Source organism: Mercenaria mercenaria, chromosome 19 (genome assembly GCF_021730395.1).
Source record: "Mercenaria mercenaria strain notata chromosome 19, MADL_Memer_1, whole genome shotgun sequence".
In the NCBI taxonomy this organism is placed as follows: domain Eukaryota; kingdom Metazoa; phylum Mollusca; class Bivalvia; order Venerida; family Veneridae; genus Mercenaria; species Mercenaria mercenaria.
In genome coordinates, this window is record NC_069379.1 from 30061125 (window position 1) to 30133213 (window position 72089).

Consider the following 72089-nt stretch of genomic DNA (forward strand, 5'->3'; position numbering starts at 1 on the left):
GATAGAAGATAAAATGGGTTCTTGATATGTTTCGCAGTTTCTATGAATACTTTTATACAGTTAAAGATATAAGTCAGAAATTAAGTTTCACTTTAAAAAGATTCTGTTCGTCGTCAACAAGTAGTGATATTATGTTTCTTTGTGTGAGACGTAAATGAGTTTATTGTAATGTTCTACCTCATCTTAAGGATGGGGCACATGTTCAAAAATCAAAAGAGAATTTTATCCTTATTATATTCTTCACAGGGTACTTTACTTTAACACCTAATGTACAAAATAGGCAACTTAACGAATGATTTAACAAAGATAACGATACTGTTTATTGCTGGCAGATGGGCTACAATTGATAAGATTAACATCAGTCATTGGTTGAAATTCAATCCGTCTCTTCACTTTTAAGTAGAACATAAAATGTTAGGGTAGATTTCATTCAACTTAAATTTCAATTATCACGGTAAACAAATTCATGAAAATATGGCGACACTATTTTATGCCAGTGCTAGTTTTATTCTTGTGGGACTAACACTCAAGATAACTACAGCAGGTAAGATTATATTGTTTTCTTATCAAAATATAGTCCCTGGCTCGCGGATTTTTCAAAGTCCGCACTTGCCCGCCATTGGACCCTAGCGCAGACACTTTTATGAGCCGCGGGGATGCGCGTTTTTTTTCTTGTCTCCCCGTAATGTATTTTACAGCTTCCACCGCGGCTAAAAGCAATAAATCGAAGATATATCGCAGCGCATCGCGGCAAAGTGCCGGTGGTTCGCGGTGAATTACGGTTGATCGCCGCGATTTATAGGTAAAAGAATAACAATATAAATGCTATATACAGTGTAGTATGCGCATAAACTGACATGAATTTTAACATTTATAATTTAGAGGAAAAGTGAAAAGTAAATGGCTTTTCATCATCTTCAATAATAATAATTATAAACATATTCTGCATAGATTATTTCAGTTATACGTATTTTCATAATATAAAATTCATCTACTGACAAGATTTGATAACAACTATCTTTAAGTAAAATAATTCATTCTTTGTCTTACCATTTATAATATGTTAAGTTTGTTTTTCAATGTGACCGTATTGTGTAAAAAGTAAATATCTGCATATGGTGAAAACTTTTTTTTAGTATCATAAAAATAAAAAAATGAAAAAATGTCATATCAGTGTAATTGATAATTGATTTATTTATTGATATAAAAAGACTTTCAAAAGAATGGTTAAATGTTTTTATTATAAACGTACAATCATGCATAGCTATTCAAATATAACACAACATGATAAAATCAGATTATTGAATTTCATCCATACAAGAAATGTCAAAACTGATGACAGTAAATATGAATGAATATGGAAGATAAATTGCATATATATATAAAAAAACCTCTCTTAGATTTTTGATGTGTATGCAGTTGCTTGAAACTGCAATACGAATAGTCTACGAGCTTTTAAAATTTAATCGGTGGATGTAATGTGACATTCCGCTAGATACATGTAAAAATACAATAACTAAATTTACAATAATTGGGCAAAAACAAACCAAAATTATTACAAAATTTACATTTCTCAATTTAAAAAATAATTATTGACTGAATTTTAAAGTAGTACATAATATTACGAGATGAAATAATCTTTAAAAGTTTACAAGATAAAGAAGAAATAATGGGATGTAAAATACAAAAATGCCTAATATTTTTTCTTTTCTTGTTATTGCAATGAAATGGAAAAAAATAAGAAAATAACCCTTAGATTTGGCGCATAAACTCTTTTAATTTTGTATGAAGAAGTACTTGTTGAAATAGTAAACAAAATTATAAGAAAACGAATTATAATAATTGCACGAATATACGCAAGAAAACCTGAAGTGTCTTTATATGCCAGGTACTCCATTCAAAACATGTAAGCTACACGCAGGCGTTAAATTGTCCTTTTAGCCAAATACGTGCTGATAGATTAATTCAGCAATAATATTATAATACTTAAGTAAGAGTACATTCTGCATAGTTGTCAGTGTACTATTACACTGTACACGTATTAGACCGGCTATGCGTTTGTTTTACCCTTAGCAGTGACAAGATATTTCTACATCTGCATTGTACGTCAAACTGTCAACTTTGACCATGACTTGACGGTGCGCAAGAAAAGACAACTGTTAAGAAACAAGAAACATGAAGTAAAGTATAATACAGTAAGAAAATAGAAACGATCAAGGATATGGTGCACAAAGAAAAATAGGAAGTTAAAAGCATGAGAAGTGCCTTCTATTACATCCCATCTGAGTGACCAATCCGCTTGCATGGCGCTACCAGGTCCAAAGGTCCCGCCGGCCGGTGTAATGAAGTATTTCGACCCCCATAGAATAATGACCCCCCCCCCCCCCCCCCCCCCCGGTCATTATTCTATAGAAAATGTGACTCCTTTCCTGTAAAATATTGACTCCCCTTATAAAAAACTGACTCCCTTTGAAAACTCTATAGAATAACGACCCCCGGTCATTATTCTATAGAAAAACTGACCTCTCCAAGTAAAATACTGACTCCTTAAAGATGACTCTCTTCGAATCTCAAAGAATAGCGACCCCGGTTATTATTCTATAGAAAAAGTGACTCCTTCCATGTAAAATACTCACTGCCGAAATTACTACATTCGAACTCTCATACAATATCGATTCCCGAACATTATTCTATTTAAAAAAGTTACTCTTTCCGTGTAAAACACCGACTCCTAAAAAGACTTTCGACGATAATATCTATTAAAAAGTGATCCCCACCAAACCTAACGGACAATTTTACTAGATCTACAATTCTAATACCCTCCATTGCCAATAGTTAACATTTTGATTGTACTACTACTACTGGTGCCGCTACGTCTATTGCTATTACTACATGTACTTCTTCTTCTACTACTACTACTACTTCTACTACTACTACTACAACTGCTACTACTGATACTACTATACATGCTTCCACTAATACGTCTTGTATCTCCTGCTGCTGTTGTTGCTGTCACTTATTCCTCTGCTGCTGCTGCTGCTGCTGCTGCTGCTGCTGCTGCTGCTGCTGCTACTGCAACGCAACTGCCAATACCACTGTCACTACTACTACTACTACTACTTTCTATTGTTGCCGCTACCGTACTGTACTGCCACTGCTAAGTATTGCAACTTTTATTAATACTAAGTTCTATGCTAGCAGTTTCTTGTGCAGTTTTCTTCTGAAGAATTACTTCATACCGAAGTTTGCAGGGATTATTGACACTGGTGTGTTTTGTGAACGTATTGTGAATTGTTATTTTCCTGAAAAAAATGTATACACCAAGATACAGCGTCTACAAATAGAATCCCTTTTCCCGTTGCGGAATGCTCTGATTTCTGTGTCAAGTGATGGTATCTGGGGCTAATGGTCAAACGGAAGGACGGACGGACGGACAAGGGCAAATCTATATGTCCCCTCCCCCGAGTGGGGGCATAAAATGCAACAATTAGGCCTAAGATACACGAGTTATCACTAAATTTGACCAAATGACCGGGGGTCGTTATTTTATGGGAGTCAATATTCTTCGTGAGGTTCAGTTTACTTCACGTGGGGGAGTCATAGTACTATGATCTGGAGGTCATAATACTATGACCGGGGGTCACTTTTTCTATAGAATAATGACCGGGGGGTCATTATTCTATGGGGGTCGAAATACTTCATTACAGGCAGTGCTCCCTCGTGATTTGAGGTGTATCAGAAATGCATACTGATCCCTTAGAATGGCTGGGATGACAGCTCTCTCTTGAATGATGCCAAAGAGGAAGCCTCAGCGGAACTGGTTGGAAGTCTGTTCCACATCGGGATGGTCCTAGGGAAGAAGCTGTATTTGCAGTAGTCGGTTGATGTAGAGTACTGATGGAACTGGTTGTTATGTGCTTCTCTTGTTCTAGAGGTGACTGGTGTAAGATATGTGGAGGCTGGAATATCCAGCTGGAATATCCATTAGGACATGCACGATCTTGTAGAGCATGATGAGCTGTGCCTTTTCTCTCATTGTCTGGAGGGACTCCCACTGCAAGTGGTGGAGCATATCCTATGTCAATGTTGTTTTAACGCGTGTCAATAGATAAGGGGTTAATTGACAACTTTTGTCGATATATGACCACGTTTAAGAAAAAATGTTACATGTGGTATGAAATGCACATTTTTCTTATATTATATTTGTTAAACATTTGAGGTATGTTTTTTAAAGTTATCATCAACACTAATGACTCACACGCTATATATATTTTATAAACTGGATATTATGTATTACCAGTGTAAAGAGTTAATTGGTGTTCAAATTTAGCTTGATATAATATATTGGTTAAATTAGTATACATAAGAATCTATTAAATGTTAAGTCTAGATACACTAATAAATAACTTCTATCAATTTGTAATGTGTGATTTGTTTAACTGTAGCTAAATAACATAGAAGACCGTTCTTTATATTTATATAAAAATAAACAAAATACTACATTTATATATTTGGTATCACTGTAGCAATCAAATTTAAAGGAAATAGACTAGATTTAAAATAACGGCGCCGCTTTATCTTAATTTCTATAATTATAGTCTCCGTTTTCGTGATTTAAGTAAAATAATCATTTTAAATAATATTGCATTTAAGTTATTTAAAGTGTATTTGATAAAAGTAAAATTTCATAAAGATACATTAATTAGTTTTTAAGATATCTGCTATAAACGCGGCTGCAAATAGTTCGTAATATCATTCGTTAAGTGTATAAATATGGCCTTAGAAAACCTTACATGAATTTCGCGGTGACTGCCAGTGATTCGCAGCGATCCATCGCAATTCAGCGCGACCCGCTGAGATTTTTCATCGCGAGTCGCCGTGGACACTTTATCTATAATAGATCGCGGGGTCTTACAAAATCATCGCGATTGATCACAGTCTTCAGAAGTGATTCAATGTGAAAAACCATCGCGATTTTCCATCCAGGGTAAAAATTTGTGCCGGTGGCAACGATGAAAAAACAAAATCTGCGAGCAAGGGACTGTATGTAGTACATAATCTGTCATTCAGTTTAAAAGACTTATGAACTAACTTTTCCGATATGTACTCACTTATATATGACATTAATCAATTGTTCATCAAATAGACTGAAGGCAATAGATATATTATTTAGTGGAGTAAACGTATTTGTCTTACGCAATAGCGCATTACTCATATTTCAGTCGATATTAAAATGCATATATCTGTCCTTTAAAAAATGTTTATATGCATCTCGCTAAGCACCCACTTAGAGTTTAAGGCACTTAGTTTGTTTTTCAAGAGTATTAACGACGGTTTGGTGAGTATTGTTTATTATCTCCCGATGAGGTCGGAGGGATATAGGTTTGGCGTTGTCGGTCCATCCGTCCGTCCGTCCGTCCGTCCGTCCCTCCGAGACCATGTTTGCATACTTAAGTGGCTATAGGAGCAAAAGGTAAATGTACTTTTTCTTTGATTTCATTCATTCCGTAAGGCTTTTATGTGCCAGTGGCTATTCTTTACGTCGCTAAAAGAACAATAGAGAGAACAAAAGAGTAGCCACATAAATATCCATATGTAGGAACGGACTTCTTTCCGTCCGTCCGTCCGTCCGTCCGGAGTCATATCTAACAATTGGTTGGGAATATTTTGGATAAAACTTCATATTCATAGTCGCCACTATTAGGTTATGCGTTCCGTCAAGTTTCAGTTAGATTGCCTAAGTAACACAAGAGTTATGGCCCTTAGAAGTTTCTTATGTTAACTATATAGAGTACTATAAATATGGCAATTTTTACTTCATAACTTATGACATATTTGACCTAGAACTATTAATTTTAAAAGTAAAACTGAATTTAGATCACTATAATGTTAATACAGTTTCGTCTAGGAATGGCCGCCAATTTTAATTTGCCACGCCAATATGTGGCAAAAACAGCAAGTACTTCTGTACACGCTATCTTAAAAATTCTTTCGCAAAAGTAAAGTACTTCAAATTCTGATGCACGCCATACTTTTCAATTTGATTTTATGCCACCAACAAAGCAGCAGTCAACATTAAAATCTTAACTTTCCCATGGGAAATGCTATTTTCCCATAGGAATGCGGTCTTTTCCCATGGGAAATCCACTTTCCCATGGGAAGAACATGTGATAAATTTTCCCATGGGAAAGTGCATTTCCCATGGGAATTTCCTATGGGAAATATATTTGTTTCTTAAAATGATAAATCATTATCTTTTAAACTTATTCTACCCCAGGCACATCATAACATTACTTTGGAAAAAGTTATTTGTCATTTTATTATTTTACAGACTTTCCCATGGGAAACCGTTCCCATATTTCGGCCATGGGAGGACGTTCCTATGGGAATCATTTCCTATGGGAAATATTTCCGATGGGAAGACTTTTAGATTATTCCCATGGGAAATATTTCCTATGGGATATATTTCCCATGGGAAATATTTCCGACGGGAATGAATTCCGGTGGGAATATTTAATATAAAATAAGTCATGTGTATAATTTTCCACAGAAAAGAACTTTATAAGAAACTGAATATTCTAAACTGAATAATACCTTTTTAGATATGAAAGTCTTCGATACTATCGTTTAAATTGGCATCAAATGGAAAATAGAGTATGTCAAATGGGAAATAGAGTATGGTCATGTATCTTCTACAGGCGATATTTCTTTTCACATTTACTTACTGCAAAATTACATCTAAACCACACTACTGTGATCTGGAGTTACTACTCGTACTAGCCCTAATAATGCTGGACACGTTTGAGTCTATCTTTGCGGCCAGTGTAAATCATGATCAACTTGCACATCCGTGCAGTCTGATCATGATCTGCACTGTTCGCCATTCAGTCGGTATCCTTTTGTAAGCAGCCCCTTTAACAGTTAATTGTACTGTCCAAAGTGAAAGATGGACAAGTTCGTTGTAGAAATTCATCGGGGTAAGGGCTAAAATAGAGTTTAATATTCTCTCTCTTCCTTATACGTCCTAATGCCAAAAAATCTCCAAAGCGAATAAAACAAACACTAGCTTTAATTTAAATCCCAAAGTCATACTCATATTCATTATGCATATTTCCTATAACCCCTTTTTGTGTTTAGCATACAATAAAAATACTGTAAAACTACAAAACAAAACAAAAAAAACTGACATAGGCTCTATTGAGTATCATCCTTCATCAAACTCCTGTTCAAATTATTTTGATCGTAGTAGTGGCCGAGTCTGCACTGTGACACGGTCGTGCAACAGTCACGATTAAAACAAATCCACATTAATGCTGGTTTGCTATCATTATCACATATCAAAATATAAGTATCTATATTTATACGCAGATGGTGTACTGAATTAAATCTAAAAAGAAATTGCTAATTTAAAATCTTCGGAGCACTTGCACTTTAGTGGTCCCTATAATAATAGTAGTTTAATAATGTCTTAAATATCAAAAGTTAAAAGGTGTAACTTTATTGTGAGATGAATATATTTGGGGGCTGCAGCCCCCACACCCCCGCTTTACCCTACACCCCCAACTTGCTGCGCATGCGCATTGTAAACTTCCGGGGACCGCTAAAGTGCATTCTACCCAAATCTTCTATTAAATATGTGTTGCTATTATAATCCGAAACATACTTATTTCGTTCGCAAAAGTACTACGTTTGTAGTGTGCGGCCAGTTTTTTTATCTCTAAATAACACGGAGTACTTTTTGTCGGAGATTGCATATTATAACTTGTATCGAAAAAAAATCTAATTTTAAATATTTACGCCCAATAAAGAATCAATGTATTCACAATCAGTCTTGAGTTCTTACATATTTATAAGAAATGAAGTTCAGCAAATTCGGCCGAGTTTTGGTAGCGACAAAATACGTTGCAAGGGTACATATGATTAATTAAGGACCATGGGTTGAAACGTATTTTGGTAGGGTTTTTTTTACATCAGGGGCTGTGCTGATTTTAACATAATGCACAAAAGAGAGAGATAAAAGGAGGGAATGTCTTCTATAAAAATGGTGGGGGAGGGGGTTTGGAGTTCCCCTGCCGAGATATAGTTTTCGTATAAAAACAACCAAAATGTAGATTCCTGGGCGTTTGAAAAGGGCCTCATACGACGCTTCCTATGCAATAACATTGTATTATTTTGTTGTTTTAATGTGCTATTGTTGTCGGAGGGATAACCCACCGAGAGTTTTAAAGCACGAAAATGTTGAATTCTGTAAAACGAAGTATAACTGTGAGAATGACACGTGGGTCCTCCACCTAGGTTTTAAAACATCCTACATAAACATAAATGGTGAATTCTGTGCGTGTTTTAGGGGGCTTAGATAAATATTTCTTACACACCGGACTGGCGTTTCCGGTGATTTCACCCGTGCCGGCAACGATGTAACTCATTGCAGAGTTGGAGCGGTCTTCTGCGCATGCCCGAAAGTGAATATCAGTTGTAGCGCACGGCAAAAATATGCATATTTTTGCATGTCCGCACGCATTTAGTGTACAATATGCATAAAATACTGACTAAAGGTTAGGGTTAGTATCAGCATGGTTACAAAATATATACATTTAAGATATTTTTCGTTCAAAATTAGTTAATCCGGTATGAACCGGAGTCTGTAATTTATACCGGCGCTCCAAGTCTGCATTGAGTCACAGTCTGCCGGCAAAACCTATCTGGCACCCCCATGCCAGATGAGTCTCGTGCTGTTAATGACAACCTAAAATACGAAAAAAGCAGGTACCTTGACAGTTTCTCTCCATTCCTTATAGTATATTTCTTGATTCAAAATACGTTGGTTTAACATAACGTTACGCAACAAACGAAAAAACAAAACTGGAACTTTGTTACTATAGTATTCTGCGTAACGCAAAACATCATGACGTCACTTCTGCTTACGGACGTTGATTTCCCGCGCTTTGTGTTCATTCTCTACTATAAGAAATAGTGCTGCGTAGGCCTAAGTATTTCTACATGTTATTTGTAAAATACGGTATGCAAGGAGAATAATGTGCCAGAATAAAATGCTAGAATGTATACGATATGCAAGCCTCATTACCGCCCAATGCGCAGGTGCCCTCGGGACGGATATTTCTATCCGATTCGTAAACACATGACTGATATTATTATTCCGACACAAAAAGATTTTTTTCTCTTTAAAGGCGATGGGTTTCGACAGTCCACCACAAATATCTTTGAAACACAATGTATAAGAATGGTAGAATGTGGCCGGGGGCTTACTCGAATAATTTTCCAAAAACTGAATTCTCCGACGTTAGATTTAGATTTTTATTTTGGTGTATACATGCGAGTGGTGTTCTGGGGTGCTCCCCGGAAAACGCATGGAAATGGTGGGTTCTGTGTGTTAAGATGGGTTAGAAATATATCATTTACTCTGAACTGAAGCTTCCTCTGCAAAAAGGTATACAATGTCATGTATCATATTTTTTATCTACATATATAAATGCGAATGATTTTCTATAAATATTTATCGCGGAATTTGGTTTTTTCTTCATTTGTATACGACGTATTATGAGAACACCTGCGGCGGGCGGCGGGCGGGTTGCTCGAAAGGTTGTTCGCTATCTAACTTGAACAGTTCTTATCCAGTGTTCACCCACTAAACTTGGTCAGAATGTTCACATCTCGGGCAAGTTCGATAATCAGCCGGATTGTCTAGTAGTTCTGGAGGTACACCCCTTTAATTGCTTAAAATTGCAAGTATTGACAACGTCCGCTCTTTAACTTGAGCAGTTCTTATCCAGTATCCACCAAACTTGGTCAGGATGCTGATTTGCAATATATCTCGGCCAAGATCGATAACTAGTCAGATCATCTCAGTAGCTCTGGAGCTATACCACTCGAATAACTCAAAATTGCGAATGTTGACAGTTTCCGCTCTCTTACTTGGGCAGTTCTTTTGTCCAATGTTCACCTAACTTGGTAATAATATTTATGGGCATAATATCCCGCGCAAGTTTAATGACCGGCAGCAAAAAGCACTTCCCTTTAGCTTTTTGATAGTTTTAATGTGTGTTTGTGATTCTTCCTGCATTACGGGCGTATTTTGTGACAGTTTCGCACTCTTGTTTGAGTCTGTGAAAATTGACAAGCCTGTTTCACTAAGTAAATTGTGGTGAACAGTTGTGCCAAGTTCCTTCAGTATTCCTCGTTGTATGTCAAAGTTAGACTTGCTTTGACCTCTCTCACGTGTGTTCCAATGGCCCTTTCGGACTGAATTAGGGTCGTTATATTTTCAAGGTCAAAAGGCCAAGGTCGGATGAGCGACTAAGTTCCATCATGACTCTTTTTGAAATAATATTGTCCATTCGTCACAAAATGTTCTTTTTGTAAATCATGAGATTATTAATATGAACTTAGGTGCTACCTAGAACGCAGAGCTGCCTTGAAAAATCACCAGTGCCCCTTGAAAATTAAAGGAGTGCTGCTGGAATTATCTGGAATCCGTTTTAGGAAGTTTATGTTAATTAAGATCTATTAAAATTTTAAGAATTGATGATAATTCATGATTTCTGAATGAATGTCTTAGAATGCATTAAGATTAAATCTTGACATGCGGAAATACGAACTAAAGAAAGTTACGGTTCTTTTTAGAAGGAAGAATGTGTCCAACTTTAAGGCAAAAATACTGCTATGGGAGAATGAAAATCATTTACATGTACAAAGCTTGTTTAAAATCCAAAAGACAGCCATCTTTAAAAGTTAGTGATGAGAATTTTACCCAGAGAAAATCACTGTTTGCCGAAATTCTCGAAAACTTCTGTTTTATTTACTGAACTGCTAAGTTAACAGTCTATGACATTTTTATTGTTAATCTTTTAGCACTACTGGTATAGAATAGGAATGGTAGTAGAAGCCTTTTTGATGTTTATTGATAATTCATTGGCAATAGTTTTTTTTCCTAGTAATAAACTCTGGTCAGTGATTTTTAAGCTTGTGGATGAAATATATGTGAATGGGGAGAAGCGCATTATGTGCTTTTCACAGTTCAATGCCTGTATATTTTGATCCTAAAGCTGTTTTTTTTTTAAAGTTATGTCTACTGACTACTGCACAGGCACTACATTGGAACCTGACATCAAAACTAAACACTTGTTAAATTTCACATGAATGACTTTAGTTATACAATATTTTCAAAACTTATAATAATACAAAAAAAAAACTGAAATAAAAAAAGGAATTGAAAAAAAATCTGGTCCAAGTGAGGTTCGACCTCTGGTTTTCAACGCGAACTCGCTAACCACTACACCACTGTGGAGTTATGACGTCATCATGACAAACATAAGTATATATAATAAAGTTCGGTATTGGCAGCGTGACGAAAGTCGTTTCAGAATGAAAATATTGTATTTTATTTCTTTTTTCTTCGTAGAAAATATATTTAGCACTAATTTTTTATTATCAAACGCGCATTTACATATTTTATTCAATATTCAAAGCAGTAAGCGAGACGCTTTTGTCAAGCGTAAACAGTAAGCGTCTACTGACGTTTTTACTGATTAATTACTATGTGCATAGTGCACATGAAAAAATCCGAACGACACCGATTCCAAAAAGTACCACGAATTTTCAACTCGATAGTATACACAGTTAGATCTCTCTATTCGTTTTCTTGTTCATACGTCTAACCGTAATGCGACGCTGTCGGCGCCGCTTCGCGGCGCCGGTAGCTCTGCTAGTAATATCGTTTTGCGTTGGATGTTTATATATCCAACGTATTTTGGTACTATATTTTTGTAAAGTACCAAACTGCGTTGAGTGAAACGCATTTTGGTAGTGATTACCAAAACTCGGCCGAATTTCGGTAGCGACTACCAAAATGCGTTGCTACCATTTTGAGGTGCAACAAAGCACTGTAGCAAGTCTAGAGACCATCGGTTAGATGATATGAGATGAAATTCCCCGAGACCGTAACGTCCGTATATAGTTATTCCTCTTTGTTGTCTGCATATACCGAGGCATTTTTTTTCGATATTTTTCGGTTTAGGTTTATGTACAATCCGGAGACTGGTTGTCTGCAAGAACAACACAGCACCATGAATCAGTCACAGATATTCCTAAATCGTGCCAACATGTTTTCGTAATGAAAACTGTATATATGCAACGGAAAAAAAGCAAACACCTTTTTAAAACAAGAGGACCATGATGGTCCTGAATCGCTCACCTGTCCCCACATGACCCAGTTTTGAACTGAGTATGATGACATTTTTTCTATTATTTGACATAGTGACCTAGTTTTTGAGCTCATGTGACCCAGTTTTTGAACTTGACCTAGATATCATCAAGATAAAAATTCTGACCAATTTTCAAGAAGATCCATTGAAAAATATGGCCTCTAGAGAGGTCAGAAGGTTTTTCTATTATTTGACCTAATGACCTAGTTTTTGAAGGCACGTGACCCTGTTTCGAACTTGACCTAGATATCATCAAGATGAACATTCAGACCAATTTTCATGAAGATCCATTGAAAAATATGGCCTCTAGAGAGGTAAAAAGGTTTTACTATTTTTAGTCCTACTGACCTAGTTTTTGACCGCAGCTGACCCAGTTTCGAACTTGATCTAGATACAATGAAGATGAACATTTAGACCAATTTTCATACAGATCCCATGAAAAATATGGCCTCTAGAGAGGTCACAAGGTTTTTTTATTATTTGACCTACCGACCTAGTTTTTGACGGCACGTAGCCCAGTTTCAAACTTGAACTAGACATCATCAAGGTGAACATTCTGATTAATTTTCATGAAGATCCATTCAAAAGTATGGCCTCTAGAGAGGTCACAAGGTTTTTCTATTTTTAGACCTACTCACCTAGTTTTTGACCGCAGTTGACCCAGTTTCAAACTTGACCTAGATATCATCAAGGTGAACATTTAGACCAACTTTCGTACAGATCCCGTGAAAAATGTGACCTCTAGAGAGGTCACAAGGTTTTTATATTATTTGACCTACTGACCTAGTTTTTGACCGCACGTGACCCAGTTTCAAACTTGACCTAGATATCTTCAAGGTTAACATTTTGACTAACTTTCATGAAGATCCATTGAAAAGTATGGCCTCTAGAGAGGTCACAAGGTTTTTCTATTTTTAGACCTACTGACCTAGTTTTGGACCGCACGTGATCAAGTTTCGAACTTGACCTAGATATTATCAAGATGAACATTCTGACCAACTTTCATAAAGATCCCATGAAAAATGTGACCTCTAGAGTGGTCACAAGCAAAAGTTTACGGACGGACGGACGACGGACGCTGCGCGATCACAAAAGCTCACCTTGTCACTTTGTGACAGGTGAGCTAAAAAGTAAGGAAGTGTAAAGGATGTCAAGTTTCTGCGCCGAGTGCAAACAATACTAAAAATCCTAATGCCAGTGCGGGAACGCGGTGAATGACGTCACCGTCACACCAGCTGCCCGTAAATTTTGCAAAGTATGTTATTTGCTGTAACAGGTATGATGACAATAAATGTTAACTGTTTCGAGAGATGTTTCACGTTTCTATGAGTGGGAATATATAAAAGATACAATTCCCATTTCTTAGTCGGTTGTCTTATATTTATAAATAAGAGATAAACTCCCGAGACGGTAACGTCCGTTTTATATAGTTATTCACCTTGTGGTCGCATATCTGAGGCATATTTTTTAGATGTTTTTTTCCGGTTCCGGTTTATGTACAGTCCGCAGAACTGTTCTCTGGCTGAAGACGAGGGCACCCCCCGTCTCATTTACATCAAATTTAATTAAAACGTGTGCCAACACGTATTCTTTTGCTGGCGACAAAAACAAATCTGGTGCGCCTTTTGATATAGTTACAACCTCCGGTATCATATCTAAACCGGATTTAAGCAATGTAAAAACAACCAAAAAATATCTTAGATTTATATTTTGTAACCATACGTGGATGTAAATTCTAACCTTTAGTCAGTCATGGTTGTTTGGCGTATTATATTTCTATGTGTGGCGACCTGCAAAGAATTGTGTCAATTTTGCCGCGCTCCAATTGGAGGTATTGTACCGTAAGGGTTGACAGGCAGTCCTGTATTTGCTAATGAATTTCATGGTTTTGAGCCCATATTCGCCAGTCCTTTTAAATAAAGATAGGACAGAATAAACTTCACTGTAGGAGGACCCTGTACTTAATTGAATACAATAAAAATCGCTATGACACTATGATCATACGCCTGGCAAACTATATCTATAATCTTTTTACTGATCGACTGAAAATTATCTCGCGGGGGGATCGAAGTCGTGTCCCTAAATGAAAGTCCAGCTGTGTTAAAGACTAGACCACAGATCCAATGTTATCAGTCTCTCGATGTAAACGGGGGGGTTGCTGGGGGTTTCTTCTTTAGTGCGCTTGTATGTACAAAACGTTTGTTGGCAATTGGTGCTGGGTAATCGCGTGCTAGTCCTCTTTCTGGCGTGTCCTGGTGAGCTATCTCCGCATATATTTTGTGACATTAGCGAAGTTTTCCTGTGGAGTTCCAGCAGTAAACATACCTGAAAAGAAGTCTCTGGACATACAGAATGGGCGCACATAGCGATGCTCCCTGATTCCTTTCACTTAAAATCATTCATACCGTATTGACCTAGGCAATATCTAATTTCACATAGCGCATCATCATCCATAATTAAGCCTCTATACGTGACGATCATGCCTTTTCGACGCATAGAGCTTATCTCACTGTAAGCTCTATGCGTCACAGTTTGACGCATAAGCCACATTTAAGTTCTATGCGCTGTAAGCTCACTGTCGCTGTTCCCCATCCTGACGTACACAGAGACGCAAAGATAAAGACTTGCCACTGTCCGGGAACTACTCTAGACTCACCTTATCATGTTTTAAAAACTTTAAAACCATTATAATATATCAAAACAAAAAAATTAACATTACTAAGGAACAACTTATTTACGACCCGATTAATGATTAGTGCCAGTATACAGTTTATTTAATATACATATCGATAAATTTGCTTACTCTCTGATATACTTAAACCCATTCTATTACTTTGACGGTATCGTTTTTATTCTATTTTTTAAATTGTTGCCATTCTGTTCAATTTTTAATGTTTTTATATTCTGTCTTTGTTTTTGGTCATTTTTTTCCAGCAAAAGTCTAATTTTTATGATTCGTAGCGGTATAGAGTTGATTGTTACTCATAAAACAAGATAGCTATTGACGATCGCGTCTGTACGTGGAAATTTTATAAGTAAATAATTGCAATTTTGCTGTTCTTTTACTTAATATAATTACTACTAAAAATGGCCATAGACTCGAGCTATATTTCTTTCACTGACCAATATACGGTACCACTGCGCATGACCAAACCACCGGAAGGCGATGTAGGATGGTGAAACAGCGATGTACGATGTTGATAACGCGATGGTACAAATGGTGAAAATGCAATGGTATGGGGGGGGCGATGATGAAAACGCGATTACACGATGATGAAAACAAGATGTATGATGAGAAAACGCAATGGTACGATGGTGAAAACGCGATAATACGATGATGAAAACGCCGATATTACATAGACGATTCACCAGCGTACTCGCGATTTCATCATCGTGCCATCGCGTTTTCACCATCATACAATTGTTTTTCATCATTCGTACCATCGTTCAATCGCGGTTTAATTATTAGATTGCCAACTAACACAGTAATGTTAAAACAACGTTATAGAACCAATTTATTTTACGTCCGATAATTTTCCATACACCAGGTTATTTTTAGATTAATCATACACGCCACGCCTATGCATATCGATAAATATGTTACCTAATTCTCCTTTACTGTTTCGCATTATAGGTTTAAAATTTCGCTTTAAACTGTATGTTTTTAAATTGATGGCATTTTTCATTATTAAAGATTTTCTAGTTTGTTGGTTTTTTGCCTTTTCCCAGCCAAAAGTTCTAAATTAAATATCGCAGGAGTTCTAAGTTTATTTACTTTTAAAACTATAACTATTTACGATCCGCTGTCATGAAATTGTTCCCGGTAATTTTAACTGCAAATCGGGGCCGTTTTTTATGTAATTTTGTTTGATTTAATGTTTAGATTTAATTAAAATGCCCTGATGTCTAGCTATATTGTTCCTTTATCATGCGAAAGTTTTGAAGCAATTTTTAAATAATAAAAGCTCTACAAGCGTTTCCTGTTACGGACCACCCTCAATTTGACATATAATTTTTAGCTAAAACTTTCTGTTTTACCTGTTGCAATGCTTACAGTGCCTGTCGTTCGTCTGCTTGTTTATCGTACTATTTTTATCCTATGGTGGTCTTTACTTATCCTGTTACTCTTCGGTCTGTATTTTGTGTTATCTCACCGAGGTCCCTAACAATTTTTTATATATATACAAAGCCTGGCCTAACTTATTTAAAATAAGATTTACTACTGTGTTACTGTCTTTGATTACTATTATTACATTCAATTGTGTAAAATTTTGGTTTACAATTGTTAAAACTAGCAAAATTTGATCAATCAGAGTTCGGCCTATTCTGACGAACGCACACAAAGACTCTATTGCTGATATTTCCTTGTGCGAAGTTGTGAAAAATTTTTGTATAAAATTTATTTTAAAACTCATGTTGTACCAAAACAGGATGACCATCCTTGCCGAAATGTCAAGTGGTTGCACGGAGAATGTCTCTTAGTTTTAAATGTAGTCTAAAATTAATCCTTGACTGGCTTAAAATTACGTATGTCTTTCTTTACGTTTCTTTTTGTTGAAAAATTATTCTATTTTAAAGCTTTTAAGTGATAGTTACGTAAAGGTCTTTAAGCTATTTAATTATAAAACAATATAAGAATACATGTAAATATCCATTTATTAATAAACTAAATTAATATAAAAGAATTATTAAAATATATAATAATAAAACCTTTTCCGGACTTTTCAATGCTACGCTCCTGATTAATAATCCGTCTCCTGTTACCTATGTTATATGTGATCAGATATAACAAAACAATTTAAGAGATAAGATTAATTGCAGATTTAACACATCATCATTAAAGCGATTTGCAACGAAAGGGACCAATTTCAAGAAAGTGTTTAAAGCTATTACCCAGCGCCCAGGGTCTAGCGTCAAGTTTCCGCGCAGTCTGTTGCTCATCTGCATTCTACTGGTGAGTTTTTGTACATACCTAATCGTGTTAATCATGGTGACTACTTGACATAAAGATCTCTCCGGACCACCCTCAAAATCCCAAGATTCTATTCGAGCAGATCTAAATTTTTCCTCTTTAAAAAACTGGTCGCATTTGAGTTGGGCATTTTCATATGAGCGGCATCAATCTTTTTTTTTTTCATTAGTATTAGAAAGACGTAGTTAACTAATCTAAAACTCAAAAACTATGTTTGTAGAGGGTAGGCTCAAACTGCGTCCGTTAGGTTTTTGAAAAGTGGACAAAATCTCACCTATATCGTATATCTCCACACTTTCGTTTTCAATTTTTAGGTGTTATCAGTAGTCGCACAGTGAAGGTTTAAAGGCACTGGCACCAACCTTAACGCGAAAGAACATATTTAGGTAATCATGAATGTTAACTGCTATATTTCTTAAGGCACAAAACCATCGAAATTTTTACGGCACAGCACTATTGTTATGGGAAATACACAAGGAATTGTATTGTTATTTCTAATATTTTCATGAAATTGAAAGCTTTTGTGACGTAAACCGCTTATTTATGATATTAAAAACGGTCTTTCCGAGTTTATTGGAAGCTTTTGTTGCCGCTAGAGGCCGGAATTCCCAATTTCATCCTTCCTGGACCCTTTTTAGATGAAATGAGTTGATATAGTGTATTGTTTTTATGCTTAATAAGATCACAAAGATATTTGTCGCCTTTGCCATATTAAAATGGGAGAGGAATAATGATAGTGCCTGAGAATTTATAACAACCGCCACCGTTCCGCAAAAGAAATATATACTTAAGTCATATCGTTTATCTAATTATCATTTTTATTTTTATTTATTTTATTTTAATTTTATTTTATTTTACTTTTTATTGAAAAATGAAACTTGAACATATTCACAATTTCGTTTTCGAAGTGGATATGTTCGAATACTGAAAAAAAGTTGTAAGTTATTATTTAAAAGATTTACACTAAAATTGAACTGGAATCTCATCTTACATTTAAAATGCCATATAGCAGTCTAAGTACACCAAACACCGAGCCGTAGGAAGATAAGATCAAACCCTGCGCTAATTAGAGGACCCTCATTTTTCATTATACAACATGGGATCACAAGCACCAAAAACCCGCTAGATGCGTATAGCACTTTGAACTCTTCTTTTTTGGAACCGGATATTGTCGCGTGTCATTCAGCAGGGCTCCTGTCGAACTTAACCAGTTTTGCAAAATGCGAAACAAGGATTCGTTCGTTTGTTTTTTTTTTTTAATTGTGTGTGTGTACTACATACCTTTTTCATCGTTTCTTATAATTTTTTTTCTCGTCGTGCTTATCTGTTCCCTTTACTCACGGAAGGAAATTACAATTGTTTTAAATTTCTAGACGATACGCAACTGCAGACGGTAGTAAAGACTCTGAATATTTGATGTGCTATAAGGCTGACAAAATCCGCTGCTCCACCCGTATTTAGTTTTATCAGAAAACACTAGATTTGAAACTATCAACAAATTGTAAAATGTATAATTTTCATGGGAGGTGGTTTATCATTTTTGAACAGACTGAATTAAAATATTAGGAAGAATGACCGACCAGTAATAAATGGGGCGCGGGAGTTGTGGTGTGGTATTGTCATAAAACAGGGTGTAAGGTGGGAAGAAAATGTTGTTTGTGTGTGGTGTTCCGGTGGCGTCGAAAGCATTTTCCGTTTCTCATAACGTCTTCATGAAGCACGAAAGTTTTATTTTCTTCTGTTGACGAATACGCTTTTGGCATTTCATAGATTTAAATTCTAATTCTCGTAGTTTACACAATGAAGTTACATGGTTACTAATGATTATATGTATTATAAAATAACATCTGGCTTAATCTAAACTTGAATTCAATCCCGCATTCAAGATTTTAAAAAAAAATTCCTGAAGAATGAATCTTTTATGAAGAATTTAAAGTGCGCTGGGATATTTGACATATAAGAATTTCAAACTTTGCTGTTGGAAAATGTTTTGAGAAGAGAAACCTTCATGGTGTTGTTATACTGATGCACACTTTTTTAGAATAATGTGTTGACCATTTTTACCAATATAATTTAATATTTTGAAGAAATTATCAGGGAAAAAAATCATTTCTTGCTTAATTCTGATTTCATAGGTTGTTTTTTTTTTTTTTTTTTTTCGCGGTTCAAACACATGTTCCACAGATTCTGTGTGTCGCTGTGGAGTTATAAAGAATTTAACTATAGCCTTTAAACAAAAGGTTTAGAAATTTGGAAATGTAAAACTAAAAAAAAATGTTGCATAGCAACTGTTTTCTACACATATAAACAAGTCCATTAAAACGGCTCAATTTCCTTCATCTGTTTTTTAACCATTGAATGATGCACATACATTGGCAAGTTTACAACCATCACATATATATCAAACTGGTTGTCCAGTTCATTCATTCATTGATCAATTCATTCAAACACTATTTCGAATACATAAAGTTTGGTTGAATTTTCGTCGGCCGTAATAAATATATTTCCTTCCTCCCTTGTTATACTTCAAATTCTCCCAATGGCGCCCGAATGCCAAAATACAACGTGATGTCTGGCATCTTGTCTGTGCTAATGATCGATCAGCTACAATTGCACTTTATGAATAGTAAATTTCAAGGTTATTAAAATGATGTGTTTTGATAATTATGATTTTTCTTTTCTTCATTCATGCTTCAATACAGAAAGCATGTAAATTATAATCTAGTATTTTATTGAAATAATAAATATGGAATTTTAATACTGCCGTACGGCGAATTCGGCGTAGTACGAAAACTAGTAATGTTTGTAAATACAAGCCGATATCATGTCCTGTCTTTCTTAGTGTTAATATTTATGTTTGATTTTATGCTACATATGTTGATATTTTATAGTGGCAAGCCGGAAACGGATCCCAACTTTGAAAAATTAATCTTCATCTAAAAATTTGTTATTTTATAACCGTATCAGTCCTGTGAACAAACTTTAGCAATGACGGGAGAAAATGTCACCGTCATCTAATTGTCAAGGTTTTCCAATATTTGTATATACATGCACTATATTTATCTTAGGGCAACTTATTATGTTCACACAAACACCTGGTTGTTAAATATGTATTTTAAATAGAGACTTAGCTGGTTCTAGTCTAGCTCCTAGACCATGGATGTTCTTTCTTCTTATTATTTTTAAAATTGTGGAGGTAGCCAGTCTATATCCTATGTTCGTACAATATATAAATACATCAGTTCTCTTGGAAAATCTTTAAATAGACATCACATTTGTCACTATAACAAATCAGAGAAAATTTACAAAGTTTGCAATTTTTACGACAAATCTTTATATCATTTACTGGTTTACCGTTTTGGTCTTTAATTAAAAAATCGACAAGTTTCATGTTCAATTCGGACACGCTTAGCCTCGGAATAATGTTGTACAATTTCTAACAATTGCTTTCTCTTCTTGAAATTGTTGAAACGCAGAAACTCATCGCCATATCTTCTTATATCGCGAATTTAGTGGGACTGAGATTTTTCGGTACAATAATTGTATATTATTGTTGATTGATTCCGATAATACAACTTTTTAAAACTTATCTCACAAAGCAATGCGGCATTCTCTCGGACGTAAATACAGCTTCCACGCATTGACTTTCAGTGAAAACTAGAATGCATAAATTGCTTAGAAAGAATTTGCCAATACTGTGGTTACTAAGACGAAATGACATGGATGCGAGCAGAAAGCAAATAAACTTAGCACCGCTTCTCTGATTTTACTTTTTTTTGGTATAATCATGTTATCTAAATGGCATGGCTTAATAACAACATTAATTGAAAATCATTTATTTTCTTCACTTAAAATTCTGAGACATGAGGTAATAGAATTGGGCAGTTATAGCGCCTTCCACATGCGACTTAATATATCACAGAATTACCGAATTTTTCATCATTTGCGTGCTCGGGACAATACATAAACACTAACCTTTTTTAAACAAATGTAACGATCTTCGAGCTTCGACAGAGATAGATCACATATCTGGCAAATCCCATCGCAAATTGGACACTCGTTTTTCTTTCTTGTTTGTTTTTTCCTTCCATGCTCTAATTGTCCGCGGTATTTTTAGTTAAATATGAAGGCGATAATTGAAAAACTGCAAAAGAATGAATGCAAGTCTTCATCAAATGTTGAGAGTTGCGCCCTTATGAAAGTATGTCGTTATATCTTTATTATATTTCAATTTAAGATGGCACTAAAAACGGAAGTCCTTACACAACAAATCAATAACCGACACAGTTTGAGGATTTCAGGAGTTCTGATATCATATTACTTTCTTAGTCTCGGCTCTTATTTTATTAAAAAATTAATTGTCGAATTTGGTAATATTGGTAGATTATTAAACCCATAATTTCTTAAATGAAATAAGAATAGTATGTCGTCCTTAACTTTTATATCCAACTACCTGAGGATGTTCATTATTGCTATAAATTTATCATTTTTTGAAGTAGCTGCTGGAGTCTCATTTTCTCTCCGGTATTGATATTTCACATAGATCTACGCGGTGTCTATTCACCGGCACTTGTCCATGTGGGGAGTGGGGGGATGGGGGGGAGCAGGGGGCCCGGGCCCCCCGCTGGCTGGCTAGTTACGATTTTTATTAATATGGCCCCGCAATTAACAAATTTTTTATACACCAGCGCAACTGGCTTGTTACAGCAATCACAGACTAAAGAGCTAAAACCGTGTCCAGTAGTGGAAATTAGCCCAAGGCATGTCACAGGTAAAAATTTAATCTGTGCATGCTTCATTGCTCGCTTGATCGGTACTTGTATTGTGTAGTGAGAAACTTTATGTTTTTTTTACTTTGGATGAGTGTTATAAAATGATCAAACATTGTTGTTTTGTTCAGTAAATCTTAAATGAATCTGAAAATTGAAACATTATGATGGTTGTAATTTTGGTTTTTATGGACAGTGTTATGGTGCTCAGGGCTTTGCCAATTTATTAATTGATAGATATTTATCCTATTTTTTATTTTACAACAATTATGAATTTGAACTACTGTATCATTTTACTTTTTTGGGGTCCAATAACCTTACTTAAAAACTATCATGTTTAAAAGTAGTTTCTTCTCTCAGTAAATCTTCCAAAACGCACTAAAACTCGGTACTTTATGAGGGGGTTTTATACATAAAAATATCATTTAATAATATGTCTGTGATTTCTAGTTTTGTACATCAAAGTAAGTATCAAATACACATCCATTTATTTTTATAGACTTTGGTACATTTAAGAGTTCATTGTCCTTTGAAATCTATGATGTAAATAGTAATTGTCTTAATACTTCGTTTGTTTTGTTGGAAATCTAAAACAGTTGGCCTTTTGGCAAAAGGATACCCTAAATCATTAGACTATGCCACTAGACTGATCATTACGATCTTCTATGATGTTTTTTGTTTCTTTTATGTTTCTTAGAGACAAAAGCCAGTCTGATTCTAAGATTTTTCAAGAGGACTGATGTTAAAATTGTATATTGGACATAGTATATAGACTGACTCAGTTCACTACCTGAAATCATAAAAATGTGAAAGAAACAAATTATCATAGTCTAGGAGCTAGTCTACTTAATATCATCTTAAACTTCAACATTTTTTTCAAACTGGGTATCATACAGAAAATTAAGTCCATAACACTGTGACTGTACAATCATACATACATTGAAAAAGGTCTGATTAATGATTAAAAAGTAGACTTTTTCTTAAATACAATTGTAATGATACATTCATGCACCAATTAACGGGTGTTTCAGGTAGCAGTAAAACATCTAGTTCCTGTGCCAAATAAAAAAAATTCCAATCGCGAGGGATACCCCTCCCGAACCAACCCTCAAGGTTCCCCCCCCCCCAACAACAAGTCCGCACACGGCCTGATTCACGTATTTAATAGATGATCGTCACATATGATGTAACAAAAGTATTATACAAAGTCTTCTGTATACCTGGAATCACGCTCTCGGTTGTGATCTCGCGGAGTAATAGGCTGGCGGTTCTGGCCAACTGACTGATTTTGCAAATTTTAATCATAATTCTTTATCTTGTATTCTACGTACGCTTTAGAATAAATTTAAAAAATTCTGGAAGGCCATTAAGTAATTCGAAACAACCGTATTAGTATGTAATATATGTATTAAACTAGTATATATATATATATATATATATATATCTATTATATATATATATATATTAATATATATTATAGATATATATATATATATATATATATATATAAAATTGTCACTTATATTGCTGTATAGAAAGCGTACGCATTTTTAAGATATTTGAATAATGTATATTTATCATCAGGCTGCACGTATGAAAAAAAAAAAAACATAAATAAACTATTCGACTTTAAGTATCTAATTTAATAAGGACGAATTGCAGCAAGCTAAACATTTTTTTTTCAGCGAAGCAACTTTATCACCAATGAATGAATTGGTCCATATTGGATGCATTCTTTTTTTCTCCGTAACAAATTTTAAGGTTCCTTTATCTCTTTTTGAAAGAGTTTAATTAGAAACGGTGGTAAATAGCGCATTGTAATGATTAAAATGTTTCGAGCCTTGTGACGGGTCTAAAAAAATGCGTTTTCTTTTCATTTTTTCGAATAATAATTTTTTTGAAATCTATGTTCGTAATTATGACTCAATCAAGGACGTTCTATATACCATATTTCTGTCTTTGCGATTTTGTTTATATCCACAAAGTAATCAAAAGTATCTTCTAAAAACCCAACCAATTCCTATTAAACTTTTCAACATAGTCATGAATATTATTGTTTGATCGAATCCAGCTAATATCGGTTAATAATAATGTTAGCGAAAACGGCGCTCAACTCCAAGACATGATGTTATAATCATTTTTGCAGCAAATATGGCATTTATTTTACACATAATAAACTATTCAATAAATCATATTGTCCCTTTCGTTTAGTAAATTAAACATAATGAAATCTTCAATATACGTTGCACAATTTGCATACAATTTGAAGTCCAGGAGGGCCCCTGCCATGATCAGGGGCCAAAACCGTCTCTAACTGTCATTGGTCTAAACGGTTTTAAAGGGCGGGTACTAACCCCCAGTATCTTACTACGAATGTGATTTTCATAGTGGGCGGCTTAAGAGCTACCAATATTTATCGATTTGCGCATAATTTTCGGATATTAGAGGTACGAAATAGTTTCCATTGTCATAGTTTTAATCGCTATCTTCTTTCTTTTAAATTAGATCAATCGTCAGGATTATATTTCTGTTTTTAGAACTATTATTTTGACGGCTTTTTATATAGTTATATACGTTTAAAATGATATCGTAACGAAAATTCATAATTTAATGATGAAGTTAACTTCTATGTTCTCTTTTAACATTTTTAATAATACTAAGTAGTAGTATTAGTAATAATAATAAATAAAAAATAATAATCATCAATCATCATCACAATCTCATCATCATTCTTTATTTATATATGTTTAGCACATGAAGATAAAATAAGTACAAAGTACAAATCATCCTCATATTTTTAAATATGGCCGTCTGAATAATGACAAACAACCGCAATAACACTTATATATACACATAACCTAATTAAAATCACTTCATTCTTAGATAATACGCTTAACTAGATTTTGCCTTTAAGTATCCTTATAAATCAATTTCCATTGATGCAATCAATAAGTCAGGGCATATTATAGTATAATGGCCTAGTTATAATTCAGCTGATATAACAGAGATTTTTAGACGTGTACTGGTCAACTATAATTTTTCATATCTATTTCCTATTTGGGAGGTGAATTACATTTTTGATGTTTCCATTCAGATGTGTATTTTTTGTTTTACGGTGTTTTTCAGATGCTATTTTAAAGTTTCACCGAAATGTCCGCATAGTCGCACCGCCGTTATGTTACCCCGACTCTCAAGTTCCGGACGACACGATTTTTTTTTTTTTTTTGTATTTTAAAATTGATTCAAATGCAAGTTTCAAAGGAGCGAACCCACTGGAGTTCTACGGACTAATTACACTATCAGTAAAAAATTTTTTCTGAGTCAATGTTTTAAAAACAATCAATACTGAACATTTCTTATACGTAATCCAGTTTGTATGAAGAGAGTCCCATAGGAAATAAAATGTCTGGTCTATTCGCTGAACTATTAAGAAATAAAAAACACATGTAAAATGACAGTTTATATACAACTGTGTGACGATATTTGGCATTTCAGATAGAATAGAATGCTATGGTATTGATGTACGGGTAGCTGTAAACGTTAATTTACGTTTTTATAGCTTGAAAATTAAGATTATATTTTATATCATTATATCGATCTGCATTACCGAAGTATTACTCAAATGAACCCGATGTACTAGACCCCACAGCTGGGAATCAATACTGAACTAAAACGTTAGAGAAAGACTCATTTTATAGGATGCTTTCCAGGTTCCTTTCCAGAAAAATTTGGTCGCCAGCATATCATCGGCTGGATATAAAGGGTACCCCAACTGGCCACTCGCCTCCTGAATTTATTGAAATTAAGTATTAAATGGTTTTTTGCTTCTGGTGCCTTTGGATCTCAATTTTAAGTGCAACACTAATGATTATACTTACACCCCCCCCACCCCCCAACGACTGGGGTATGGGAGGACCCGAGCCTTATCTGGGACGGCCCTGGATCCGAAGCTGTTTTCAATGATTGCCATTTTTCATAAACTCGCTATTACTTTTTACGGTCTTGCCTTTTCTCAAATACCTTTAGAATGTCATTCTAGAGATCTAATGAATTATAAAAATCATATGGTAGCGGTGTGACATTGATTTATCAACCGGGAACAGACGTCAACTCACCCCGGCGAAAGCCCGATGGTTTCGCCTCGGTGACATTTCTGTTTCGAGGGTTGACAATCAATGTCACACACGTGCCATATGATATTTATTTAGTATACCGAAAAAATTAAGTCACATAATTTTTTTGTGTACAATTGTTTAATTTCATTTAAAATTAAACAGTTTCATCTTTAGGAGCGCGGTAAATCGCTGTGTCACATTTCATTATAGTGACGTCATTACTATATGACATTGTGTACAAGGAGGCAGGTATTTGCCTTATGGAACATTCAAATATCAGTGTGGTCACATGACCTGACATTCACTCCTGCCTTTGGTCACGTGTCACAATGTTTGAAATGTTTTTTTCTGATAGTCAAATATGTCTTTTTTCTGGTAATGGGATTTTTACCATTGAAGAAAATTGAGGTATAAATAATATCACTTGCCCTTCGCTCTTGTCCACTTTCATTAAAACCTTATGAAAGAAAGTGTTATCCGAGTGTTTTGAAGAGATTAATACTCACCATTGAACCGTCCATGCATTAATGCACACACAAAAGTTAGCTTAAACCGACGCAACCTTAATCACATATAATATATATCAGGATCTTTACATCGTCCTTTATAAGACGGGGTAAATGCTCGGTTGTTCCATTCCACACTGTCCCGAAGGTTGGGAAAACAGCTATTCGTAACGAAAACAGCAGATATGTTACGAAACAGACATGTGAGATGATTTATCTATCTCTTTATACTAATCTGCTCAACACTCTCTGCGAGTATTATGGTCAGGGTGCGTGTCGGTGATTAGTATAAGACAACAAGAATAAAAACTGAAAGACATTCTTTCAGCAATAGTACAAGGTGAAAGTGATTGAATGCTGTTAAATTGTTAAAAGTATAGAGTAAAAGGATAAAAACATTGCAGGTTACTTAGTAACTTAGGGTCTGGGGGCCACGTCCTGTTTGAGGACTCAATGCAGGCATGGTGCATATTTGGTGGTAACCCGTTCCCAAGAACTGCGTGGTGGGGGGAAAAGGAATATTTCAAGTAATCTGAATTGACTTGGACCTTACTGAAGGCTTAGTATGCATGTGGCCTAGTACACCTGGTAGGGCCTGTAATATTGGGGTAGGGAATTGCTATATAAGGCCATGTATATCTTATAGAACATGACAAGCTAGGTCTAGACGTCTGTTCTCAGGTGCGCCAGTCAAGGGTATTTTGCATTGTGTAACACTGGAATAAACGGACTCATCATTCTGACCCATTGTTGCGTTCGCTGTACCATTTCCAGCTTGTAATGTTGAACCTGTGTATGTGGTGACCATGCACAGTAGGCATATTCAAGCTAAGCTGCGGTCTGTCATTTTTTGTATGCTAAGTTTTGATGCTTCATGTTTCGTGTGATGTTACGTTTGATGAAACCTAGTTTTTCCTGTTTTTGCATGTTGTTGTGATTCTGGAGATATGTGTGTTTTTCTTGCCTTCATGTTCCTGAGTTATTAATAATCTATCGCCTAATGACGTCATATAAGTGCCATGCTATGTGACCTCACCAAAGTGCACGCGCTTTTAGAACAAAGTGTTTTCCCCCTAGGAAAGACAGGATAGAATCTCTCTATCCCTGGCACGTGCTCGCACAATGTATACTTCCCTGCTAGGAAGGCAAGAATATAAGAATCTTACATTCATGCCCATCTGTGTTAGACGGGGTTTCAGTACCCGAGGGACAGTGTAGATGGAAAACCGAGCGTTAGCGAGGTTTTTTGTAATGGCCAAGCTGTCCCGAGGGTTGGGGAAACAGCTGTCTTATACCGGCAACGTGTTAGATCATTTTTCTGCCTATCAACGTTCAAAATAGATCGTGGAGACAAGTGATTGTGATGATTTCTGATAGCTTTTCTTATATAGTTTTGTGACATCACAATATGCCAGTACTATGTGACTTCACCCTAGTCGCGCTACTAGTTCAAGCAAGAGTTTTCCTAAGGAAAGACAGAATATCTGTCCCCGGCACGTGCCCGGCACAAAATTTTTAATGTATAATACGTTCCCCTCTAGGTAGGGCAGAACACCCTTCTATGTGTGCGTACTTACCGTGGGCATGTTTAAGATATGTATTTATTTTGTTTATAAAATTTTAAAGCATCGTCACGTGAAAAAAACAACGCAGATATTCCTGCGTATTTATTAAAATTTAATGACGTTGAGGTAGAGTGTATTCATTTAAAATAGCGAGTATTTTGCGCTTTATGCCAGAATCCGTTAGCGCATGTTTCATTTCGTTTTATAACATCTTCAGAATCCCTCCCTCGGAAGGCGAGAAAATGCTTACATGTGATAAGAATAATATCTTCCCGCATAGAATTTATTAACTCATAAATGCTTGGCAGAGCTTCTCATCTTATCATTTAATTCACTCGTGGCAATAAAGTCATGTGACAGTACACGCATATAATAATCCTCTACATTGTATTAATATGCACGTGTATTTTGAAATGTGCCTCATCTATCATCAAGCAGATTTCGATCAGTATTGTAGGCTAGTGCCTAAGAGTTATGTATTATAGTCAGTCTGTTAATTCAGCATTCGTCGCTCTCTGTCGCAGACGGACTGACCAGAATATGATATATTATGACTCTGTATTTCTGCTTCATATATGCCTGGTCTTCAACATTCCTTTCAGTTTTCACTAGTTTTGTAACTAGTTTTATGAATACAATATGCACGGAATGCTACTCGTGAGTAGCAGAAAAAACAGTTGGGATGCATGTATATGTTTAGTTTTGCGGAAACATATAAAGGGCCTTATATTTTAAATTCTCATGTGACAGGTCTTATGCATAAAATGATTAATAATAATTTGCATAATCGTCAACAAATGTAGAATTCCCCTCCGGTATAATACGGCGGCCTATACAAAATTGTATCTTTTATACGCGTAAAACGATTATGTATCTTTTTAGGCGAGCTAAAATGTTGTATGCATTATGCGTTAGTTTTGTATCTTTAGCGAGCCTCGATTTGATGCATTTAGCCGTTGATTGTATCATTAGATGTCAGTTTTGGTCTCGTTTAACGTCAGTTGTGTTTCATTTAGGCAGTAAGTCGTAATCATTTCAGGGCGTTCACCACCACCCCTTTCGTTAGTGGCGATTGCTTTTGCGACAAAATGAATAAGGCAGTCAAGTCGAAAGATTTTGCCTGCTGCCCAAGAAATTATAATCAACATATCTATGTCATCGTGCACGCATACCAATTTTAAAGGCGGCACGGTGGACTAGGTGGATCATATTATTTGTAAGCGTGCACAGCCACGATTATAACTGTCACTAGATATACGACGAGCGCTTTTTACATTATACATTAATAAGTGTACGCGTAAATTATATCTACACACGCGTATATTTAACGCGCGCATCGCGAAATTCTATGTGCTTGTATATATACTAAACACGCGTCGCGCATATACATGATTCGCATAATGGCGTTAATTTTATGCATGCACGCTTTATTCCTGAGTGCTTGTATATTTGCAAATATGCACTCACATTGAACGTTAAACCTACACATTTTAATTACACATACATTTTTGATTGATGTTTGACTGTCGTGCGCAGGTAATAAAAACATAATTCGAATCGATGGTTTGGCGTATTGTTTCTCCAGTTAATGTAGTTCTGCACAGTTTGTATAAACACCGAAGTGATGGCGTACCGTCAGTTTATCCGGAAACATTAGAATTAAAGCCTGATTCGGCGTTACGGAAATCGAAAAGGAATTTATGATATTAATCAAACCTGTGAGTGAATTACATAATGGCCCATGTTGTGCTGCTATAATTTCTAAAGTCAAATATGATATCTAAAACATATGACATATCGTTAAAAAATGCAAAAAATGTCTTATATTAGCGTGAATGGTCCGGGTCACTTTAAAAATCTTGGTTAATATCTCAAAAATAAGCAGCACAGTCTATACATTTTATTTCCCATCACTTCACCTAATTATAGGCCTATATGTTTTTACACTTTACCACTGTGAGAAGTGTTCTACATCAAATCTCATTGTAGAAACATTTCTATTCGCAAATGTTATGAAAGTTATGATTTCCGCATAGACACCCATTATGAATATTGGGCCTGAGTTACCACATTTTTCAAATCACGTGTAGAAATATCAAGGAGACCACACTGACCCGATTGTTTTATCTGGCTGAATTTTCTATGTATATTCTTTCTGAAGTTCTGAAAATCATAGTTTACAGCTAAATCTACTGTAGAAAAAAATTCTATCCAACGTGGGTGGCAGAACTACTAAACTAAATAGAAGAAAATCAACTCTATATAGTCTAGCGAAAAACAACGGTTGCGCGCGGACTGGTATAGAGAGCAATTATGACTTCAATGATGACTGTCATATTGCCGGGCATGAACGGTTTCGATACATACTCCTCAAGTATAGGGGCGAATATTCGGGCATCATAATATCTATTAATATATATCCAATGAGCGAATGTCAGATATGAAAACAATCAGTGCTTCTATGTTACTTGTAGCGTCTATTTACGCACTGTTCATCGTTCGCAGATGCGTTCAGATATTTAACCACTCGTCGGGCTTAACTCCATCTTTGTTCAATCCTACGGCATCTGAACCTCTGAACCGTGGTAAATCAAGACGATAATACAACTGAAGGGCCTTGGATTATTTGTTAAAATAAACTAGTGTAAAATACAGTTCTGACGTCAGGGCGTTCATTTAATATTCGACTTTACTGGTCCCTCGTAGATATTCTATGGCATAAACATGGTGTTAACAGAGAGATTCTAGTTGCTGTTATAAACATTCTAATATAATCAACGTCCGTGGTAAAGCGCAATAATTTATACGCCATAACGAATATAATTCAATGGAAATAACGTCAAACGTGAAAAATCACAGATATCCTGCGCATTTATTGAAATTAATTACGTTGAGGTACGAGTTTATATATTCATTCTGCAATTTCGTTTATTGCCTTATATGCCTTAAATTTTATAGACTCATGTGGCTCATTTCGTGTAATAACATCTTTAGAATTCCCTCCCCCCAATACGGGATCGGCTTCTGGCATATGTTGGCAAGTACACGTAAAAACATGCTTTCGTGGGGCTACACAGAAGAAGAATGTTGATGTTTGCAGCATAACAAATCTGCCCATGTGACAAAAATTCTTCCCTAGAGGGCGGCTTTCATTTGATTATTTTTATTCAATGTGTAATTAAGGGTGCTATCTAGTTATCATGAATACATGTTGTTAATACTAAATACATTACCAATCTATGTAACTAACTTGTGCAGTGATTTAAACTGAGAACGCCGAATCTAAGCAATGTCTTTGTTGTAGGTATGGTTCGAATATAGTGTTCCAAAAACCTATAAATATATATCGTATTAAAATTGCTTAATACTCTAAGAAATCATCATGGTTCCGGAACGCTACACGTTATGCACATGTGGCATTCTTTGTTCGATTTTCTAAAGTGAATCATCAACCCGATATGATCCTAACGACCAGATTCAATCTTAGTATATAAACTTCGCCCAAAAGGTCATTTTTTGAAAGTGAAAGGTATATTACTCCCAATAGAAATTTATAGATCTTTAAGCGTCTACGATTTGTTTTATTTATTTAGCAAGGCCTTTAAAAAGGATAAAAATTTCATAACACTTCCTCGCTTTTAGACAGCATTTCTATAATCAAATCGTCAGTGGAGAAGATAGTGCGGATGCGGGCTTCGCCCGAGGACCGATCTCACGACCACGCGATCTGTAGATTTGCTCCTTATCACTTTGGAAGCTAAGCAGGCTGGCTATCATTTTTTTGTGGTGTCATTAACTGCTTCAACAGGAAAATCATAGCAGAAAATAGTTCCTATTGGAACGCATTCCCATTGGAAAGCGCTCCCTTGGGAACAGTTTCCTACAGGAAGCAAAATTCCCATTGGGGAAACTTTTTGCCCAAGGGAACAGTTTCGCGTATCAGGAAAGGCATTCCCATGGCTGAACTGTCCCAAGCAACAATTTCCTAATGGATTCCCAAGGGAATTCTTTCCTCCACAGAATAAGCTTAAATTATCGTTTTTTTTCAAAAAAATAAAACTAGCCAGTGCTACTAAAAATATTTTTATAAAACAACCTATGATGTTTTTCTAAGTGTTTATATGTAAAATATAAAAATAAGGTTTCCCATGGGAATTATTCCGATGGAAAGATTCGCGCAAGATGTTCCCATGGAAACGACACGTCCCCATGGAAGGCAATTTTCCGCATGGGAAATGACCAGTTCCGCATAGTAATGCGCCTAATTTCACTCCCATTGGAAACAGATATTAAATAATGCAGATATTTATCAAAATAATAAGTCTTAGAATATGAAATAGTTGTTCGGGTGCTCTATATATTAGATAGGGGGTCTGGCTATCATTCAGTACCATTTAAAAAGTGCAAAGCTTTTGTAGAAGTTCGCTTGGCGTTTTTGGCCAATATTGTCCGTGGCAATTACAATTGGCGGCCATATTATATCTCTTTAGCGTACTTGCAGGTTTATGCCTTTAATTGTTTATGAAAATAATCACAGATTTGTAGCATGAACTAAATCAACGCTAATCGGTAGAATTTCATTAACCTCTTCATTTCATTCCATGAACATTTATTAATAACATGTGTTGTGTGTACACAGCACCCGGTCATCACGCGAATTGCCTTCCTGACTTGGTCACACAATGGCATCGGCCCCCGCCCACGGCCCCAGGGCGCACGCTCCCCTGCTGGGCACCGCGACTATCCTGTCCCTAAAGGGAAAAAAATGCTATATTCCTTCATTTTAAGTTTACAAACATCCATGAATATTTATTAACATGCAAAATTGTACCGTTACTCCACCCATTCATGCCCACCACCCCAATCATGCACCCCCGCCCCCCACCCACGCAACATTTTTTTTTTCTTTTTAGCTTTTTCCATCAATATCTATAATCAACATGGGAAGTTTTGTACCCTCACCCATGTGAAGTTTTGTACCCTCATCAATCTTAATTGATTGTGCTGTCTTAAGGACATCTGTTCTCTTAAGTTCAAATGTTCATGTAAAATAGCAACACTTGGTGCCGAACTCCTCAAAGACAATATTTCGTTCTCGTTACACTTCAAGCTCACATTTCAACTAACTCCATTTAACTCTAAAAGCTATGCATATAACAGTACCGTATTTTCCGGACAATAGGCCGCTGCACCGTATTGGCCGCAGCCGTATATTTTAACTATATCAGAAATAAAATTTAACGTATAGGCCGCTCCGGCATATTGGCTGCGGCCTATACACCACTATGCGGCGAACATGACCATGTCGTATAAAGACTGTCCTCGATAAATAGTCATTGAAATCGGTTTATTTACTGGTAATCACGCTTGTTAATCCGTCAAATGCAGTAAAATGCAGTAAACTGTTAAGTCCGAATGTAAGTTTCTTGAGCTGTTTTCAAAGGCCCTCTCGGCAATATTGTCCATTCTTTACATTTTACATGATTCGATCGGCTTTCAAACTGCAAATGAAAAATTAAAACCGTTGCATAAGCCGCATGAAAGGCCCATTTAGAAAAAATAAATTGACGTATAGGCCGCTTCGACGAATAGGCCACACCCCTGAAAATTTCACTTTTTTTAAACGTATAGGCCGCGGCCTATTGTCCAGAAAATACGGTAAACATATTCCATTAAAAAAATCATTAGTCAGGATTAACATAACATACACTTAAAACATTCATTTTCTGTTAATTAATTTGGACTAAATTAGATGTTTTTTGCTTCTTAGTAAGATCCTTAACTTTTCGCCCGATATATTTTTTAGCCATTACTCACCACAAACTCATTTGGCGAGGGATACCAGTTTATCGAACTTGCTTGTTGAATCTACCTGTAAGTTAGCAGTCACAAGTCTCAGGCAGCACCATGATTTAAACAGCCAGTCAGCAAACGTTACAAACTTGCATTTTGTTATTATTTCAAATTATCTAATCTTAAGCATCCACCTTCGCCAAAGCCAGACTCTGACGCACCCATTGATTGCTTCTGAATTAAGGTAGTTCTGCACGTTTGGATCGAATTTTTTCTAGAATTTAACTAAACTATGATTTTTCAAAACTTCACAATATACCTAGAAAATTCAGCAAATAAACATGATAGGGTCGTGTGCTTGATTTTTTTGCTAGACTGATTTGAAAAATTTGGACCTCACGCAATTCTTCAATAACAACTTTCATAACATTGTCTCAAAAAGAACAATTTCCTCAATGTAGATTTTAATAAAACTTCTCACAGTCGTAAATAAACATATGATCTATAATATAGTGAAATCAAATGTATAGGTCCGTGTGCCTATTTCTGAGATATATGGCCATGATTAAAGTGAACCGCTTATTTGAAGCTAATTTTAAGACATTATTTTGAATTATTAAACGTATTAGCCCGGCTTATAAATTCTAAAATATGGCCGAACCTTGCACATTTTAGTAGAGACTTAAGATAATACATTTCTTAAAGAACAATACCAGAATATAAATTCTGGATATGGAACACTCGAATCAGTCAACCATGACAGCCTGGGCAAACTGTTTTATCACGTCATCTTTAGAACTACTGAATTCGTAAAAATAATTTGATCATGTTCAGCAACGTTTAAAATTGTATCGCCCTTTTCGAAATTTCTAATAATCTGGTGACAAAACAATTGGGCTATGTAGAGCTTCTCAAAGTTATATTATTTTAAGAAATATCAAAGAAAGGTTACTTTTGGAATAATTTGCATGAACAGGGATAAATTATCTAAAACGACGTATCACATTTCTTAAACGTTACCTCCTGTTTTCAAACAATGACAAAATTTTTATAAAATAGTGTTATAGAAAAGAGAAAACATGTGTTCATAATTAGATTATATCGCTTTAGAATTCTTCCGACTATAAATGCCTTTTCGGGTCATTTTAAACTTGTCCACACATACGGGAGAGATGCCTCATATTTTGCTCATTCTAAATGTTGTATATTTCTTTCTTGTGGATACGAACTAAACCTCGTATTTATGTAATAATCAATTCATACGTAGATCTTAATTTGAATTAAATACTTTTCTATACTTTTGCAGCGATATATTACTTGATATAACATAATGAAGAACAATGTAGAGTGGTTAATTTCATAACTATTTCGCAATAGAGACAGGCTAAGGGATGGCATATAAAATACTAAGAAAAGCAGACCCTTCCTAATGGTTAAAAAGCAAGAAACGTATATAAAACTGAAAGAAGAAATATTCCCTTAAAGAATATTTGTAGGGATAGGTCAGAGAGATTTTATTTATACCGCGATGTTGCATACAGCTGCAAACTGTATGACAACATGCACGTACCAAATCTCCTAGCCTCATCCTTAGACTTTTTCAAATACCTTTTAAATTACTACATGCACATATTTCAACTCATTTAGAAAAGTATATTGTTAGTAAAATTTCAAAATTACAGCTAACTGAAACATGCAATATCAAATACTTTTATTCGCATCAATGCCTCAATTTTGCAACCCATTTAGAAGCGGCTCAATAAAGAACTTAATATATTTAAGTATCTAGCTCATATTTTATTGTTAATTGTAGTCATTTTAAACATTTGTTTAGAATTCCATTTTTAAAAGTGGCACGCGAGATAATGTTTTGACACGAACTAATGCAAGTTGATCCCGATAAGGTAAAATATCCGGAAAGAAGGTATGTTGTGTGTGTGTGGGGGGGGGGGGGGGGGGGGGGGGGGGGGGGGGGGGGGGGGGGGGGGGGAAGGGTAAGAGAGGGGGGTTCTCATCCGAATATACTTTTGAACGGATGAATAAAACTGAACATTTGCGCATGTTTGAAACAATTTCCTTACTAAATTTCATTTTTGGGTTGTTTTTACCTGTCAGAGATACATTAGTCTATTATATAAATTAATGAGAAAAAATGTATGATTGCCTTATAGTGTGGCGACTTTGATCTAACATATTTATATCAAACTGCATTTCAACAGTGAGATGATATACTGTGCTAGTCTGTCGTATGACTGTAGACAAAATATTTATAAATGTACTTTAACATATGTTTCTAAGTCAACAAAGTACATTACCATTTGGACAGACTACCTCATTAGTATATGTTAAAATTGCTTCTGCATTATAAACGATAAACCTATGTATCATTACTATGACTTTACGTAAAGGTGGACCAACTGCGGTATGGTAAATGTGTACGCTACCGGATGTGACCAATGGGAAAACTGCATTGTGACACCGCATTAATACATTTGCTGTAGGGTTCCAGAGAAGTATAACTCCCAAAATATGTAAAATTAGACTGAATATTTCAAGTAGTAGTTATAAGATACACATCACCAACGTGGTTTACAAATTTATATTTTTGTATGAAATACATGATTTTTATTTGTGTGAAGACTACCGCCTCCTGTAAGCTAAACACGTCCATATGTTTCATACCCAAATGTGAACCACTAGACCACAGTCTATTTCTTAATGAAAGGGAGTGTAAGATGAACATAAGCATTTTTACACAACTTAATACTCTTAAACGATTGCATTTGATGAAATGAAATGAAATAAATAGTTCTACAGAAGTTAACTGGCTTTCCAAAACGGGGCTACAAATATCAGAACATTTGGATATACGATTGCTTACAGACGTCACGTCGTCATTCTTTTGTGATTACGCTAGACATTAGTCATAAGACACTTTCATAATGATGCATGCTAGTATAAATATATGCTGTAAGTTGAAAAGTTTATCTATAAAAACAGTTAAAGTAATGCATAACTGAATCAGTGTAAACAATGTTAAAGAAAGACATATAAAAAATGTGCTTATATGATATAAATAGCAAATTAGCAGTTTCCATTTTGGTATGTACTACATTGATGCGTTCGAAATACACACCCCTTAACATTTAAAACACGAATATATTTAGCTGATTTTTATTTTACACTATGGCCATAGACCTTTAGGATGATAGGTCAATAACAACTCTGTAAGACTTTTTCATGCTTTGTGTGAATAAATTATGTTTTAATGTCAATTTTCTTTCAATCTAAAACATTCATTTGTCAGATATAAATACAGTTTGGTTAGCGTAAGAAATAAATCGCGATTTAGTACTGTTCATTTGAGTATATCTTTAATTACGTTAGTTTGCAAAAATATACAGAATGATACACACATCATGCCGTTACAAAGAGTAAAACAGCTTTGTTAGATTTATAGAAACATTTCACTTAAAATATCACACCCATGTCTTTATATAAATCACGCTCTTAAAAATATCGCATTTTAATTAGATATATCAAAAACATTTTGGTTCAATTCCTGCGCATCTGAGCTCTGAACTGTGACAAATCAGGTGAAAAACGACTCGACGGCCTTCTTTATTTTTATTCTTACATGGTCATTGAAAGTTCATGATAAAATTTTGCTGGGCTTCATTTATCCAAGTAGTAATAAACCGGACATCATGTCACCATTTGATGTCAAAATGGACTTCATAATGCTGCCTTACCGGTCCGCGCGTCAACCGTTGTTTATCGCAGATTCTAACACAACCGAATTCATTTTCCTAGCTGATTATTGTGTATTTTTATATATCAATACATTTTCCTGACGTCACAATTATTACGTCAGTCGCACAGGAAAAGAAATCAACACAAAATAGAAAATAGGCAAATACTAGCATTTGATGGATGTCGTCAAGGATGTACTCTAAATTCCTTCGTAACGTGTTAGAATCGAAATAACATATCAAATTTAGTGATTTGCTCTTCATTGTTTGTCATCTGATGCGTATTTTTATATCACTCGAGCTGCGCCCACGTGATATTAATTCTTATTTCTTAAATATACAGAGATTTACTACTTTCTTCTTTGTTTAACTGCAACCAAATCCAGATATGTCAGAATGTGCAATTTATTTAAGAAATAATAAGTTCCCAAAAGTGGTTTATCGTAGAATAACCCGAGTTTTAAGTTCTTATGCGTAAGAATATATCACGAAGGCCGTAGGCCTGAGTGATATATTGTTTCGCATAAGAACGAAAAACACGGGTTATTCTACGATAAACCACACTTGGGAACTTATTATTTCTATTCCAACACGACATACTAGTATTCGTATGAATTATTCCACTCCATTATTCTTTATGAGACCACGAACCTTTTAATCTAAATACATTAGTGCCTGGATACTTGTAAGTAACCAATATTATAACACATAAATCACAGTAATGCGACAAATATGCACTATCTATTTCCATTTACCGATTACCTCCCTTTTAATTGCGTTAACTGGTTTTTTTCCTAGGAAAATGATATATTCGATCGCGGATAATGTCACAAAAGTGTAATAAGTGTTGTTTTAAGGGTTTTGTATTGAAAAATGAGTATTATATTACAAACATTTTACGGTAATTTTGATAAAAAGGAAGGACCAGTAGCTGTTTATAAACCACAATGAATATTTTTGTCTTTTTCTGAAATATATTATTTATTTACATTATTTCAATTTTGCATTCCTACAAAGATAAATTAAATAACAATCTGTCAGGATTCATTAAAAAATATAACTACTAAGAGCATTTTTATCAAAATAACGGAAGTCGTTGCGCATGAATAAACTTTAGAGTAATCCTGCTTTTGATACTATAAATTGAAAGATATTAGCACAAAACACTTAAATCCCAAAAATATTAAAGTTTTATTAACAATTGAGCAAAATATGACGATTTAAAAAGAAATTTGCTGAAAATATCCTTTATATGAGTTGTCTGCCCCTGACAAGAGAAGGTGCGAAAAGTCAGTGTTCCATATCCAGATTTCTATTTGACATAACCTTCAATCATTTTATGTTCATGGCTTGTCTCTACTAAAAAGTGCAAGATCGAATGACTTATAAGCCGGGCTATATCAGATGTTTTAATATCATATTTTAACTTTAGAAAGATAGAGACTGTTACGATTTAATAAATTTATTCACAGATTGCCTTTAATTCATAAACTGATTTTCATTTCCGTACGCCGAATCCAGGCTTTATTCTACGTTCCCGGATAAATGACGTTACGCCATCACTTCCGGTTTATCAAACGTGCAGAACTACATTAAAGACAAATATATATTTTTTTTATTCAAACACACCGAAGTTGCGGAGAAACCACTTTTTCCTTTATTATACACATGAATAATATACGCAAACTATACAGAAAAGGAGTAATCACTGATCATGGTAATATTGTGGCATGCTTTTTACAAAGAAAAAGCTAGAAGCAAGCACGATTATAGTCTTGAATTTCTGAGAAATGTGTCTAGTCCTTTGTAAACGTTAATATTGTTTGCAAAGGGAAAGCTAGTAGTTATCCAAACTCCTACGCAGTGACCTCCTTTGCCGCTTCGCTCATTGATCACTGCCACAACAACATTCACGTGACCATAGTTAATCACGTGATGTCAGATCGGTTAAAAAATAACTTTTATATTAATATGTCATTACGATATACCAAACTTTTGACAATAACATATCTTGGCAAGCAGGAAAATATTCAAAAGCCTCCATCTGTTTCGGCTTGGGTCAAATGATAGTGAACGGCGACAAAAATTAACGTCCACATACTCGTTTGTTTACTTTCAGTTTCGTTTCAGGATACTTACCGGTCGTGTAAATAAATATCTATTTTAATTCAGAATCATCATTTTTTCATTATGGAACATTCACTTGTGCTAAAAGAAGTGTAAACTTCGAAAACATTGGGAAAAATAACTAAATAATCATATAACTAAAAGAAGTCCACTTAGATGAATTTTAGCTAAAAAACATTGTGTTGGCAGTGATCAATGAGAGAAGCGGCAAGGGAGATCACTGCGTAGGAGTTTGGTAGTTAGCACGAATTTCTTAGGCATGTGTATAAACGTTACAGCTATACATTTTGTATTCCAGATAAAATTTTATTTACAGGACAAGATAACTCAGACCTCCGTTTTAATACTAGAAATGTCAATAGATAACCATGTAGCTTGCATGATCATGCTACTCTAACCTTTTCAGCGTATTTCTTCAAACTTGTACTTTCTACATAATTATATATTAATGTTGAACTAAGCCTAGAAAAACCTCATACATCCAGGTACAAGTATCGAGCTAACTATCTTTGAAAAATCGATATAATAATCATATGATCGCAACAATATTTCCTGGAAACTTTCGACTGTACGGAAAATCTTTCAGAAAAATTCGCTTTATCAAAATAATATTTTAATTGTTGCGATGGGTACCTAGCTATCTTGTTTCGTTCAGTGGTGGTTTCTTATCTAACGGGAAAGATATGCAAACATGCTTTTTTTCACCGATAAAAGCATAAAGATCGACTAACAATATATATTAAAACTAAAACAAAACTGTAGTCTTTATATAATATAAATTAATTTAATGACCATGTTAATTCTGTATATATAATATTTTGTATTTTAGAAAACATTGCCTTTCATGCACATACAACATTCAGTGGCAGTTATCCCGAAGGAAAGGTTGTCAAATTTCCGAACGTTCTACTTAATGACGGAAATGGATACAAGCCAGGCTCTGGCATTTTTACTGCACCCGTGTCCGGCGTCTACCAGTTCACAGCACATGCTTGCAATTCAGCAGGAAAAGACATGGTTATTGCCATCATGAAAGGAACACAACAAATTGCAGTCAGCACGGGCTTCGGAGATCGCTCCATCTGTAATTCTGTCACCGCTATTGCAAAAGTTCGAAAGTATGAATATGTATATATTGTGTCTGCCTGGCACGATAGTCACATGTTCTCGAATGACCACCGTTGGCCGTCGTTTATGGGGTTTCTTTTATATAAAATATAGATCAACTTGTTCGACACAGGCAGTTTGGACTTGACGCAGCAAGGTTTTTTACATATACATACATTGATAATCTTTTAAGAAAAATCTGGTAAATAATGATAATGAAACAGATACTTTACCAAGAAAACATGTAATAGTCGCTTTTATTTCTCATTTCTGAAGGATATTATGTTGCAAAGTCTTATTTATCATTTTTCAGAGGTCAAGTTTGGTAGCTGTCGATTTTCAAACGATATATCCCGATTATTGGCTTTGTGTTTTACACTGTAGCAAGTAGATTGTCTTTGTATATTCAAATAAATATCGTGCGAGCATGACTAGTTCTGTAAAAGATTAAGTGTACACATTTCCTTTGACTAGATGACAGCCCGACCATGTTTTAAAGTCAGTAACGAGTTTTCGTACCAGCCAGATAATCTGGATTATTGTCTTTTGACGTCGGCAGATTGTGTCATTTGCTCACAAATAGAGACAAATCATTTCAAAAAGACATGGACATTCTTCATTATGCATTGAATGGGAAATGAGACGTCAAATTTCTCTTATTTCTTCAGTTTATTATCTTTCAAGAAGAATATTATACGCAAGACACCTATATCCGGGATATTGATTACATGTATTTAACCAGTATCAATGTTTCCCCTAGTTCAGATGAGTTATTAAGCTATCTTAAATACAATTATGAAGGTCTTTTGTACTTGATATAGTTTCCAAACTGTACTTGATTAAAATAAGTTTCTGAAACAACATAAAACATAAGATACCCGTAACTTCCACACCACTCATTTAATCAGATTTAGCAAAATCCCTTCTTAAAATTGACACTCACTCAGTTCACCAAAATGAGTGGTATTCAAACAATTCTGTGTTAGTCAAATTTCCTGTAATTTAGGATCATGTAGAACATTGCTTGTTTTCTGTAATAGAATTCCAGCTGGTGCAAAGGAGCTGAAAGGTGTTGCACAATTCATTGCCTCTCATGAACCGACTCAAATAAACCGAGCCATGTATTATGTTGCCTCGTTGCTTCACAGTGTTGAAAGCTTCGAAAGGATCTTTTCGCAAGTTTCATTTTATGTACAGTTTTGGAGAAGTAGTAACAAAAATAAATAAGAGTTAGATATTCTTGAACTGCCAAAATGCACGTAACATGAGTTTATACAAGAAATGTCTCGAAAATAAGATTTAACGCAACAATTAATTTAATTTCCAACGAATACTTATACTTTAAAAGATTTTGTTTGCCTACGTTTCAAGACGTTTTAAAGTCAATTTGACCAAGAGATCAGGAAAACACTACCAAATAGCCAGTGTTAAAATGAATTCTAAGGTCTGCTCTTATTCAGTTTTAAAATCCACTGTTTGATACAATGTAACGTATTTACAACATTAATTTTCTTCATTATAATAAGAACTTTAATGGCTGCTATAACCTTCAAATCCATATCGTTTAAATGAAAAGAGTAAAAACATAAACAGCTTTGGAAAACAGAATAATTATATTCTCTCATTGTTCTGCATATAAAGCAATGTTTTTAAAAAGTCTAGTGTACTAGCTAGTCTCATTACATGTCTCGTTACGAAATGATTACATGAGTACAACTCTGTGTATCAAGTTTTACACTTTATGTCTGGTGGGTTACTATCAACAAAGGCTTACTTTATCACTTTTAAAAATGCTTTATCATCATTTCTTTCTTTTTAACCAAATCACTGTCAATTTTTGGGAAAATAGCATATCTAATATTACTTAAAATGATTTAAAAATGTATAAAATAAGTTCTATTTTCTCAACAAACAAACGTTGGAGGCCTGTAAAATCATGCGTAGTGTTAATGTGAAACAGCAATTGTCGTACCTGATGAGACTATCGATATCCTCGACATTATATGTTTAGTTGGGCTGCGTCTTTCTGATTACTATCTATCTTCAGCGTAGTAAATTAAAACAATCCAACACATTGTCACTAAATTGTTTATTGTACAATAGAGAAAATCATCAAGGCATATAGGTCATACTGAAAACTTTGAAAGAGAAATACGTATCATTTGCTTTCAATACATTTGTTTCCATTTGACAGCTTCCGTAGTCTTTGAAGTTAGCATTTACTGTAATTAAAATGTGTAAGTTGTTTCTGTATTGTTTAGTTTTATGTATCCTTTAGTAGGTCAAATTATTTTATTATAGGCAGTAGATCACAAAACAATCAAAGATGCTGTATATCTAGTTAAGTCTGTATCTGCCAATCTTTTCGACAATGAGTTTTATCTTTGTGTATAATGTTTTCGTATTGATAATTTCTAAAGATGGAAGATACTTATATCATTTTTTTCAAATACAAACTTTTAAAAATGAAATTAAACAATGTCATATTAAAATAACCAGTCATACACCTACGTTTAAAATACATTTGTGAGGGGAATTGTTAAAACAGGATTTAAAAGATATGAACCATCAAAATGGTGATCAAACAAACGTTAATCGAAGTTTAAATACTTTTGATAACAATTGTAAAAATTAAATAAAGACATTTATATCTTCTTCTTGCAGGGAGTAGTTGACAAGCGGACATACAGATATTTACCACTTTCCATATTTGATGGCTTTACTCAATTCTGTGTTTATGCACTATATGAATAAATCTCACTTTGTGATAAATATAAAAGATATTTATTCGAATATAATTTAGAATTTATGGTACAATATACTGAATATATGTTAATACGAATACGACCATATGCTAAAAATACACTATGAAGGTTTGTGAAATAAGTCATACAAAGTTCTGCTTTGTCATTATTTATTGATTATTAAAGATATCGATGTATCATATCTTCTTATCATCGTAGCATCAGCAATAACTTACATACATGTTTATGTCAAAATTTGTTACTTTAAAGATTTGATACAGTTACTGTAACGGTCTTATATATTCTAGTCCGTTGGGTAAACAAAAACATACACTTGGTCGAAAACTGGTAAAAAAATGTAAAAAAAGACCGTTACTCACTGAAAAATTAATGAAGCCATATTTTGGAAGATATATACATAGTTACGTTTTGCCTTGTATCAGTCTTTTCAATTTTATATTCTATTATTCCTGATACATACACACGTATTTTCATTCAATATAATAACGCCCTAACGGCTATTTCTTTTAAAGCTGTTACCGATTTTCATGAAAATCATAACATTTAGCTTCCAACTTGCTGTTGTATACTCTTCGTGTTTGTGTCATCTTTTATGTAATAAGGATTTAGTATATACGCAATTTTATGTTAATGTATAAACTGGAAAGTTTAATCTATATTTTTTTATTCGTCTCGGCATTTTATAAATGTAATATTTAGTCCTTAATAAAACTTTTGATTTGAAAAAAAAAGTTAATATTTCGAATCTGTGTGTTATGCTTCTGGCTTGTGTTTTCCGTATGCATTACTGTAAAAACAGCACTATGCTTCTAAGTGTACAGACTCGTCTCAAAATTGAACTACAAAGCGATATGACTTGCATTTTTTCGCAAACCTCTGAGTCGCTCAAATTATGATCATATTGAAGGACATATATTATCTTTGCAAAAGAAACATGTTTTTTGCTCTACGGTTTCCTTCCAATGACAAAGTGGTAGATCATTTAGACTTTATGAATAATATGTCATATAAAGACAGTGTCTAAAACCCTAATTAATTAAAAATTTCAAAGCAAAAAGATGACATAAATTACATACCCCATCGGTGTATTTTAATAATTAACGTATAAAAATGTTTTCCATATAAAAAAAAAAACTATCTTATCAACAAATAACCAATGGATCTTTTGTCTAATAGCTGAATAAATAGCATAAATCTCAATTCTCTCTAAACAAAACCGTACGGCTGATAACTAATCATGCGGCAGGCCCGGATCCAGGGCCGGGCTAAGGGGTTCAGTGCCCCCAAAATTTGACCCTAGAAGTGACCTTTACTCATCAAAGTTGCACCAAACTATTTTGGCAAAGAAATCATGTTTTCTTAAAACTAAGACCCAAATATCCATGAGATGCCACCATTGCATACCTGTGTTTCAAAATTGTACAAGGGGGAGGGCCCCCTGATCCCCTTAAGATGATGGGTAACTTATCCCATACATCAAAATTAAGACCCAAAATGCAATAGATACAAAAATTTCTCACAAAAGAAAACCTGACCTCCCTAACACGAGCGGAGGGATCTTTCCCGTTCCTACCCCTCTCGGTGCTTATGCGCCTTTTTCATATTAGAATATTAATTGAATTTGGACAGGTAAAAGTTTTAGAAGTACTGAAAATTCAGACCCCTCAGAAAGTGCATCAGCTCCAGTATCACAGTATTTAGACCAAAATGCACCCGAGGTCAATATTTTATACCTGGTTTTAAAACATTTCTATAGCATAATCTACCTGGACCCAACCCTTTACACGAACGGAGTGAATCTTCCAATACATAGCCCCTCTGGGCGCTATGCGTCTTACTGGTGACGCCTTCGTTCTAAACTGGTGCCACTCTCTCCCAACCCTACCCCAATCAAATATTTCTGGACCTGGGCCTGTTCGATGTGTATATGCTTGACAGTTAAAACATTGGATAACCTTAACATTGTATATTTACTTGGATTGCTTGTTCTTATGCTTGAATACTATTTCTTCACCTCGGTATTTTGAAACAGTCCAAAGTAGTAATTGTTTATAAAACACTTTGTCACATAATTGTTCATTGAACAAAAGAAAACATATTTTTAGATAAAAATAACAGAAACCTGGTTGTTAAATTTTACATCCGACCCTTTTATTTACCAATCGCCACCCCACCCTCATTTTACTGTATTTTGCATATATTTATAATGTACTAATTGTTGGATTTTTGAAGCAATCTATCTGCAATATTGTTCCGTTAAGCTTCTTTTTATTGTTAGCCTACTTTGCAATGCATAGCTCTATGTCTGTATTTTGGGTGCTCTGTGCTTCCGGAAAATCTACCCTTACATTTTACCATTACTAAATTGCATTTGTTTTCATTTTTCAGCCTAATACATTTTTAACGTTTAACATTTAGTATATTTGGTTAATTGAAAGCTCAATTTAAAAATCCTAAATTGAGTGTTTTAAACGTTCCTTTAGATTAAGTCGCAATCTGCTGCAAGATCATAAAAACAATACTAAGTGTTTTATATGTAGCTCTGGTTAGCTTCATCTTTTTGACAACGAGTTCTTTGTTGCATATGAACTTTTTATAATATTTTAAGAGATGATTTGGAAAGAAAAAAACACGAGAACAAGAAACACAAACAGGTCAAAATAAATATGAAGTATAAGGGAAGTTACGCAGTTAGTTCTTTACTTGTACGACACATTATTTGTGCTAGATGGGAGTTACCAAGAAGTAAAAATAATGACATTATTCTGAACAAAATGTAAATACTAAAACTCATGATATTGACATTATTATGACATTGCTATTTATCATATCAAAAATTAGACTTCTAAATAAAATTGACTTGGTTTGTGACCAGGAAATCAACAGTATACTACCTACTTTATTATATATTATTATTATTTAAAAATATCGGTTAAAAGTGCTAGTAAAAGTTTGTTTTACAGACAGTTTTCAATAGTGTCTAGGGTTACTCGTAGAAAATTCTTAATTGGAAAGTAAGTGTTTTGATTTTTTTTATACTTTTTACGTTATTTCTTAGCTTTTTTGTATCTGGTCAAATCCGAACTTTTTGCCGAAGCTGCGTGCCGTACCCTTTCGGCGGTCGGGCTCTCTCAAGGTTTCGCGCATTAAAGATTGTACCACAGTTCATAGTCCGGGCGAATAGTAACACTATTTGAGGAAACACATCATTCAAGGAGTCTTTTAATAGTTCATGAAAACGATTAGCTCATCATCTACCAATCAAGAATATACAAATGACCAGTTTTGCGCTAATATTAAATTATTTAGTGCTTTGTGATAGCAGCTATAATTGTAGTTCAACACTTAACGTTTGAATCATGAAAATATTGCACAGTTACTTTTGAGGTATGCAAACAGTGATCACTTATTTCATGGGATGTATAAAATCCGATCAATTACTATCGGATGAAATGTGCTTTAATTATTCGTCACACGGGTTGATTCATTTATTAAGTTGTTTGAAGCTAGGATATCTTCGATTTTTTTTTTCATTTTACATTCAGTTAGTCTTTATTAATATCGCCAAGGAAGGTGATATATCTGGTTTTTCAAAAGATATTGCTAGTCTACCCCAAATTCAACCTTAAGATTCAGTGCTCGGGATATTGTACACATAAGGAAAAAATTGTTTTAATGTATGCCAGGATTTAAATTTGATATATTAATGTACAAAGAAATAGCAGAAACTTCACCAAGGGTAATGTGTCTACAGCATATAAGTCTAACGAGACAGCACTATAAAGCCGGATATTGTGGACACAGCTACAACAGAATACTGTGAGTTTTGTTGAAAAAAAAACAACACTATACCCAAACACATAGAGACGGACTAAAGACTGTTAGCCTCCGGGTCTTGAAGAAGGGTAGAGATGGAATCAATAACGCCTGCCTACTCATAGACAATTCCCCATACATATGTCTGTTACAACGTGTGCACGTGCAATTTGTAGCAAACCATGAAAATTGCTGGAAATATCGATTGCAATTTTCCTTTGGTTATGGCGGCAGAAGAAGTAAAATATATAGAATAAAACTGTTTATCCTACAAATGTTCTTTCATTCTGATCCGAAGTAGCTGGTGTTCAGTTAAACAAATAAGTATATGTTTCATCAAAACAAGAAAAACTTTAAAAAGTAAGACTGTTAGAATAAGACAGTGTCTCGTTGTGTAAAGACAACAACACAACAAACATTTGTTTAATAGTTTACGCAATGGTAAGTTCACAGAAAGCAAAATTCTTAAAATATTTCAATGGAAAATAAAGTCCACAAGCATGCGATGTTCATTATTCAATTTTGCAGTTAGTCTGAACAAAAATAAATATTAACAGCATGTGTCAAAGTTTTTGAAAGATAAAAAAGCACTTTACGTTTTCAAAGAGTTTCTTTAAATATTCATTTAAGAAATGTTTCCTTTTTTATACTAGTAATTGCAGCAATCTTGCTAAACGTTTATTTTTGAATTTCTGTAGAAGCATATAGCGAATGTTAATATATCCATTTACAGACAACATTAGTAAAGGGTAATTATAATATCAACTACACTTTGTTTACGAGAAGTTTATTCATGAATTGCTAATAGCAACGCTGAATTAATAAATGAAAGAGCTATGACGTACACCACACAAACTGTCACAGGTTTAGCCGTCCAATTGCTCTACGGAAACTATATCGTGTTAGTCTTTATAAAAGACATGCAATCAATTCTATGGATGAAATAAAATGAAAATGTAAATGTTTAAGCAGTTAGTAGTATAACTGTTTTCGCCAACTGAAATATGCACTACGTCATACATTAGACCTTTACAACAAAACAAGATATATTCTCTTTACGAACTTTCTTTCTGAACATACATTTCAATATCTTGACTGAGATGTTATTCTATATATCAGATGTCTACGGTATTGAAACATTTTGTATTTTTTGTTTTCTAATAAATGCTCACATCGCAATTAAAAGGTTCTCTCAACATCTAGAATTCATACGAATATCTAAACTCGAACACAAATGCGTCAAAACATTAAGTTTAATCAAGATATAAAAACTAAACTAAGTAAAATACTGTTCACTTTTCCAATGGTATATATATCTAGGAAAGCTTGAAATGTTAGAATTGTCAATTAAGCACAAAAGTTAAAGTTTTACCAATGTGATTTGATTTTCAGTTATTCACAAGCACACCAGTGAAGGAAGGCCATCTGTATAAGGTATCTGCGTACATCTCGCTAAGTGCATACGAACACTGAATAACACTTTTTCGCCAGTTTTCATTATAACCGGGGCGCTTACAGAGCTACAACTATGTTTAAGGTCTTCATACTCAGTTGTAAGCGCAATTTTCTTGCCTTCATGGACGATTGAGACAACCATGTATTTTGCATTTTGATGGCAGATGTGTGCGCCGAAATAGTATAAGCCAGCAGTAGGTGCTGTGAAGTCTCCGGTGATATTGTCATATCCGTCGCCTGCGTTTAGAAGAACATGAGGAAATATAATCTTCTGATTGTCATTGTAACTTCCGCCGGATGTTGTATATGCGTTGAATGCAACCTTTTGCTTGCCGCCTAGTGTTCCTTAGGAAGAAAATTTTCAGATGTATGTTTTAACAAAAATAAAATATGCAAAGAAAAATTACGAAATACTAATAAAGGCTGAAAATATGTGCGTACATATGTATTGTGTAGTACCAGTATTATGTGATACATGAATAACAAATGGACAATATCAATATTAAAAAGTACAATACAGAATATTCATTATAGATTTTAAGGTATTCTGCCCGTCTTTTAAGCTAAATTGAAACTGTTTTATTTGATTAAACGCCTATTTTTACGTAAAAGATATTCAATGGCGTTTTACAAATACATAAAAACTACGTCTAAAAATTAAGAATTTTTAAATGACATATGAAATAAGTGAGCATAAATATCATTGTGAATAAACTAATAATAAAAATAGTATTTAGTAAGCATTAAACAAAAGATCAGGTATCAGATAAAATTAATGTAATGTTAGAATATAAGATACAGTAAGATAGCTGTTTTGTTAGTTAGTAAGTAAAAGTGAGTTATAATGGCATGTCCATAAGTTATTACAAACAACTGCAGTTTTGTTTTTGTGATAAAAGTGCTCATACTCGAAATTCAATGTATTTACACAGTAAAATCATCCAATTCATGTTACTACAATATCTTTAAAATCACAGTCACAGTCTCTAAAAGAGTGCAAAGTAATTTCCAAAATAATGAGTTTTCAACTTCTTTTTGAAAACATCTAATGTGTCTGAGTTATTTCGAGAAGAATTCATTCCAGAGTTTAGGTCCAACAGTACCAAAACCTCAATAAACGTTTAGCACTTGTAGAAAGGAACAACGAAACACCCAGTAACGGAATTTGAAGAACGCAAGTTCCTTGTCTGTGTTTGTTTTATGAGAAATGCTGAAAGATATTCTGAAGAATTTCCAACTGAACAATTATATATTTCGGTGAGCATTTTGAATGTGATTCTGGCTTTCATGGGTAGCCAGTGAAGATCATAGAGTGCTTGCTTGGAACTGTCATATTTTCTTCGATTTAGGACAAGTATTGCAACGACCCTATTTCATTTATTTGCCAAAATTTCCAAGTATATTTAGAAGTTTGAAAAAAAAACAGTGTTTGTCCGAATTCTTCATTGTACTAAATTTTATCCGAACGTACAGAACCGCCTTAAGTACCGATAAGGAGGCTTATAAAAATTCAACTTAATAACATCTTCTGAGATAATCCATGATTAAAAATTCGGGGCAATTGAGTAGCAAATAATTCATCTTTTACACATTCAAACTGTCAATTCAAGAGCACATATACGATGAAAACGTTGAAAAAAAATCAATAACAGATCAAATACATATTCTTACCAACTAACTCCTCCAGACCACTAGTCGTGTTTGCTAGTTCATTACGTATCTCGTTGTAGTCCTCAAACATCCTCTGTAACTTTTCGTTTTGGGCAGAAAACGATTCTTGCATTTCTTCTCTACGATGCTCCAAGATAGACATGACATTCTCTTCGAATATTTTTCTTTCTTTGTCCCATTTCTTCATTCTAGCTTCCATTCTAACCATTGTCTCTAACATTTCCTTGTCATATTTCAATTTTGAGAACACTGACTCATCTTCAAGAGCGTCCGAGAAACAACAAACGAATAGCAATATAAAATATGAAATGTAGAAAACAGCCATTGTTCATCACATAGACTGTAGAATAGAAAACAGTAAATGAAAAGTATCGGAGAGCAGCTGTAGTTATATACTTTTAAACAGGATGTAAATACTTATGAAAATATGTAGTAAACCGCTCCTTTAGCTTGAATCATGACTTTTTTCTTTGAAACATTTTTTTTTTTGCTTTGTTTTGGGTATAACGCCGTTTTTCAACAGTACTTCAGTCATGTAACGGCGGGCAGTTAACCTTACCTGTGTTTCTGGATTTTGTACCAGTAACAAACCTGTTCTCCGCAAGTTACTGCCAACTTCTCCACATGAATTATCAGAGGTGGAGGACGAATGATTTCAGAAACAATGTCTTTCACCAAATCGTCACGGAGAACATACGCCCCGCCCGAAGATCGAACTTGCGACCCCACGATCCGTAGACCAACGCTCTCCCTACTGAGCTAAGCAGGCGGGCTGCTTGAAACATGTTGACCGAGAAGTTTTACTTCATAACAAGAATTTTAGAGCATTGTAATTGTAACTGTTCAATTTCTACCATTTTATACAGCCTTTCAATAATGAAGTAAAACTATTCAATATTTTGTGCTATATTGTGAATTGAGGAATAATGTTGCACACAAGAATTCATTTAAAAATAGTAAATACAGAGCAGCATTGTACAAAGTCAGCTACCGGAAAAATGAAATATGCTCGGTATACGTGGGCAAATGCTCTGCCACAATGTTGCAATAAACAGATCGGTCTTAAAACACAGTTCTCTTTATATTAACCTTCACGCTAATAGTTGATATTGAAGTATATTGATGTATGAACTATATATACCACTAAATTAAGAAAATGCTCTGTAATTTGAGTTTCTTGGTTGTTTTATAGTTATAACTGACGAGATTTGAACGAATTGTTTTAAACGTTTTGTGTGTCCATTGGACATTGCGTTTATTTCACCATGAATAGATAACTGTACTTTAATTTCAGAACACGCTTGGCACATGAAAGCATAATACTTTGTCTTTTGAAGATTAATAATTCATATCGGAGTAGCAAAATTTGGTAATACACTAAAGAGCATAAAGCTTTGCCTTTTGAACACTTTAAACTGTTTTCATTTGTTGGAACATTGGAAGTGTTTCAAGATATTCCTACCTCTTTAACAATTACTGCAATTAACATACTTCGAGCCAGATAAGACTATAGAGAAAAAGCGAATACAAGCTTTAATCAATCATAGTGATTTATTCAATTAACTTTACAGAATGCAATTTTAAACTAAGTTGAATCAATTCCTGAAAAAAAAATATACACTATCAAGGCTCTGATCTAGATTTTGAAGTTTTGATAAACTTCTATAAAGATTAACCCCCACCCCCCACCAAGTATGCACTATATATCTATAATATTGTCGCAATACTTCTAGCAATTTGATGAAATAAAACCGTCTTAACTAAATCAATATGCTTGTGAAAATCCACTTGTAATTTGAGTGTAGCTGAATAAATTTGTGTTGGGTTTAACGTTGTATTGATACAATTATAGGTCATACGTCGACTTTCAAGCTTTGGTGGTGTAGAAGACCCCTTGTGCCCTGCGTGCATAATTTCATCGCACGCAGGTACCTGGGTAGAACAAACGACTTTCTGTAAGCCAGCTTGATGGCTTCCTCAAAAGATATGAAGAATTCAACGCCCCGAGGGAGACTTGAACCCACATCGGTGAGGGGGTAAGTGATTTGAAGTCAGTAGCCTTAACCACTTGGCCACAGTAGCTCAGGCCGATGATTTAGTTACAAATATAACCAGCTCAGGAAAGTATTTCCTTTCGTATGAAAATGAAATATTAGTAGAAATTTCTCGCAACTTCCATGTATGTCTGGAGTATCTATATTGAGTACATCTAGAGACGCAACACTTGATCTACAGTCGATATTTTTAACCAAAGATACTTTACACTGGTAAAAATGCAAATGCTGGTTTTACTCGTAATTAACTGTGTGCTTGTTCAAACGCGAATTTGGACCCTTGATATAATTCAAATATACATATACAAGGAAAGTATAAAGGAAAGTATAAAAAACGAGGGTTAGAAACGTTGCGTTTCTAGATGTACTGAGCATATCAGTTCAAGCACAATTTCCTTTGTTAAATAAGTAACACATGTAACATTTCTTGAAGATTTTCATACGGTCATGTCCATGATGTCGGTATTATCAGAAATAATAACAGAAAACAAATCTACAGAATGAGACAAATTGGTGAAATTGTACAAAGTCAATATATTGATTACATAAAGACAGTTAACTCGGCCAATTAGGTTTATTCAACTTAAATATCAGGAATGATCTGGCAGTTGGTGAAAGGTACCTGATAGAAAATTGGAAAATGATAACTTTCATGTAAGTCATCCAGCACCTTTCGAACACAAATTTGAGAAGGGGTATGTTTGCAAATTGATAAATCGAGCGACGAATAAGGTCATGCTGCGGAGTTAATATTTGTTTTGGCTTTGTCATTTAACAAACATAAAGAAATTCAGTCCATGAATGTTTCAATAATGTGTAATGTTGTCAGAGCAGATTCAGTTTTTCGATTTAAGTTCTCGAATTGAAGGAACAACCTCCTGTTCAGCTACACAATCTGTCATATGTACTTATCTAGCATTAGGTTTAGCCGATACTGTTGGAAACTGTATAAATCTAAGTACGTTGAAATAAATGTATACAGCACTGAATTAGTCTACATCACAGGCATGGCCGCCAATCGAACCTAAATATCTTGAACTTTAGTCAAACAGACTAACTACTATCACCCTAACCCACTTGATATTCAACAAACGATCACGTCTTTTGAGACAATACTTGCATTTTGCTGCCTTTTCTGTGTTATGAAAGAACAATTTGTGTTGTATTACGGAAACAGTTATGTTAAAGAACTAGAATTTATTTTTCCCTTAGGCTGTCGCTGAATGCAAGTTGTACTGTTGAAATTTCAATACAATATTCTTTCCGACAATGTTTGAAGAACAAAAGCTATCTTATATGTAATTGCATAAAACGCAACGAAAAAGGAAAAGAAAAAAAAAAGAAAATTAATATATCCCAAAATGTTGATTATGGGATATTTGTTTTTCAGGACGTTCTTTGGTCTCACTTGAAACAGGAATTAACATTTTGCATAAAGGTATCGGGGGTGCAACATTAATTGTCAATGGATATTGTGGTCACCTTTTATTCATTAATTTGAACACAATATATATTAAAGCATTCAACTTTGTCTTTCTTTGTTACATATTAAAGCATTGCTTCATTCAAAATATTAAAGGCTTTGAAGTTTAAAACTAACAATGTATATAATCTTATGTCTCAAATGTACTAGACCATCTGCGCATCTGAAACTCAAGACCCTCTTCATGATGAGTGTCACTCAGACTAAGTTGTCAACCGTTTTCTAAAACATTTTAAAGAAGGTTTCTTGAGATAAAAATCATGAACTCAAATGTTACAGCTATTTCAATGTAAACTTGGAAGCTTCCAGGGCCAATGTTCAATATTTTTATCATTTTTATTTCTATATTGGTTTTCTATTTTTAGCTCTTTGTCCGTCGTATATCGTTAACAATTTGACTTTTAACACTCTAGAGGTCACAATTATAGCCCAATCTTAATGAAACTTTACCCTCAATAAAATTTTGGAAGAGTTCGAAATTGGGTCATCTGGGGTTAAAAACTAGGTCGCCAGGTCAAATCAAAAGAGAAGCTTGTTAACACTCTAGCGGTCACAATTTTAACCCAATCTTATTGGAACTTTGTCAGAATGTTGCTCTCAATAAAATCTTGAACAGGTTTGATATTGGGTCATCCAGATCAAATTAAAGGAAAAGCTTGCTAACACGCGAGAGGCCACATTTATGAATCTGTCTTCATTCAACTTGGTCAGAATGTTAATCTTAGTGATCTTTAGGCCAAGCTCTAATCTGGGCCATGTAGGAATAAAAACTAGGTCACCAGGTCAAATCAAGGAAAAGCTAGTAAACACTCTATAGGCCACATTTATGACCATATCTTATTGAAACTTTTTCAGAATGTTAATCTTGATAATCATTAGGCCGAGTTCAAATCGGAGTCAGGTGGAGAAAAAACTAGGTCATCAGTTCAAATCAAAAGAGGGCTATTTAACACGCTAGATGCCACATGTATGACTATATATTCATGAAACAATGTTAATCTTGATGATCTTTAGGTCAAGTTTGAATCTATGTCATGTAGGGTTAAAAACAAGGTCACCAAGGCAAATCAAAGGAAAAACTAATTACCACTCTAGACCTCTCATTTATGACAACATCCCTATGAAACTTGGTCAGAATGTTAATCTTGAAGATCTTTAGGCAAAGTTTAATTTGGGTCAAGTGGGGTCAAAACCTAGCTCACCAGGTCAAAAAAATCAAAGGGAAAACTTACTAACACTCTTTATGTATCTTGGTGAATCTTAGTCAGAAAGTAAACCTTGATGATCTCGAGGTCAAGTTCGAATCTAGGTTATGTTGGGTTAAAAACTAGGTCACCAGGCCAATTCAAAGGAAAAAATAGTTTACACTCTAAAGGCCACATTTATGACAGTCTCTTAATGAAACTTAGTCAGAATGTTAATATTTAGGATTTTAAAGTCAAGTTCAAATCTGGGTCAGGTGGGGTCAAAAACTAGGTTATCAGGTCAAGTCAAAGGAAAAGCCTGTTAACACTCTAGCGGTCACAATTTTAGCCCAACCTTTATGAAATTTAGTCAGAATGTTACCGTCAATAAAATCATGGACACGTTTGATAATGGGTCAGAATCTGGATCATGTGGAATTAAAAACTAGGTCACCTGTTAAAAAATCAAAGGAAAGAATTGTCAACACTATAGAGGTCACATTTATGATTGTATCTTCATGAAACTTTATCAGAATGTTTATCTTAATGATCTTTAGGTCAACTTTGAATCTCAGTCATGTTGGGTCAAAACTTATGTCACTAGGTCAAATCAAAGGAAAAACTAGTTAACCCTCTAACGGCCACATTTATGATCATATCTTAATGAAACTTGGTCAGAATGTTAATTTTGATAATCTGATCAGGTCAATAGGTCAGGTGAGCGATACAGGGTCTCCTGTGCTCTTTTGTTCATTTTTCATTTTAACAATGATCTAATAATCTAAACTACACATTTTAATTAGAAGAATTCCTGAAAAGGTAAATAAAATTTCATGGCTCAAATTAGATAGTCTTTGGATTCCAAAATCGATTCCATTTCAAATCAAACTTTTCATTGCCTAAGTTTTGCCAAAACATGTAAAACATAGCCATATCTTAAGTAAAAAGGCTTTCATTTTGCTTATATATTTGCTGTTGCTTAATTCCCCTAGTGTTGTCTGTGCATTTTTATATTTATTTTTTTTATTTTATTTTAGTTTTTTTGTGTGTGTTATTGTTATTTAAGTCGTTTGTATCGTAGGTTTTAGACTTTGATTTGACGTTTTATTAACGAAACTAAATGTGTTAACAATTTACGGAAATGTCCAAAGCTTTTGTATCCGAAATATATGATTCTGAAATTAGTACAACGGTACAAATCCATAAGAATCGCATAAACAACGTTAATCATGTTTATGGCTGCAAAAAATCTATTGAGCTGAATGGAGTTTTACTTAAGATAGTGAGTGCCCTTGTATTGTTGTCAAAAACTGTAGTGGAAGGAGTCCATTGGGCGGATAGTGCAAATTCCGCACATTTTTGTAATCAAGTGTTATGTGATAGATAAAGATATTGTAAACAAGATTCAAAAGCTTCTTCCTGAAAACTATCATACCAGCAAAGTTGTCAACACATTTTAAACATATTTAAAGGGGCATGCCTCATCGTCTACATGAAAAAAAAAATTAAAGTAAGCAGGGATGTTAGATATTATATAAAGAAAACGATAAACCTGAATATTTATCAAATTATTTTTGTCTATGTTACAGGTCTGCACTTTATTTCAAGGCCGTTACAAACGCTAAATAAAATTGCGTGGGTATCATTTAGACTGGATAATATGTTAGAAATATATAATGCATAAAAGCTAATTGAAGATTTTAAAGATATTTTCAAAGCAATGAAAGCGCTGTCATTTTGTTTAAAAATGAAAAATACCCTAATCCTTATGATAGAAATTACATATTCAATCGGTGTATTGTTATAATTACCGTCTAATAATTTTACTTTTTTAAACAATTAACCAGTGAACTTTTTGTGTAATACCTGAATAAAGTAACATAAATCTGAAAATGTCTCAATGAAAACGGCCAGTAACAAATCATTCGGAATGTATATATGTCTACTGCTAAACCAATAGATAACCTTGACATTGTATATTTAGTAAGGTTGCCTCTTCCTGATTACTATCTCTTCAGCTTGGTATTTTAAAACAGTCCAATGCGGTATTTGTTTATAGAAAGCTTTGTAACTTAATTGTTAATTGAAAAAAAAAATATATAAAAATTTTCAAGATAGAAATAAATTGAAATTGAAATGTTTGATTCGAATAAATTACATTTGAACCAGGAAATTAGTGTTATAAAAATACATACAATATCCCTCCCACACTTATAACAGTATATTGTATATCGATATTGTCAAACAAAGCTAATTCTGTCAACGTAACAGATAGTAACACAACTGCCAAGTCTTAGCAAGCCAGTAACTTACCGTTTTATATATATATTTGGTATTCAGTCTCCTTTTCTATAGTTAGAAGAGACTGTGTAGGGTTATATCCCTTATTCAACAGAAGAAATTACGTAACATTGAAAAAAGAAACACAAGCTACTATAATTTGAGCGTTCACTACTTTTTAACTCAAAGGTTTAAATATCGCTTATTCCTTCAACACAATATATCATAATTTGCCAATCTTTAACATCTATAACAATTATTTAATTTTTAACATTTGATATACTTTTTCATCGATATTTCCACGAAATAATTCAAAGCTAAGGAATCGCACAGTTTGGTTGATATTATTGTAAAATCCCTTTCCAGAACATAATAAAAAATAGGCAACTACGTAAGTACTATAATTCTTACACTACAAGAAATATACTCATGAATAAGACACAAAAATAACGTCGAAAGATAATAATGATATTGTTGATCATTTCATTTTGAAAAATTGTCATCTAAAGATATTAAGATAATGTAATAATATATAAAATATAATAATATTTAGCTTGTTTCATTGCGATCTTTGAAGTGAATGTCGAAAGTTGCGTTCAGTTTGTGTGCAGATAGCTTTAAAACGACATTTGGCCTGTTTATTTACCATTAGTTTAAAAGTTAACCAATAAGACAGTCGTGCTAAAATATATCTTTCTCTTCCTGACTGCATCGTTACTTTCAGTACAGATATTTACATTCATACTTTTTTTTCAACAGAAGTCGGTCAATGTATGTATACATTAATCCACTTTAGTGTACCAAAATTTCAATAATTGTAAATATCTTGTTTTTTGTTCTGTAGATTTTAATGTATAACCTACGGTTTTCTTTGTAAAATTGAACACTGTTCATTGGATTTATAAAAAAAAATGATATGTTTAAAGACCTACCATAATCTATTTATCATCAATGAACTTCGAGAAAATCAGTCTGATAATACTGGTATAATACAGCTACTCTTATTCTACCAAAATAGCAGATGGACAATTTAGGTTTTCCATGAATTAAAGTGTCCGCAATCTTATTTAGTCAATCTCTTTTCAGCATAGTTTTTCAAAACAAAGATAAATAACTATCTTACACGTTGGACGTGGACACAACCGGTCTAAACCAAACTTAATGCGTCAAATATGCATACTGTTCCTTTCATTTAATAAAAGGTTTAAGAATTAAACACAATATCTTCATCTGTGTCACAAAATACGAGGTTTTGTCTTATTCCTCGCAAACTATGAATAATTATTATAGAAATACAGACGAATGTTGTTATTCCGTGACTCGCCTTTAAAGCAAAACGGAAACTGTCGGGTTATCCATTTCCTTTGACAAAATACAAGCTCTTCGTGTATTAAGTGCATAACCGAAGTGCATGTCCTTAAGTATATTGTGTATAGTACTGCAGATGGAGTTTATAATACGGTATAAATTATAAAGATGGTACCTAAGGCTACGTATTTAACGACAACAACAACAAATCAAGTTTAAAACTGAAGTGCATAACCCTTTTCTCACACTAGCGATATTTTTACATAGCACCTTACAGTAAATACGGGAAAATTTGACAGCGGCTTCGGCTTCGTTGTTTTTGGTGTATTAGCTAAAGAATGGCGATTGCCATTTCTATTTAACTAACACAACTATCTTATTTATACTAAATGATGTCTGCACTATATTAACAGAAGTTACTGTGACTGCAGATTCAGAAATGTAAATACGTTTCCGCACGCCTCGTTCAATCAGCAAATTAGGTACATTTGTAAACACAAGGTGCGTGTCATAAAAAGTGAAATAACTTCTTTCGACACAGATTTTGGTATGGTTTTGGCGTGACCATCAAATACAATATACATATTTATATCGCTCTTTTTTAACTCATACATATTGAGGCCTTTGTTATCCTTTACAAACGAATTTTGTAAAATGTTGAGAGATTCGATGTCGAAAATTCATAAAGTCTATTTATATTTTTTTCATGAGTAATGCTTTCTTTTCTATGATCATACCGTACCTGTAAATTATCGGCAACAATAAATAAAATAAATTGTCTTTGAATAAATGAAAGATAATGCTCAACTTTTTTGTTTGAATGATTATTCATATATCTTAAAATAAACTATATTTTTGGGAAACATATCCGAGTCTATGCATACTTTATTCAGATAACTAAATGGTCCTAGAAGAGTTATCTATCAATGGCTTCACGTTTATAAGAAGGACCAAATTTTTCGTATCAAATATTGCCTTTCAGCATGAAAAAAAAAAGATGTGAAATGGTTTCATTTTCAAAGACTATGATAAAAAGCATCTGCGTATTAAGTTATCTGATTATCCATATGTATATTTAGACTAAATTTGATGCGAAAACCATCAATAAGTATTAGATTAATGAAGTTTTGTATGGCTAATAATTTTAACTAAATACATTGAATTGAACATGGAAGTATGAAGTTATCTACTGATTTTGAGAAGCATTGAGATTTTGTTCAAACTTTAACTTCTACGGCATAATTGTGTCCCCATGCAGTATCAATTATACAAGATGGGCATTTTTGTCGTATGAAGTGAAGTTTTGAACGTCCAAAGATGTGATATCACGAAAGTCAAAACTTCAGTCTTTTTTCATCTACTCCACAATCTTGGCATCAAAGACTAAAATCTGGAAGGAGGCACATGACAGGACAGTCATTTTACTTGAAAAATAAATAATGACGCGCGATTATCATTTGGCGGAACATTTTATATTCACTTCCAGATAAAAACAATCCGTTTCAGTCTGACACTTTGCACGACATTTTCGTTTGATTATAAACATAAAATGGTACAAGTAAGATGGAAAATTCTTCTGAAGTATCAGAAAATTTCAGATCTATGATATCATGATGCGAAAAGTTTCCTGTTAGCCGTATGGGATAACTCCATTTTTTACAAGCACGGACCCAGAGCCTGGCAGAGGGGCATTGTGGGTCAGTCCCACCCCCCTTGATTTTACATGGAAAATCGGTCTTGAAACTCGGTGTGACACCCCCCCCCCTTCGCCCCCCCACCCCCTTCCACCCCCCTTGAAATGGGTGACCCCCTCATTAAAGTTGGTGCCCCCCTAATCGAAATTCCTGGAGCTGCACATGGTTTACTTGTAAAATAGTATATTCAAACAAATACATGTATATGCCAACTGTTTCGCTAGAAACATGGTGACTTGGTACGGTCGTGCTGTCTTAGAGTTTGGCATTATACAGTGTCATGCAGAGTTTCATGATGCCGAAACGTATGATATCACGAGAGTATCTTACATCTGATTCAATTCGCTTGTTAAATGTATTCATTACTTGTGTATATTGGCACATGTTATCGACATATCTTTTAAAAGGTTAAATTTTCGGCAGGTACGTTGTTTATGAATGTCTACAAGTACCAATTCAAAGTGAAAAAAAATTCAAGAACAACTATGAAATACTAGTCAACAGCATGACGGATGAATCTGTCCTTTATATTTTATGGTCATGCTTTTTGTGTTTGCTTAAACTTAATTTACGAAGTGATTATTTTAAGTTCAAAATATTCAAGCATTACAATACCGTTTATGCCGTTAATATCAAAAAGCACGATAAAAACGATCATAATTACGGATGAATTGAAAGGGTGGATTAAAAGAAGTAAGGTTCATGCTAAAGATTGAAATCTCAAGGAATTTTAATCGAACTTCAACTTCACACGTTAACTTCGCAAGAGACGTTGAAGGGAAAGGCGAAGGTTCAAATCTCAATCTCTATATTATCTTTTGTATTACGTTCGTACGCCTGATTTTAATGCATTGCCAACAATCCTGAGTGATTTATTTATATTATGCATAGAAGTATGGGCAAATTTATAAATAATTTCTGAGAAAAAAAAATGAATCTGTTTTCCAAATCCCAGCCCCATAGTCTAAAGAATATAAGCTCAAGCGTTTTCTCATCCCCAATCTCCAAGACGAGTAAGATACAGGTTACCCCTGAATGTGTGGAAAAACTGCTCCATGGTCTATCCTTACATAAAGCCTCAGGACCTGGCGAATTATCCCCAGGCATCTTGAAGAACTCCAATATGATGTTGCGCCAGTTCTTAATATATATCTTGAATCCGGCCTTGTACCCAGTGATTGTAAAAAAAAAGCCACCGTTGCCCCCGTATTTAAATAGGTCTCAAGTCAAAACCCAGTAACTTCCTTAACTTGCACTGTTTCTAAACTCATTGAACATATTGTTGTTTCCAATGTAATGACTTATTTTGATAACCATAAGCTATTTAGCCAGTTCAAGAACGTCTTAAGGAAGGGTAACTGTTGTGATACTCAACTCATTAATTTCACCCAGGAACTTTTCTGGTGATGTATCTATCGGCCAAGCCACACCTCGCTCCTGGACATGCATTTTCCATTTTGGAGAATATGCTCAGTAAACTGATCTTCCTCACAACATGGACAGGTTGGTGATGGTGCCAGTCTGTTTTTCTTGAACATGTGAGCATTGACCTTGTTGAACCCTGAGCGAAGCTTGACAAGCATCTCTTGTTCCGACCAATCAAGGACATGAAAAGAACCTTCTTCTATTCTTGGTCTCATAGTGCTTTGATGATGATGAAATTATCCTTGTAGCTCACAGATGTTGTTCATTGTCTGACTGATCTCCTAGCTTAGCCATTGGTCTGCCTCTTCGTTGCTTGTAAGTCCACAAAGGGTTGGTATTCCACTGAAGTTCTACTTTGAAGATTAATTCAGTCTCTGAATTCTCCTGCATTCCCCTGGCTAGCTGCGGAGCTTTATTGTTGATCAGAGCTTCTATGACAGACAGTACATATGGGAAAGACGACTGAGGAGCTGTCTTCTGACAAATTTTCAATCATTGAGATGGCCTTCATTTTCCAGTGAACTTTCTGCACTGTCCGGAGTTCCCCAGTGGTCTATTCTTCGACCCTGTTTTTTTTGGTATGTGTCAATGACTTGCCAGACTTAGTCAGATTTCATGCAAGAATGTTTGCAGATGATATCATAAATACCTTATCTTCTACTCCATTTCAAAGGGTATATCTCTGCAACACGATCTTACCTGCTAAGAGACATGGTCCATTGGGTTCAACCCTGACCAATGCGAAATCTTTAGAATCTTTAGGAAGAAAATTCCTGTGGTTAACCCCTACAAACTTCATAACATAGAGCTAGAAACATGTGAGGCAGCTAAATTCCTAGGCATAACCATCTCCAAAGTTTTAAGCTGGTCCAAACACATTGGCAATATAACTTCTAAAGCAACTTCCTATCTTCGCTTTATACAAACGAAATATCAAACTTACAACAATAAGATCAAAAGTTCACACTACAACACCTATGTTCGTCCACAATAAGAATAAGTTTTTCAAGCGTTTGACTTCCATGGCAAAAGCTCTCACAAGTTAAGTCAAAAATGTTAAAAGTCAGCTGCCAGGTACGTCATGTACGACTAAGTTACACCAGTAGCGTAACCTAAATATTCAACACCTTAGAATGGAATACCATCCGTTAAAGAAGGTCAAAGATCGCATAAGCAACGTTTTACAAAAATGGGCCCAGACAGTTGCAGTGGACCAGTCTCATCTTATTCCGACTAGAAACCTTAATTACTTAATCAAAGTTTCTCACATTCAGTACTTTACTAACTCCTACTTCCCAAGGACCATCCGACTTTAGAACTCCCAACCAAACTATGTCAAATCTAGACCCAGTTTCAGAATCTTTAGAGATAAACTGGCGGTGGTCAATATTATTCCATTGTTTCTGTTCTATACTAACTGTAGCTTACAATTTTGACGTCTTCTTACAAAATCAATGTAAAAAAAGACAATGACTTAATTTGCGAACTACACGAGAACTTTTATAAATAAACTAGGACTTTGTAAATCACTTCTTACTATTTAGAAAACTTTCTCAATTACAATTAATTTCACTTCAATTTCGAATCCTCTTAAATAGTAAATATCACAAGTGGCCGGTAAAAATTATGCTGAAAGTACATTTGTCATGCTAATAATCCAACTGTCTGGCTTATAGCTTTCCATTCCATTGTATTTAAAGTTGATCTGCTTCTTCCTGATTACTATCTCTTTCTTCTTGTTGTTTTAACCAATTCAATGTAGACATGTTTGCATAATGTTTTGTCACTTACATGTCTATTGCACAAAAGAGAAAACATGTTAGGTACTAACCTCTTACTAAACTCTTTTAATGAGAGATAGTTTCAAAGGATTGATTTGATAAGAAACTGTAACTTACATATAAAGGAACATACATATGTGTCTAAGGTGTGAACCCATTACCGAGTGCCTAGTAAAATCAAATGGGGAATCTGGTTACTACCTTCGAATCACTTTCTTCTAGTCTCGGTGGGCTTGAAACAATGATCGGGCTGTAAAATGCTTTCATGTGAGAACGATGGTTTGTATCTATATCCAAGATTGATATCTGCCACTTAACCAATGCCTGTATCGGCAGTTGAGTCTTTTCAACCATTCAAAGTATTAAAATTGCGGTATTACATCACCAAACATCTAATACATGCTTTGTTTACTTTTAGTTAAAACATTTGTGAATATACAAATGTACCCTCGTGATTCAAGATGATTTTTGAAATTATGAGTTGTCGTATATTTGACTTCAAAAATACATGAGTTATGTGTGTAGCCAAATATACTGTGATGAAGTTTGAAGGAACATTGAAAATCGTCATTATGATATATGCATAAATGTTTAATATTTCAATAGATATGAAAGAAGAAAAGGTAATAGTTGTAAAAAAGTAAGACATTTGACCTGCAATGATAGAAGGTAAAAGTAGTTTGTTTATATTTTGGAATTTTAATAAAATTCATTTATACAATTAAACATATAAATTAGAAATTATTTTCATTATACAAATGTTGTATTCGTCGTCAATAAATAGTGATACTATGCATTTTTGTATAAGACTTAATTCACTTTATTGTAATGTTCTACCACATCTTAAGGATGCGGCACACGATGAAAAAAAAGTTAAGTTTGCCCTTTCCATGTTCTTCACAGAATACTTATACTTTACTTCAACACCTTAAATAACAAAACAAGCAACTCAACATAGAATTCAAAAAGTTAACGATACTGTCTATTGTTAGCATAATATACTAGGCTACAACTGATAAGATGAACTCCAGTCATTGGTTGAAACTCCATCCGCCTCTTCACTACAGAGTAGAACATAAAAGGTAAGGGTAGATTTCATACAGCACAAATCTTAACTATCACGGTAAACAAATATAAAAAAATGGTGGCACTATTTTATGTCAGTGCTAGTTTTATTCTTGCATTTTGTACAAGATTAAGAAAAGCATATATAGGAGGACGGACGTTACAGGGACGGACGTTACGCATAACTTTTAATATTTCGTAATTTTTTTCCTAGCAAGGCTGCAGATCTATTCATTTTTCATTTTTTCATGATGGTATGTCATTAAGCATATATAAAAGTAATAAATATCAATATATTCGTATTCAGTTACAAAATCATAGTGGGGGACGGACGTTACGCTTTTTTTACGCAAATGGGTTTTTGGGTGGTAAAATGGACTTTTTTACTAAAATGTCCATTGATAAGAGCTGCAAGCATTTTTTATATTCTACAAATACATAGTAAGACAGTGAGCAAGAAAATTATTTTGAATATGTAAAATTAAGACATTTTGCGTTCAATTCAAAATTTAGCATTTTTGTTAAAATCAGTGGTGTTACACGAGCCGCTTTTTATTATCATATTCATAAAAATGTAACGAGTTCAGTGATCATCATTGTAATACATCATTTTAAAGGTAATAAAATTATCTGTGTAAATTTATTCAAATCAAACTTATGTTATTTGAAAATACTGTAGCATTTTATGAAAAGTGAAAAAATCCAATGCTTTCGGGACTAACATTCCAGTTAACTACCGCAGCTACGATTGTATTTCTTTCTAACTTAAGAAATATTGTGCACAATCTATCATTAAGTTGAAAAGACATGAAATATATTTTTTTCCGATTTGTTCTCATATATGACACGAATCAGTTGCTAATTAACAAGACAATGGAAGTAATTTATATTATTCAACAGAGTCAACGTTTATGTCACACATTAGCGCGCGTACCTCTTATTTCAGTCGGTATTTGATGTAGTTTTGCACATTTGGATAAAATTGTTTTCATCAAGGTAGAATTCTATTAAATATAGATTTTTCAAAACTTAGGAATATACTTAGAAACTTAAAAATGATAGGATCTTGTGTTTGATTAGCTGGACAGAAATAAAAAAAAATATAGACATAACATAAGTTTTTATAATAGGTGTTCATGGAAAAATCACAAAGTCGATGACATTTTCGCAAATAGAATTTTTCTTCAACGTTAATTTAAATGTAACTTCTCGCTGTAGTACATAATCTTAACCTCTATTATATAATGTAATAAAAGTTATGTAACCATTTGCCTGTTTTTTAGCTATGTGCGTATGATTAAAGCACTGTTTGGAATTATATAACATGAGAAACTTTTACTGTCAAATTCTATTTTTAGAAATATGCTAACCTTGACCTTTCAATTAATTTATTCAAGAGTTGACATGTATTCATAAAATAATTTTCGTTTCCGTATTCCGAGTCCGGACATTTTTCTATGTGATATGGATAAATGACATTACGCCATTACTTCCGGTTTACCAGACGTGCAGATGTTTCTGTGTGTTCTGGATAAATGACATTACGCCACTACTTCCGGTTTACAAGACGTGCAGAACTACCTTAAATGCTGTTTGAAATTCATGTTTCCGTCCTTTAATAAATGTTTTAGATGTATCTAGCTAAGCAATTATATAGAGTTTCAGACACCAAGTTTGTTATGGAAAACGCCAGTTTGACGGATAATTTGTATTGAACCTGCCTTTGCGCGCACAAGTACAAATGTATAAGGCAGCGCCAATCTACAAACATAACAAACTTGCATTATGTTCTTATTTCAAATTATCTATTTTCATCCACCATTCTCAAACAGCCAGAGAATGCTACACCCTTGGCTGGTTGCTGAAGGCAAATTTAACTGTATTCATTCTATCACAGTAATATTGCATAGAAAGAAACCACTTTTTCTTTCAATATACACCACAAAAATAACATACGAAAAAAATATACAGAAAATGGGTAATACTACATATGTTTTGCAAAGGGAAAGCTAGTAGTGATCACGACAACAGTTTTTAATTTCTAAGAAATGTGTATATTTCTTTGTTAACGTAAATAGTTTTTTGCAAAGGGAAGGCTAGTAGCAATTAAGAATTTCTAAGATATGTGTATATTTCTTTGTTAACGTAAATAGTTTTTTGCAAAGGGAAGGCTAGTAGCAATTAAGAATTTCTAAGAAATGTGTATATTTCTTTGTTAACGTAAATAGTTTTTTGCAAAGGGAAGGCTAGTAGCAATTAAGAATTTCTAAGAAATGTGTATATTTCTTTGTTAACGTAAATAGTTTTTTGCAAAGGGAAGGCTAGTAGCAATTAAGAATTTCTAAGAAATGGTTATATTCTTTGTTAACGTAAATAGTTTTTTTGCAAAGGGAAGGCTAGTATCAATTAAGAATTTCTAAGATATGTGTATATTTCTTTGTTAACGTAAATAGTTTTTTGCAAAGGGAAGGCTAGTAGCAATTAAGAATTTCTAAGAAATGTGTATATTTCTTTGTTAACGTAAATAGTTTTTTTGCAAAGGGAAGGCTAGTAGCAATTAAGAATTTCTAAGATATGTGTATATTTCTTTGTTAACGTAAATAGTTTTTTGCAAAGGGAAGGCTAGTATCAATTAAGAATTTCTAAGATATGTGTATATTTCTTTGTTAACGTAAATAGTTTTTTGCAAAGGGAAGGCTAGTAGCAATTAAGAATTTCTAAGATATGTGTATATTTCTTTGTTAACGTAAATAGTTTTTTGCAAAGGGAAGGCTAGTAGCAATTAAGAATTTCTAAGATATGTGTATATTTCTTTGTTAACGTAAATAGTTTTTTGCAAAGGGAAGGCTAGTAGCAATTAAGAATTTCTAAAATATGTGTGAATTCTTCTGTTAACGTTAAAGCGATACATTTTATATTCAATATATGATTTTATTTCCAGAAAAGAATGATAGTGCTTAGGTCCGTGGTGTTACTAGAAACTGTCAATAGATAGCCATGTAGCTATCATAATGATACGATACTATACTTTTCAGCATATTTCTTAAAACTTGTAGTTTTAGATAATCATGTTTTATATGTCGAAGAACTTTTAGGCCTAGAAGATGTATACCGATGGCCGTCGTTTATTGGGTTTCTTTTATATCAGATGCAGACTCACTCACACACGCGCGTGCGGCACGCGCGCACGTACAAACGCACGCATACACACACGCATACGCACATATTTACACACATACATATATTATACAGTATATGACTTAAAGCTTAAATGTTTATTACACATAATATTCTGCCCGAATAAATCTTAGTGTTTACGTTTGAAGCATGTCAGAGTAGCTTTTATTTCATCGTTCGAAAGGAGAACTTTTTGAAAACTGGGAATTTCTGTTTATGCTGTACATAAAATAGTTATATAGAGTAAACACCGGTTATATTTTTTCTTTCCTTCACAATCTTGAAATGAAGTCATAACAACCTTTACTTATTGAATTGACTACGGACGATGTTCAAGTAGAATTGTTTTTGCTCAGCTGACGTCACCGTCTGACCTGAAGAAAACTCCGGAGTCACATTTCTATCCCAACAACTAAAGCTTATATGTCGTTTGTGTCATTATAAATCCGTAGTTCATTGTATTTGAATGTAGAATTTAGGAATATACATTCTTTTTGTTTTAAAGCAAAAGCAAACGAAACCCAACATTGCTGTTGTTATCCTCATTAAAATATTGTTCAGAAATATATGTACTACTAACAGATCGGTATAAGCATAACAATGTGCGCAGCAGTACCTAAAGGTTTCTTCCAGCATTAATCATGTCTGGAATAATTCATATGTTGCCTCAGTACGAGTTTAACAGTTAATAAAAGGTACTACATGTAAAATAAACTATTTTTCTTTTTATGTGAAAAATGTATTTGATAATGTCTTACGCAATGATGAGAAATATCAAATATACTTTTTCACTGTGGAATTATTAGTTATATTTTATGGTTTTATATCAACAGCCAAATAACATTGTGTAAACCATGGTAAAATGCACAAAATGTTATACATCATTGTAATCAAGCTAGTTTATGTTACTTCCTTTCCTTTATTAATTCAACAAAGGGACATATTAAATTGTTCAGAAATGTATGTACTGCTAACAGGTCGGTATACGCAGCAGTACCTAAAGGTTTGTGGCCCGTAATCGTCGACATTTTCGCTGACAATTTAAACTTCGAAACAGAATTGTTTAAGATATTTTTCAAAAAATATTAGATATATTTTTTATCTTAATATCGTTACATTGTATGATATCATTGTGATAATATCATGCTTTTATCTTGTATTTAGACATACTTAAGGTGATAAAATGTGTTTAGGAACAATACTGCTTGCTTGTATTTAATTTTTCCCCTATATTTCATTTTGGCAAGACATTTATCAAGACACATACTATGGCCATATAGTTTCTTAACTATTGATATTTTTTTTAGGTATTACCATTATAGTTTTGCATCATAGCAACAACAAATATGGCCGCCACTGAAGATAGGATCGGTTCTTGATTTTATTCTCTAAGGCATTCTTTATGGTCATAAACTGCGGGCGTTATTCTGATCTCCATGAAATACCAGCACTTGATTATATTATGGCGGTGGTATCAGTTGGCACAAATAAAACCGGAGAACACAACAATAAACTACAATTTTCTCTAAATCCATAATCTATTTGTTTCCAAGGTGCATACATGTATAGCTAAACAAAGACAACTGAACCAACGGCAGATAAAACTTGTTCGTGTAACTGTCTACCTTTTACGCAGTACTCGCCCCTTTCCCTAAATATACCTTTGTCATTACAACTTTTTCCCCAAATGTTGATAATTTGACAGCGTAGCGATATCGCTTAACGTTTGAAATAAAGCTAGCTTGGATACTCTGAAAATTTTAGATGTAAAATCAGACAATGTTTTGTTTTTGCTTTTTGTGTTTTTCTTTCACTTTTTAATTTTCTTTGTACAACGCTCATAATTTCTATTTAGCATCACGTTGTATTTGTAATGTCAGTTATAATCGTACCGCTTGCGAAAGTCATCGCTGCCTTTGCTTATTTTTTTCAAAGACAGTGCCATTATTTCCTTTTATATGTGACGCCCGTTACGTCTGAGTAGTCAATATGTTTGACTAGCATAAAATAATTTTCTGTGACCTTGTACAAAATAATAAATCTTTATAATCTTTGCTTCAATTGTTCACCTTGTGTGAACATTTGCATTTTTATGTTTTTATCGAAACTCTGTTATAAGTGTAATTATACTGAGGTCACAGTCATGTGCATGGAGGATGCTTGCATTGATATTTGTTGTGCTTGCAAAGCTCACATTTCAATGGGTGATCGAGACAACACACAAAACATGTTTAACCTTCCGCTTCAAGTGCGGGAGGTCGTGGGTTCGATCCCCGATCGCGTCATACCAAAGACGTAAAAATGGTTCTAGTAGCTTCCTCGCTTGGCGCTCAGCATTAAGAGGATAGTTTTAGGACTGGTCAGCCCGCTGTCAGTATAACGTGACTTGGTGGGGTATCATGCCACGTGTCTACGGCGTGATATCCCAGTGAGACAGCCCTATAAAGTTGGGCGTTTTTATGACTGAAAATTGTTGAAAAAGACGTTTAACGCGCACACACATACATTTAGTTGCTGTACACAAGACGCATGTAAGATGAAGTACAGAATTGAGATTTTGCCCTATATGTAGGTGCAATCTGTATGAGGGAATAAGACAGTAGTTGGTAGAGTATCTTCCCCTGAACTTTGTAAATGCATTGGTGTGAGGGGTTCTGCAGACAAAATTGCCATATAGAAAAGTAGACTACAGCCGATCGCACAGATATATGTTACGTAAACTATAACTCATACAATGTTATGAAATTCATTGCATATATTGATTATGTTAATATAGGCAGTGTAACTCAAAATACAAACTTCAAGTAGGAAATATCTATTTTAGATATATGTGTAGTTAACTGCATCAAAGTACAAGGACTGAAAAAAAATATTAAAGTATCATTTTCTGAAAACAAAAAGAGCTATTTGAGCTGCAAAACATGATCCCGTAAAATATTGGAAACAATTGAGACAACTCCGCTAAGACTTTATGGTAGGCTTAGGTGGCTATGACCTAGAACCTCATCACTTTTTACCTCTAAGCAGGGAAAAAAACATGCATACTTTGCCACAAAGGATTAACAATCTGCCCTGGGACAGTGTGACGTTTTTCTGTGGTGAAATTTATCAATAAAAAGACTTTTTCAGGACGGTTAGATGCATAACTGTTATCATGCATACATTTAATATACATAGGTTACTTTCCTTTGCACTGATACAGCAAAGGAGAGTATTAAATTACCAAACGGTGTTCACTCAACAATATCACTATATAAACGGATTGTTTCCCTTGTGTAAAAGAAGGCTTAGGGTAAGTGTCTAGTTAATACGTTAGAATTGTAAATACGTAAACTTCATAACCTAAATATAATACAGTATTTTTAGTGTTACACTTAGTTGTGATATATCAATTATTTATGTTAAGATCTACTTTCTGAAACAATCATCAAAATATTCATACGGAAATCTAGTATATAGCAAAATTTTGATGAAATTAAAAGAATCTTTTCACGTAGTCTATGAAAATTCAAAACCGCTTTATAGCTTATGTAAAATGTCAAAACATGTGACAACATACGTTCAAAGTTGGACGAAAGATATATTTGTTTATAATATGACAAAAATGATTCCATTTACACATGTAGCTTTTTATTGGCCAAGTTTGGTGATAACTCCACTTTGTCATAAGTTTCCAATATCTAAATAAAAAAAGCATTTCATCCTACATTTTTGCTATTTTTAACTCTTTTTTTTCAGTGGCTTTTGTGTTACTAAAATAATTAATGTCATTAAAGTTTGCTTGTAATATGACCTTTATTAAGTAAACCAAATTTGCTGTTTATAGTTATTAATAAAAAACGTGAAAGGTTTATTGAAATGTCCGAAAGCTTTGTGTCCGCAATGAGGTAAATGTTTCCTATACTAAAACATCGAGTGAATAATGTAAAACATGCTAAAGCTGACATTAGAGTTACACTACGAAATAACGAGCGTTGTACTATCAATTTTAAGGCAATACCTCC

General features: G+C 34.1%; 1 protein-coding gene and 1 long non-coding RNA gene across 2 annotated transcripts; one reads left to right on the forward strand and one right to left on the reverse strand.

Moving 5' to 3' along the window:
• Positions 1 to 316: 316 nt before the first annotated feature.
• LOC128551055 (uncharacterized) lies at positions 317 to 44410 on the forward strand. The gene is made up of 2 exons (XR_008368590.1): positions 317 to 544; positions 40650 to 44410. It is a non-coding gene; the product is annotated as an uncharacterized LOC128551055 (long non-coding RNA).
• Positions 44411 to 48279: 3869 nt separating this feature from the next.
• On the reverse strand, positions 48280 to 50996 carry LOC128551054 (uncharacterized). The gene is made up of 2 exons (XM_053531362.1): positions 50635 to 50996; positions 48280 to 49308 (listed from the first exon to the last, which is right to left on the reverse strand). The coding sequence occupies exons 1-2, from the start codon at positions 50957 to 50959 to the stop codon at positions 48905 to 48907; spliced, it is 729 nt and encodes a 242-aa protein (XP_053387337.1). The 5' UTR covers positions 50960 to 50996; the 3' UTR covers positions 48280 to 48904.
• Positions 50997 to 72089: the final 21093 nt, after the last annotated feature.

Excerpts from the sequence above, each read along its gene's own strand:
- LOC128551054 (XM_053531362.1), bottom strand. The coding sequence starts at position 50,959 with ATGGCTGTTTTCTACATTTCATATTTTATATTGCTATTCGTTTGTTGT. Across the intron at positions 49,309-50,634 it reads TGGTCTGGAGGAGTTAGTTG|GAACACTAGGCGGCAAGCAA; the intron begins GTAAGAATATGT and ends TTTCTTCCTAAG.